The sequence below is a fragment of the Pinus tabuliformis genome, chromosome 1_2 (genome assembly GCF_031772625.1).
Source record: "Pinus tabuliformis cultivar Carrire ecotype Pingquan chromosome 1_2, CPIR1, whole genome shotgun sequence".
Lineage (NCBI taxonomy): Eukaryota > Viridiplantae > Streptophyta > Pinopsida > Pinales > Pinaceae > Pinus > Pinus tabuliformis.
In genome coordinates, this window is record NC_142298.1 from 1,361,604,091 (window position 1) to 1,361,676,179 (window position 72,089).

General features: G+C 38.5%; 1 protein-coding gene and 1 pseudogene across 1 annotated transcript; one reads left to right on the forward strand and one right to left on the reverse strand.

Moving 5' to 3' along the window:
- Positions 1 to 8,508: 8,508 nt before the first annotated feature.
- Positions 8,509 to 12,655, reverse strand: LOC149211297 (putative disease resistance protein RGA3; annotated as a pseudogene).
- Positions 12,656 to 30,328: 17,673 nt separating this feature from the next.
- Positions 30,329 to 39,664, forward strand: LOC149211298 (uncharacterized). The gene is made up of 3 exons (XM_089399250.1): positions 30,329 to 30,388; positions 30,492 to 31,830; positions 38,289 to 39,664. The coding sequence occupies exons 1-3, from the start codon at positions 30,329 to 30,331 to the stop codon at positions 39,662 to 39,664; spliced, it is 2,775 nt and encodes a 924-aa protein (XP_089255376.1).
- Positions 39,665 to 72,089: the final 32,425 nt, after the last annotated feature.

The following is a 72,089-nucleotide window of genomic DNA, read 5'->3' on the forward strand; positions in this document are numbered from 1 at the left end:
GCTCAAGGACAAAGGTATGAAAAATCAAATGTCCAATGTTATTATTGTAAAAAATATGGGCATTATGCCAATGAATGTAGGAAGAAGCAGCATGACATGAGTAATAGATCTAATGCAAAGATCACTAGAGAATACATCAACAAAGATAATGTGCTTTTAGCTTGTAACATGGCTGAAACAAATAGTGAAGATATATGGTTTCTAGATTCTGGTTGCAGTAACCATATGATAGGAAACATAGCCCTGTTTTCTGCTTTAAATCAGAATGTGAAATCACAAGTCACACTTGGGACTGATAGTAAAAATTTTGTTATGGGAAAAGGAGAAGTAAAAATATTTACAAAGAAAGGTGAAAGGAAAACCATAGAAGATGTTTATTATGTTCCTGGAATGAAGTGTAACCTCTTGAGTATTGGACAACTCGTTCAAAAGGGGTACAATGTTTTCTTTGAGAATGATGTATGCACCATCATGGATAGAGCACCCAGCAAACGATTCATTACTGAAGTAAAGATGACAAGGAACAGGATGTTCCCTCTTAGAATAAGGGCAGATTTGAAAAACAAAGAAGTAATTGCAGAAGTTACCCAAGAGGCTTTCCAAAGCATACCAAAGGATGAAAATTGGTTGTGGCACTTGAGATTTGGACATCTCAACTTTGGAGGTCTTAACTTGATCCAGGTGGATGTTGGTGGCCACCCACCTATCCCATTTGGACCCCCACAATTGTCTCTTTCAGTTTTTTCAGTTTCCTTAATTATAGCGCAGTTTACTATTTTTAGCAGTTTTTCGGGTCCTAAACTTCCGCAGCCATTTTGAGGCCCTAAACGACGTATTTTGGGAAATCCACCGCCAACCATTTTATTGATAAAAATCATCTTTTTTGTCGTAGTCCTCGGAGAGATCTTTCCAACGGGCTATCATGCGCGTCAAACGGAGATAATACGACCAATTCGCGACCCCGGGAAGTTGGCTGTCCAACTCACCCAAAAACGGGGCCCACAATTTGGCGTTTCATCTTCTAGGGTTAGGTTTTGGAATGTGAAGGGTTTTCCATTGTTTCTAAATAATAAATAGGCCTTCGAGCCTCATTGTAAACACAGTTCGGAACAGTTCAGAGGCATGTAGCCAACACATCTCTTGTCAGAGATAAGCTACCATCGCCCTAGCTGGGTTATTTCTATTTCTATTTGTAAGCATATTTCAGTGTTTTACAGTAATGAAATGAAGTATTACTTCCGCTGCATATCTGTCTTTATGGTTATCGCATCTCTATGTTTATGGTTATCTCTGTAATTTATTGCGTTCCTGTCTAAATCCGGATCAGTGGTATCAGAGCGGTCTACTTTTTCTCTGTTTTTCTTTGCATGTCCCCAACGAGGTCGGGATATAAGGAGTTAGGGCTTGAATTGGTCGAACCTTTGGAAGACTAGCCTCACAAATCTCGACGACCTCCCATGGCGGATGAGAAGAAAGACGAGGGGGCAGGAGATCCTATCAGAATCTTGCTCGAAGAGCCCTCGAGCGGAAAAGGAACGCGATGATGGATAGCTTTGCGCAGATCCTTCAGCGGCTACCCAGAGGCGACACATCGGCTTCCAAGAGCTACTCTGGAAACGCCACACCATTTAAGGTACAAGTTAATTTTGAAATCCCCATCTTCGAGGGTCAAATAGACGCAGATGCCATAGATAAATGGTTAAATCTGCTAGATGGGTATTTTTCTGTTCATGAATTTTGAAGTCGGGAAAAGATTGTTTTAGCTCTTCTCAAAGCAGCCCCACACGTTAAGGACTGGTGGGAAACATACTGCGAGAAGAAGGATGAAAGTACAGGCTCACTGTTTTCAGCCGCCCCCACTTGGAATGACTTCCGGGATGCCATCAAGGAGCAGTACTACCCTGTCAAAAGCTATGAGGACAAATACATCAAATGGACCACACTGCGGCAGGGACGAGACCAAGATGTGCCAGAGTTCACAAATATTTTTCATACCCTTCGCACACAGTTGGGTATCAAAGTTTCTGAGCTGCATCTGGTACTCAAATTCCGCGGCTGCCTACACAAATACATCCAGGAAGAGATGGAGTTCTTGAACATCTCCTCACTCGGCACAGCATATCGATACGCTGTCAAAATCGAGCAAAAATTCAAACAGAAGAAGCGAGACTGGATCTGCAAATCCGAAGCCCAAAGGACAAAGCCAAGGCGGGGTGACCCAAGACAACACCACGAAGCTGAAGAAGGACGCAGGAAAGTGGTGTGAGTTCCACAAGAGTCCCACTCATAACATAAGTGAGTGTCGGACCAAGCAGTCACTGGTGGCCGAGTTGAAGGCTTCCGAATCAGATGCATGTTCCGACTCTGAGCCAGAACTCGACAAGGGGGATGGCAAAGGGAAGCAAATCATTGATGCGGATCCTAGTGCCACTATTGCCACTGCCAACATCCATAAGAATGAGCCCGAAGAGCCAGAGGAGGGGGAACGTCTTTTCCACTCACAGATGTGGGTGAAGGGTTCGCTGCTGCAATTCATTGTCGACAGTGGCAGCCAAAAGAACCTCGTTTCAGCAGAGGTCATGAAGCGGTTGGGCCTACCAATTACAGCACACCCACAGCCGTACAGTATCGGGTGGCTTCACGAAGGACAAGATCTCAAAGTTCGCCAGCAGTGCCGCCTTCCCTACAGCATCAAGCCCTTCATAGATGAGGTATTGTGTGATGTTACAACTCTGGATGTTTGTGATGTAATATTAGGCCAACCATACTTGTGGAGGCGACATGCTGTGTATGAGTCAAGGCCTCACGCTGTCATTATTTCTTTGGATAATTCATTATACAGGATACCAGAGGTAGCTCCACCTACTGCCACCTCTTTGATCACTCCTAAGAAAGGCAGCAAGCTCATCTCACAGACTAGAAAATTTATTTTCTGTTTGGTTCACTCCCAAAGTAAGGGGAAGATCGTTGCTACATCCATGACCCCCACGAAGGGTTCCTCCACGCAGCAGCAGCAACAGAGGGATACAGTCAGAACAGAACACAGGAACAACTTCTTCTCACCCACAGGGGTACCACACAAGTTTCAAGTGGGGAACAAAGTTTGGGTGCATCGACAGGAAGAACACCTTACCAGAACCCATCAGATGCTTAGGCCACTCCGACATGGTCCTTACACCAGTACCAAGGCTACGGGCAACAATGCTTTGAAGCACAACATTCCTCCATTCCTTTGCTTGCACCACATGTTCAATATGGACCATCGCCGACCATGCTTCCCACCATTTCTGGACACATTAGAGATTGCAGAACAGCTCACCAGAGACCCAGTTCAGTAGAAGCTTCCTCATCTCAGGGAGGAACTCAACGCAATGGGGACCATTGCTTCCTAAGGGGGGAGGAATGATCCAGGTGGATGTTGGTGGCCACTCACCTATCCCATTTGGACCCCCACAACTGTCTCTTTCAGTTTTTTCAGTTTCCTTAATTATAGCGCAGTTTACTATTTTTAGCAGTTTTTCGGGTCCTAAACTTCCGGATCCATTTTGAGGCCCTAAACGAAGCTTTTTGCGAAATCCACCACCAGCGATTTTTCTAATCAAAATCATCTTTTTGTCGTAGTCCTCGGAGAGATCTTTCCAACGGGCTATCATGCACGTCAAACGGAGATAATATGACCAATTTGCGACCCCGGGAAGTTGGCTGTCCAACTCACCCCAAAATGGGGCCCACAATTTGGCATTTCATCTTCTAGGGTTAGGTTTTGGAATGTGAAGGGTTTTCCATTGTTTCTCAATAATAAATAGGCCTTCGAGCCTCATTGTAAACATAGTTCGGAACAGTTCAGAGGCATGTAGCCGACACATCTCTTCTCAGAGATAAGCTACCATCGCCCTAGCTGTGTTATTTCTATTTCTATTTGTAAGCATATTTCAGTATTTTACAATAATGAAATGAAGTATTACTTCCGCTGCATATCTGTCTTTATGGTTATCGCATCTCTGTGTTTATGGTTATCTCTGTAATTTATTGCGTTCTTGTCTAAATCCGGATCATAACTTGTTGAGTAAGAAAGGAATGGTAAGAGGATTACCATTGATAGAGAAACCGAACAGCTTTTGTGAAGGTTGTATATTGGGGAAACAACACAAAAAAAGTTTTCCATCAGGGAAAAGCATAAGGGCAAAAGCACCCTTAGAAATTGTCCACTCAGACTTATGTGGACCAATGCAAAATCCATCACTAGCAGGCAGCCAATATTTTCTAACATTCATTGATGATTTCACCAGAAAAACTTGGGTATATTTTCTTAAAAACAAAAGTGAAGTGTTTGAAAAATTTCGAAATTTCAAAGCACTTGTGGAAAACCAAAGCGGGCTGCATATCAAAGTTCTAAGAACTGATAGAGGAGGTGAGTATATCTCTAAGGAATTCCTACGGTTTTGTAGAGAAAATGGAATTCATAAACAATTTACAGCTAGGTACACCCCCCAGCAAAATGGAGTTGCCAAGAGGAAGAATAGGACCATCATGGATATGGCGAGGAGCATGTTGAAGGCAAAGCATTTGCCAAATAATTATTGGGCTGAAGTTGTACACTGTGCAGTACATATTTTGAATAGGTGTCCTACAAAAGCAGTGATGAACAAAGTGCCGGAAGAAGCATGGAGTGGGAGAAAGCAAGGAGTCACCCACATGAAAGTTTTTGGATGTGTGGCCTATGCACACATTCCAGATTAGCTAAGGAGGAAGTTGGACAAAAAAGGGGAGAAATGTATTTTCATTGGATACAGTGAGGAATCCAAAGCTTACAGGTTGTATATCCCATCCACCAAGAAGTTTTTTGTGAGCAGAGATGTTCAGTTCATTGAGGAGGAAGCTTGGGATGGAAGCATAGAGAAAACAGTGAATGTTAAAAACTGTTTGTCTCATGATGAAGATGATGAGGAGATGGCTGAAATACATCCCCAAACAGCAGCTCCAACACAAGGACAACAAGAAACACCCTTGAGGAGAAAGGAATGTGCTTCTCCAAGCACACCACAAGGAGGAAATTCAAGTGCTTCTTCAAGCACTTGCACACCAAATGAAAGAGGTAAGAAGTTCAGAAATTTAAGTGACATTTATGATGAAGGTATGAATTCCTTGTTTGCTTTGTATTGTCATGTTGATGACCCTATTCATTTCAAAGATGCAATTAAGGATAGGAAATGGATAGAAGCTATGGATGAGGAGATTAATGCCATAGAAAGAAACAAGACATGGGATTTGGTTGAACTGCAAAAAGGTAAAGAAGTCATTGGAGTTAAATGCGTCTGCAAGACCAAGAGTAATGCTGAAGGCAAAATAGAAAGACACAAAGCAAGGTTGGTTGTCAAGGGATACAAGCAGCAGTATGGGAGAGATTATGAGGAAATTTTCGCACCGGTTGCGAGAATGGAAACCGTGAGAGCAGTGTTGTCCATAGCAGCACAAAACAAGTGGAAAGTTTACCAAATGGACGTGAAGTCAACATTCATAAATGGAGTGTTAATGGAAGAGGTTTACATTGAACAACCTCTAGGCTATGAGAAGAAAGGCCAAGAGCACAAAGTGTGCAGATTGAAGAAAGCTCTTTATGGGCTGAAGCAAGCACCAAGAGCATAGTACAGTAGGGTAGATTCCTATCTATTGGAAAATGGATTTGAAAAATGTGAGGGAGAACCCACCGTCTACATCAAAGAAAAGGATGGTAAATTTCTAATTGTTGTGTTATATGTTGATGATGTTATTTTCACAGGCAATGATGTTTATCTTATTGAAAATTTCAAATCAGTCATGAAAGAAGAATTTGAAATGACTGACATGGGTTTGCTGAGATACTTCTTAGGAATAGAAGTAGATCAAAATGAAAATGGAATTTTTATCTCACAGGCAAAATATGTAAATGAAGTGTTGGGCAGATTTAATATGCAAGAGTGCAAGGCAGTAATCACTCCCACAGTAATGGGATTAAAACTCAGCAAAGAGAATAGCAACAAGGATTTTGATCCTAGCTTGTATAAGAGTATAGTTGGCAGCCTTATGTATTTAACTGCAACTAGGCCTGACATAATGTTTGCTGTTAGTTTAATTTCCAGATTCATGGAGAGGCCAAAGGAAGCACATTGGCAGGCAGCAAAAAGAATTTTGAGGTATGTGAAAGGTACTAAAAGATTTGGCATTTTATATACTGCCTCAGAATGTACAGATTTAGTTGGATACACTGATAGTGATTGGGCTGGAAGTGTAGATGATCGGAAAAGCACATCCGGTTATGTCTTTCATATGGGTTTAGGAGCCATATCATGGGCTTCCAAGAAACAACCTATTGTAGCGTTGTCTACAGCAGAGGCAGAATATGTGGCAGCTACAACAGCAGCATGTCAAGCAGTTTGGATGAGAAGGATGTTAACGACCTTATGCCAAGAGCAGGCAAAAGCAACGGTGATTTTTTGTGACAATAGCTCAGCTATTGCATTATCCAAGAATTCCGTGTTTCATAAGAGAACGAAACACATTGACACAAGGTTTCATTACATCAGGGAATTGGTAAGCAATGAAGAAATTGTTTTACAACATTGCAGGACTCAGGAACAAGTTGCATACATTATGACCAAGCCATTGGACCAAAAAAGCTTTGAATTTTTGAGGAAATGTTTGGGTATGACTAATAACCCAGCAGTTGAAATTGAAGGGGAGTGTTGAAATATTAATTTCCCTTGCACGTCATCATTTCCGGAAAACCACTTGTTCCATATCGCACCACCATTTCGCACAAAGCAATATTTGTCAGAGGGCCTCCGATCACCCCGACCGAGCGACGCGTGTCAAGTGTACGGCTCGAATACCGCCCATTCCCCGGCCGGTAAAGTTCATGCGACTTAGGCAAGCGATATGCATCCGATTAAATCAACAGACCTGCATCATTTGAAGTTGCGTGGATTAAAATTTTTTTTGACCGCCGTAAAAGTAATTAATGTAAAGTTATTGTGATAGGTAAAAGTTGGTAGAAACTTTAAATTTTAATGTTTTTCTTTCTTATGGAGGTATGGGTAAGTTTTTTTTATTATTTGGGTGCATATGTATCGTATACGATATATATGTTTTGTTATGAGTTGACTTTTATTTGTATTGCAAAAACATACGCACAACAGTGCGAAACCAGAGCAGGGGTAGCGTGGTGTGAAACACACAGCAGAGTGAAACAGAGCAGTGACGGTTGAATGTATGTAATATACGCAGCAACGCGTATGTGTGAAGAATCCTCCGTTTTGTCTTTTGAGACACGCATCATTGGGCCGCCATTTTTCTGCAGAAGAAAAATGTATGTAATGTAATTTTTTTGCTGTTGAACATATCTACTGGGAATGCCTTTTTGTGGTTAAAAATGCAATAGAGGCAGTAGCGTGTGAGTAAAGAAAAAGTTTTTCACATAGCAGTGAAAGTAAAAAGAAATATTACACACACAACAGTGTTAAGTTTTAAAGCAGAGACAAAATATTTTTCTGGAGAGATAGGGCAAATTTTTTTTGTGCATTGAAGTGTTCTTGTGTAAATCCCTCTGTGAGAGGAAGAAGTCTATAACAGACAGTCTTTTATTAATGAATATGAAGTTTTTATGGGTGTGAAAAATCTCTATTCTCATAAAACAAGTTAGATTCCCTGTGTAAAAGATCCTGTGGCAGAAACAGAGCATTTTCTTTGTTCTTTTGTGTTTGAAATTACCAGAAATTTCCAACAGCTGAGAGTATTTGCCATGCACTCTGCTCAGTAAAGAAATGTATTATGGCTCTTTCAGCACAACCCCTAATAAATAAAACAAAATCACAGATTTTGAAAGTTGACGCAACTGGTATTTCAACAATTAAGGCGTCAGAAGCACTATATTTGTAACAACACTAATTAAAAATACATTAAAATATTGAAATCATAGTATATTTGTAAAAATATGTGAGGCGCACTTCATTGGAATAAATGATCTCCATGATAATCATGGAATCCAAATGAACTCAAAATATTCGAAGGCAGTGAGAGGGTAAATTCGAATCATAAATTTATAAAGTCAAATTCTAACATAATAACACTAAAAATGGTCATATATTTTCATTCGTAAATCGATTTCTTGATTTAACAAAAATCTTTTGGTTTGGATGATATGGTGTCCTAATCATAAATGGATAAGTGTGATACACGTTATAAGCCGGATACAAGCAACCATACTAATTTTTTTTTAATTGATGACAGTGTCTCTCAAACACGAAAGCACTTGTTGCTCTGCAGCCTGGCTGGTTGAAATATAAGCTAAAACAAACTTTCCAAACATAAAAACCACTTGTAACTACAAGTTTGACTATCTAAAATATAAAATTTAAATTGAAGCATCGTATTATAGAATTTATATCTCTAATTTCGTACTTCAATCATACCTGCTTTCCATAACCAAGCAACAAGTGTAGGATCATGGAAGTGTACTCTGATTTGTTGTTGTCAATTTTCATGGATTGCTATATCTTCTCTGTCAATTTCATCAATTGTAGGTTGATACTCTCGGGACACTTTGAGCTTAATATGGCGCTCTTTCAAAGCTAGTAGCCATTGACGTTCCCAAAGGTCAGGGACCCCTTCACTCCTCAGTAGCTCTACTTCTTCAAGACTCTTGAGGCGCTCTAATCCTTGGGCTATAATTTTTTCAGTTTGTTGCACCATTTGAGTATGAAATACTTTAACATTGGCAGTGCTGTATCCTGCAACAGTGGAAACTTTTCCAAACCATGAAAATGGCCTACGATGAGCACTTCTAGCTTTGGAAATGCCATACATTCTCCAAATTTCACTAGAAACTCAATGCAATTGTCATTTTGTGACAAAAGCAACTTTTTCAGATTAACAGTCTTTTCCAGTCCTTGTTGGAAATTTCTGGTAATTTCAAACACAAAAGAACAGAGAACAGCGCTCTGATACCATGTTGGGAATTTCTGGTGATTTCAAAAACAAATTAACTGGACACAGAGAATGATACTCCACTGGGAATTTCTGATAATTCCAGAACAAAAAAAATCACTTGAACAGAGGATAATACTTTGTTTTTACAACACAGGATCTTGTTGCAGACAGAATTTCAGCTTGCTGAAAATAGAGTTTTAGCAACAAACATAAAAAACTTCTATTCATTTACATTAAACCAACTGTTACAAAACGTCTTCCTCACATAGAGGGATTTTCACAACTGCTGTTACAAAAGCATCTTCCTCGCATAGAGGGATTCACTTATGCTGAAGAGCATCTTCCTCTTAACCAAAGGGATTCACCAGTCTATGCTGAAAAGCATCTTCCTCTTTAACAAAGGGATTCACCAACTGACTATGCTGAAAAGCATCTTCTTCTTGAGAGGGATTCACCAAGAACAAAAACAATCAAAACATTCTCTGCACTGCTGTGCGTTTTCACTACACTGTTCTTCTATGCTGCTGCGTATTCTCTGCTGCGTCTTCTCCTCTCACTGGAAACACTTTTCTTCACACTGCTGCGTCTTTATTTCTGCATCTTCTCTTCTCATTTACGCTGTTGCGTCTACTCTGCTGCATTGTTGTGGCTTCTCATTACTCTTCTCCACGCTGTTGCGTCTTCTCCTCAATTTCTACTGTGTCTACTCTTCTGCACTGCTGTGCCTTCTTTGCTGCGTCTACTCTGCAGCGTCTTCTGCACTGTCTGAAACAATACATTATCTGCTTTATATGCGAGGAGGGGTCATAACATTCCACCAGTCGCTTTAACTCTCTCATAGAGTCTCTGCTGCAATTTGTTGCTCATGATGAACAAATTTGATCTTTTGCTGTATTTCTTGAGTCGGTGGTGTTGAAACCCATGGCTGATAAATGCTGTGATGGCTCGAGGCTGGTTCTTTTCACTTTCAGCCATTCTTCTCTTTAATGCAGTTGTTGAGAAGTGATGGCGCAACGCTAGATCTGATCTTCCTCCTCCTTTGGGAACACAAATAGGTAAATGGCGAAAAGACAGCAAGGGCGCTGGCGTAAATAGGACAAGAACACATATAGGCCGTCGGATCAAAATGTATGGACGGCTGGGATCGTTTGCAGGTGAAGGTGCGATCTGCGATAGCTCAGGTCACATCACAACATCGTTGAGGGCTTAACGCGCAAGGGCTTAGGTCTGCGATCGCATCGCAATGTCGTCGCAGCGGAAAAGGAATGAAGGAGCTGCGACTACGATCGCATCACAAGATAAAATCACGCAGTTTTTCTGCTGAAGTGTTCGCGATCTCTGTTCAACTGTTGCTGTAGTTTTGAAATTACATTCCAACAGTCCTTTATAAGCATTGCCCATGGAGTTATCATGTTGTAATTCCAGGTCCATCAGGTTTTGAAGTCTAGATATCCACCTGGGAACCACACATCCAAGCAGGTGAACCGTTTCAAGGTGTTCCATGATTGCCATGTCCTCGGGAAGAATGAGGCACGAACTAGTATTACAATTTTCGATGCAGAGTCTCCGCATCCTTTTCATGCCCCCAAAAGTCCCGTCCTCCAGTTGAATAGGATATTTTGGAGAAGGTGCGATATATTCAACTTCTAATGATAGCTGTTGCAGAAGGGTCAAATCTTTGAGATCTCCCAACTGTAAGACTTTGGTTTTGGCTTGGGCATTGGCAGGGGCATTGGATACAATAATTTTCAATTTCAGCGTCTGCATATGGTGGAGCACTGATATTCCCTTGGGAAACCGCTGCAAATCTTTGCAACTCTTCACATTCAGATATAGCATAGATTTGTGCTCTCTTATCCCTGAATGTAGCTTTGTTAGCTTGGAACAACGACTAACATCGGGAAACTGAAGACGCTTCAACTCACTCATGAACTCGGGCAACACCGAGATACTTGTTCGGGACAAATTCAAAAGCCTTAAATGCTTTAATTTCCCAATAGATTTGGGCAATGAACTGATGGCAGTCTGACTTAAATCTAACACTCTGAGGTGTGTCAGATTGTTAAAGAAACTTGCAGATACCGATGTGAGAAAGAAATTTTCAGATAACAGTAAAGTGCAGAGACCTGGACAGTGGATGTTCTCCTTGATTGCCGATAAATAATTTTTAATCACTGAAATTCTACGCAAGCCCCTACAAGCTTTTACTGGTAGTTTTTCCCATTGTTCTAGGGGGTTTAACAAGCATTTAGTTTGTTTGACAGATTCAGAAATAGCTAAATCATGCAACAAGTCATGAATTTTGCAACGCTCTACTTGCTCATCCCCACCAACTTGTGAAACTTCTATCAAACATCGATCAATAAGTTCATCTATGTACGAACGTCCTACATCGTATGTGTCCTGGACTTGGGAAGAAACAAGTCCTTGACCAATCCACATATATACTAAATATTCACATTCTATTTCAACACCTTTGGGAAAAAAGAGAAAAATACAAAAAACACGGCTTGATATCAGCTGGCAAAACCTGGTAACTTAATCTCAGAGAGGGCAGAACCATGTTGCTCATTGCGTTGATAACCTGTCCCATCCCATTCCAGTCATTAGGAACCTGCCGTACTCTTGCCATAGATGCTGCTATTGTTTTGATAGCCAACGGCAACACACCACATTTTGCTAAAATAGGAAGGATGGTGCCTTTTGTCAGCTCCGGTGGAGGAAGGTTGTCTGGACAGTCCGGGAATGCATGAATGCAGAACAACTCCCACCTCTCTTCTTCAGATAAATTCTTCATGTCATGGATACGAAGCTAATCCTGCAAATCTGTTGCAACTATTCTATGACGGGTGGTGATGATAATCTTATAATCGATTTGGATTTGTCGAACAATCCTCCCAAAAAGCTCATTTAGAGCCTCTATATCCCACACATCATCGAAAAGAAATAGAGACCTTTTTCCTTCTAAATCAACGAAGGTTTCCTTAATCTTTTCATTGTTGATATCCTCAAGTTTCATAGGCCTTCCCATTTCGTTGAGCACATTCTCAACATCCAATTTCTGAGATACTACCACCCAAAAACGATGGTCAAAATATTGATCAACTCTCTCTTGGTTAAAGACACTTTGGACCAGAAGAGTTTTGCCTTGGCCTCCCATGCCCACAACGGCAATCACCCGAGGGCCGTCCAAGTCCTTCACTATCAAATCAGAAATCTTTTGAATGTCATCTTCCATGCCCATAGGATGAACAATGACATTCAATATTTCCTTCTTGACTTGTGAATTATATTCAAGACGAGCATTCACATCTAGGAGAGAGGCAACATATTTGAGATATTTGGCACTCACCTTTTTCTTTGTAATCCCCTCATTTAACTACTTCATCTTGCGCCCCATCTTATGACGGAAGATGGGGTTCCAAAAGCTCCCACCTGCTTGGCATTCCTCCACCATGTTGACAGCATCGTCCAGAAAATCCTCAAGTTTCTCAAGCCAATTTCTAACTGAAGTGGAGTTCCTCTTACCTTCAGCGTCTTTCAGCAGCGAATTAATGTTCTCAAGCTCATCACAGAGGCTGTCGAAATCCTCCCCGAAACTACTAATAAGAGGCACCTCTTCTAAAAAATATTCAGAGACCATTGAAGTCAGTTCTTCTATAAGTGAACCAACAACAGTTGTTCCATCCATGTTTACTTCTCTACTTCACCTCTGTCTCTCTCTTCGTAATCTCTTCTTCAAACAAGCACGCAATATAAACTCTGCGCTTACCGAGAAAGAATAATCTTTGCCTAAATGGAAGGAAAAGTGTTACCTTCGTTGTAAGACAAATCGACACGTACACACAGTTTACACTGAAAAATCTTTACCCTACTCACACACAATTTAGAAGTCAAGCATCCAGGAAGGAATAGTCTTCCATTTCTTCAACTCCAATAAGGAAGGAACAATTTGATATCAACAAGACAAGGAAGGTGTAGATGTGTTAGAAAACCTGCACAGATGAATCTAGCTAGTAAAGGTTGAACACACAGCTTTGCAGAGCAAAAACACTAAAAGAAAATCGAAAGAAGAAAAGAATAGTTCATTAGAAAATATGTTACAATGCTCATGATATAGCATTGCTGGGTGAAGATCCCGAGGTAATGCACTATAGTGGTGATCAATGAGAAGACTCAACACCTACAACAAGTTCCGGAGATAACTAGTCAGTTACGGAGTTAAAGAAGGAGCAAATCAAGGAGTAAATCAAGCAAAAGGAATTTTGCATGCAATCCCATGCTCTAACTAAGAGTCCGCATGTAGGTGTGTAGTAGTTCAGTCATGCAAAAGGAATCTTGCATGCAGTCTCATGCTTTAACTAAGAGTCTGCATGTAGGTGTGTAGTAGTTCCAACACCCCCCCTGAACACCACTATGGGGAAAAATAGAAAATGGGCCCTGGAAACTAAGGCCAAAGGTCACCCAAAATACTGTGTAACTAGTACTAAAATTGAGGAAAGAGGGAAAACCTCGTGGGAAAGCCCCCCCCTCAAAATACAATGTAATCAAAAGAAAAGAGGAAGAAAAATAGTTGCTAAGCAATGGTGTCCTTGACTCCAAGACGATCACGTAGAGAACAAAACTTCTGCTCAGTGAATGTCTTGGTGAAGATGTTTGCAATCTGTTCTGCTGAGGGACAGAACTGCAAATCAATGACCCGATCATGTACTAAGTCTATGATGTAGTGCATATGGATCTCTATGTGCTTCGTCCGCTGTCGTTGTACTGGATCCCTGCAAAATTTGAGAGTGCTCTGGTTGTCACACCAGATGACAATGGGTTGGTGGAACTGGATGCCCAACTCTGTGAGGAAGTGCTATAGCCACAGATCCTGAATGGTGATGTTGACTACTCCTCTGTACTCGGCCTCAGCTGAAGAGAGAGTAATAGCAGCCTGCTTCTTGCTCGACCAATAGATAGGACCAGATCCTAGACTGAGTGAATATCCGGAGGTGGACTTATGATCAATGCTGTCTCCTGCCCAATCAGAATCTATGAAGCCAAGGAGATTCAATGCAGTGCCTGCTGCATAGTGAATCCCGAAGGTGATGGTGCCCTGCACATATCGAAGGATGCGCTTGGCAGCATTCCAGTGTAGCTCATGCGGCTCTTGCATGTATCGGGAAACTGCCCCTACTGCATATGAGAGATCTGGTCTGGAGTGGGTGAGGTACAATAAGCTCCCCACTAGCTGTCGGTAGAGAGTGCTGTCAACTAATGGAGTGTCACCTCCATCCTCAAGGCGGACCCCAGACAGAAAAGGAGTCGGTGCTGGCTTGCAGTCAGTCATGCGAAATCTCTCGAGGAGATCCCATGTATACTTAGCCTGAGAGAGTTTGATGCCTATGGCATCCTAACTAATCTCAAAACCAAGAAAGAACTGTAATGGACCCATGTCCGTCATCAAGAACCTATCATGCAAGGCCCTCTTGACTGTAGCAATGGCTGAAGCCGAGCTGCCAGTGATTAGGAGATCATCTACATACAAAACTAAGATAAGAAGAGAATCATGTGTCCTAAGCATGTAAACATTCGGATCAGACTTACATCTTTCAAAGTTTTTTGATAAGAGAAAAGAATCCATCTTCGTGTACCAAGCTCTCAGGCCCTGCTTAAGACTGTAGAGATATTTCTTCAGTTTGCAGACCAAAGATGAATCCTGAATGAAGCCATGTGGCTGCTCCATGTAGATCTCCTCAGATAGGTCTCCATGAAGAATGGCATTCTTCACATCCATCTGATGTACTTCCCACCGCTGGGCAGCCGCAATGGCAAGTGTAAGGCGTATGGAATCCATCTTTGCTACTGGAGCAAAGGTCTCGTCATAATCAATGCCATGCACTTGTTGGAAGCCTTTAACTACTAGCCTCGCTTTCCGTCTGGTGATTTGCCCATTTGCAGCACTCTTGGTCCTGTAGACCCATTTGCATCGGACAAGTTTCCTTCCTGAAGGAAGGGGGACCAGATCCCAAGTCTGGTTCTCGATGAGGGAGTTATACTCCTCCTCCATGGCGGACTCCCAAGATGGATGCCCAGTAGCCTCAGCATAAGACTGTGGATCAGAAGACTGAACCAAATGACAATGCCAGGATGGCGATGGTTCAGTGGCAGTGAGGACAAGAGGAGGCTCAATAAACTCTGAGTTAGTCCTCTGCAGATCAGAATTATCCCCCACAAGACCATTTCTAGCAGCTGGGTAGTCTTGTGCATATATCTCACGTAAGCTCCTTGTTCTCTGATTTATGACAAGGGAATATGATTCACTGCTGGAAGCCCGATCTGGACTTTGATGTGGATCATCATTTGCATGCACTAGATTTGTATCTGAAGACTCTATCTCTGCATCTACATGCTTTACCTCGGCATCTGCATGCTCTGTTTCTGCATCTAAGTGTACTGAGTCATCATCTCGAACATGAGGTAGATAAAAGGTGTCTGCATGCGGTGATTGAGGTGCATGAGAGAGACTTTCCTCAAATTTGACACTTCGCTCAATGATGAGCTTGTCCGTAGAGGGAATCAGGAGACGGTATCCCTTCACACCATCAGGGTATCCAACAAAGATGCACTCAATGCTCTGTGGATCAAGAGCTTTCCTCTTTTCAGAGGGGATCCTGGCCCATGCTCTGGAGCCGAAAACACGGAAGTGGGTGACCTCCGGTTTAGTGCCGCTCCAAGCCTCAAAGGGGATCTGATCCTTAACATACCTATGAGGAGATCTGTTTTGGATGTAGTTAGCACAATTAAGTGCTTCGGCCCATAGCTTATGAGGCAATGACTTAGCATGCAGCATGCAGGAAGCCATCTCTTTGAGAGATCGGTTCTTTCTCTCAGCAACTCCGTTCTGCTGCGGAGTGTATGGAACTGTGTACTGCAACTGTATGCCGGACTGAAGGCAAAGGTTCTGATGTCCTTTGTTAACATATTCCCCCCCATTGTCTGTACGGAGGGCTTTGATCTTTCTCTCTGACTATGTCTCAACTAGTGCTTTGAAATCTTCAAAGTGCACAAAAACTTCAGATTTGGCCCTGAGAAGATACACCCAAGTATACTGTGAGAAATCATCAATAAATGTAAGCACATACCTTGCTTTATTGATGGAAGGATGAGGAAAAGGCCCCATGAGATCACTATGGATCAGATCTAGAGAAGAGGATGCTTTGTGAGTCTTGTCGGTGTCAAACCTTTCTCTGGGATGTTTGCCAAGGACACACCCTTCACAAACTCCTTTGGAGAAACTGATATTTGGCAAGCCTCCCACCATCTCATTCTTGCTTAGCTGCTGCATATACCTGTAATTTAAGTGACCAAACCTCTCGTGCCAAAGCCTACTATTATCATCAGCATGTGTAAGCAATAAGGAGGATTCAGATTCAAGAAATTCAGAAAATGTATACAGTCTGGCTCCATTGTTTACCTCACCAGTTGAAATTTTGGAGCTGCTCTGTAGATCATATATGTTCACTGCATCTGGAGTGAATTCCACTCTCTTGCCGATGCCGAAATGAGTGATTTGATAAACTGAAAGCAGGTTTACCGAAAGTTTTGGAACATGAAGCACATCTTCAAAGCTTCCGTGTAAAAGTTCCACTCTACCTTTTCCGGTGACCTCAATAGGTGAGTCATCTCCCATGAGGATGGGAGGTCCTTTGCATGCATCCAAAGAGGAATAGACTTCCTTTGCAGTAGCCATATGATGTGATGCACCAGAATCTATAATCCATGCATCAGGAGAAGAATTAATTGCAACTAAAGCATGAAAATTGTTACCTTTCCCGTGTGGCAGATCCTCAGTTTTCTTCTTGGCGCCTTGAGGGATGTGGTCCCCAAGGTTATGCTTCTGAAGGATTTATGCCATTTGGTCAATTTGTTTCTTCATGCAAGAAGATTCTGGATGGAATCCTCTTTGACAGTAGGTGCATTTGTTTCCTTTCTTCCCTTTCTCATTTCTCGAGCCAGAGGAGTCGTTGAAGGGCTTGGTGTACCCTTCCTTCTTTGGATGGGAATGCGCTTTTCCCTTGTCTTTTTGCTGCTGATTTTTCTGATTTGAATCAGATCTATGACTTTTATTATGGCTGCCATCATGCACAGCAAGTGCATGCACTTTTGGAGGTTTGATTTTCCCCATGCCAATGAGTTTATCTTGCTCAAAAATAAGGGACTCCATAAATTCTTTGAGAGAAGGCATAGTGTAGGATTTACTTGTTGTGAGCCTTACTGAATGAAATGTAGATACAAAGACGGAGTATTCTGGTCCGAGCTTTGACATAATAGAGAGAACTTGGCGACTCTCCTCTTTGGATTTGTCAATTCCACAACCCTTGAGTTGCAGCAATAGATCATTATATTTGGTGAAGAAGTCTTGAATTCTGTCATAGTTCCATGGATCCAATGGGAGCAGCTCCACTTCGAGTAGATGTCCTTTCATCTCATCCTGTTTCCCGTAGAGATCTTCAACCTTTTTCCAAATCTCATTGGGAGTATTGCAGGAAGATAGATGAAACTGCAACTCTGGAGAGATGCACATGCATATGGATCCATGGGCCTCATCCATACGGTTGAGGTACTTGGATTTCTCTACAGCTGAAGTGGGTTCCACTTCTATAGCCATGGTAATCCTGTACAACCCTTTATGACGAAGGTATCGAGCCATTTGGTTTTTCCATTCGTGATAGTTGTACAGTGTTAAGATCGATGCTTTGGGAAACTCCATTTTTCTGTCGATCTTCGATCTCCAAGCTATAATACCTGCAAAATAAAATATTGGTGCGCCTCTTATCTAGCAACCTGTGGGCTCTGATACCATGTAGATGTGTTAGAAAAACTGCATAGATGAATCTAGCCAGTAAAGGTTGAACACACAGCTTTGCAGAGCAAAAACACTAAAAGAAAATCGAAAGAAGAAAAGAATAGTTCATTAGAAAATATGTTACAATGCTCATGATATAGCATTACTGGGTGAAGATCCTGAGGTAATGCACTGTAGTGGTGATCAATGAGAAGACTCAACACCTACAACAAGTTCCGGAGATAACTAGTCAGTTGCGGAGTTAAAGAAGGAGCAAATCAAGGAGTAAATCATGCAAAAGGAATTTTGCATGCAATCCCACGCTCTAACTAAGAGTCCGCATGTAGGTGTGTAGTAGTTCAGTCATGCAAAAGGAATCTTGCATGCAGTCTCATGCTTTAACTAAGTGTCTGCATGTAGGTGTGTAGTAGTTCCAACAGAAGGAATAATCTTCCCTTTCTTCAACTCCACTAAGGAAGGAATAATCTGAGATCAGCAAGGTGATTACGTATGTAAGAATCCTATTTTTTAATGAGTGGACACATCATCAATATATTGACTTACAAAAAATATCTCCTTATCAACGAGGTTTATGTTTCGCCCAACCTATATCAAATTATAAAAACAATATATCAAACGTCCTTCCAGAATGATATTATATTTCCAAAACCGTAAGAGAATACCATATTTATTGAATCCGCCCTTAGCTGCCACGACAACAGGTCATTGTACTCAATGAGATTTGAACTTCCCACCACAGCAGGTCATTGTACTCAATGAGATTTGAACTTCGGTTTCTCCAAACTTCGCTCATATAACTTATGATCAAACCACACATCACTATATTTATAATAATGAGACAGTTTGGAATGATAGCATGATATGTCAATGGAAGTTGGTGGATCGGTGGAAGGAACACAATCCTCTCCCACGTTTAATCTCAACATGCGACATGAAAGATAATATTAGTAATATATTGATAATATTGGTACTATAGATATATATTTTCATATGGAATATAGGATATTGTATTTTTATTAAAAAAAAAAAAAACAACTATATAGATAGAACTCATACTTATTGGAAAGGCATCATTCTCTAGAAAAATACATTGATGCATTTCTCCATTCACTTTAATAATAGATTTAACTTTAGATAACAATAACTTAAAATAAAAGAAAAAAAAATTACCTTCCTTCCTTTAAAAGTAAGGTATCACTATCTCGAAAATGAAGGAATAATTTCATCCTTTAACCCAACATTGTCCTCTTAAGAAAATAAAACATCGAAAATTTTACCTTTTAATTATATATTTAATAATTATATTCATGAGATATATACTTAAGGAATAATTTCATCCTTTAACCAAACATTTTCTTCTTAAGAAAAGAAAACCTGCAAAATTTTATCTTTTAATTATATATTTAATAATTATATTCATCAGATATATACTAATGGGTTGTGTGGGTTTTATTTTTTATTGCGTTTTAATTTTATATTGGACAGAGATTGACAATTACGTGTATGCGGTTTAATTTTTATTAGATAAAACCTTTATATTCTACTGCAAGGAAGAATTGAGAATGAGTATCTGGATTACAATTAAGACAACTCAAACAAATATATTATTCTTCTATCGTACATGTAAATTAATTATATATACATGTGGGTAATTGGATTTCTAGGTTACTTGCCTTCTAGTTTGTGATGAATCTTTGTTCATGTGTTCCCTTCTTAACTCCGTGCTTTCACAAGTTTCCAATGGGCATACTCACATTACCCTCAGTGTGTTAGAATGGTTCATGCACCTTCCTTGGCTTATTGTGCATGTCACACCCTTGCTACCAACAAGGACACCTTACTTGCCTCTGCAAATAACCATCGTCAAGGCGATACCGTACGACCCATTGCTAGGACTCCTAAACCAAACGGTCTCAGGTCTAGTTGGGACTTCTTACCGAGGAGATCCCCTAACATGTTGGTGGGTCTAGCACCATCAACACATGGGTATATTGGGTGTGTTTACAAAGGTTTATAGGTAAGGTGCCTTACGTGGTCTTTACCGTGGAGTAGGTAGGCATTGATAATTGGTATCTTGGTCTCCTTTTTTGGAATGAACACATCCACTTACAATTATTTATGTAATTCTTTCATTGAGATTACTTGATAGTAAAATCCCTAAAGCTGAAGAATAATTTCAAATCTCTTTGGCTTCGTTTTGTATGTTATAGTAGCAGTATAAGTTATAACTTGTCACCTGAACATTCTTTAGTGTAGAACATATTTTGAACTGCTTACGTTGGTAATTGAACATTCCTTAACTTTTTAAACTGAAATAGTATCATTCCTTATATTTTGTCACATTCACTATAGCTAGATTGTTAAAGATTGGAAAGCAACCAAAACTGGTTTTATCTCCTAAATGTCTTACATTTTGAATGGATTTTTGAATGCAAGAAGCATATGAATAAATTTGGACATGAAATTCAATACCAAACAACACTGGTCAACAATAATGGATTCAACCCTTCTCTTATCATTTATTGTTGCTATACCTTTACCAGATGTCATGGTTTCAGGACTTTTAGTTAGTCTTGTAGAAGATCCCAACTAGTTGAGTTAGTTAATTTTCCAAGTTGTTATGGATGCTAGTAAATATATTGTTTGCAAACTCATTTCATTTCCTGATGGTGACTACATACAATGCCACGAATTGAAGCTCAAATGTATGATTCAGTTTATGGGCAATGGTTGCATAGATTTTCTGACAACTAAATTTTCATATTGTTGGATATGATAAAAAAAAAATTTAACCGACTGCAAAATGTGGCTGCAATAGGCCGGTATAATTTTTTTATCAACATAATGTAAATTGTTGCACACAAAGCTTCTTTTGTTTCCATTGTTACTACGTAGATATTTTTCCTTTCATGGTTAATAGAAGATGTATGTATGTTTTGGTATGATGTTCTTGAGGTTGATTACAACTAAGATTTGTTGTTATGCTGAAAATATATTTGTTGAAAAATCTTAGAAAAACTCAGGCTTATTCGAATAAGAAAGGAATGTAGAAATACATGCAAGTCAAAACATTGATAGTAAAATATTTGAAAATTTGAAACTCATCATGAAAATTGTCATATTTGACAACAAAGAATGACACTAAAATTGTTATGGAGAAATAAATGAAATTTTATTCATATTAACTGAGTTTTAACAACACATAAGATGAAAACTAACTTTCTGGAGTCGTGGTTGATAATTCGGGCCTAAGAGTCTCCAAGAGTAGTATGAACATTGTGTACATGGCCAAGGATCCTATTTCTCACAGATTGCCTCTCACAAACTACCTCTCTACTATAGGGCTTAAAGCTCTGTTCAAATATTTTATTCCTTTTCTACCTATTTGTCTATTACATGCTCGTAAACGATTTTACATCTTAAACTTTTAAAATCAAATTTTAACATTTATGCTCTTGAGTTCTCTTAAGATTTCCAAACATCCTTTAGTCCCTTCTAATCCGTATGCTATCCCTTATAAACCGCTAATTGGGCTTCCCTAACTCATTTTCTTCATCGTTGGGCATGAATGTTGGCATTCTCTTCAGCTATGACGTGGTACTTTTTTCATTCCAGCACCCAATGCTGGAAAGTCCTTTTTGCGACATTATAATCTTGATGAATGTTCCTTGTGTTGGTATGGTGCACTTGTTGGTTGATCCTTGGGATATGCACTATTATTTTTTAAATTTGTTATATCATGTTTCATAGATAAAAGTATCATTATTTTTCTTCTCCCCGTCTTTAATACATTAGAAATTTTCCATTGCAATCTATTTTGCATATTTGGGATTTTATAGGGGTTAATATGACTTGAAAAAATTCTAGTTACATTGAATAACATAACTTAGCCATTGAGAAGGACCATATGTGTTTTATAACTAACCTTTAGTTGGCAAAAATATCTACAACATGTTTGTTTAATATTCCCATGTTGATTAATGCTCTTGCTAGGTCAGTGAATTCATTGTGCTTAATTATTAGGTGCAAGGTGTAACATATGTCTATTTCTTGCAGCGATGTTTTTCTTATTATATGATAGGTGCTTGACCATTAGAAAAAGAGAAGCTTAGTAGCATAACATAGCCATCGAGGAGGACCTTAGATGTATTCCAACTATCCTTTACAAAGTGAAAAAACCTGCAACATGTTTGTTTAATATTGCCATGGTGATTAATGCTCTTGCTAATTAAGTGCATTCTTTAATATTTCCATGTTTAATATTGCCATGGTGATTAATGCTCTTGCTAAGTAAGTGCACTCTTTAATATTGCCATTCTAAGTAAGTGAATTCTTGGTGCTTAATTATTAGGTGCAACAAATGTATTTTGCTTGCAGTGGGTTTTTTTCATATTATAGGAAAGGTGATTCAGCATTAGCAGAAGAGTAGCTTGTTCCAAAGTTATAAAAAAAAACACTACATTTCTCACGGTGTACACTTACAAGTTTAATCTGAATTACATTATTGCCAATGAACTCTCCTAACAAATGTGCCAATTTCCATTATAGTTTTAAGTCCTGACAGACTTATAGTTGAGACAATCTTAGTTGGGGATATATTTCAATGAATCAATTTTTGTGCTCCTAGTATTAAATATGTTGTGTCCATTGAGAAAGGTTCCAGATTTTAATAATTTGAATCCTATGTGGTTTGGTTGGTGAGGTTAGTATAGATAAATACAGACTTTTGTAACACATCTAAGGTTGCATTGTGTTAATTATTCTTATTTGAAGAGACCTTTTAAATCAATTTGTTTGGTTTTGATAATTTTTTATCTATCTATACTGCAATTGTTATTATCAACCAACTAGATGTTTTTTGTGTTCTCTCTCTTTCATTGGCACAGAGTGCTTCTAAGTATTTGTTCTTAGGCCTAGGAGTCAATTCTTATTCCATGCTCAAACATCTTGCTTCTCTCCGAATACAAAGAATTCATAAAAGTTCATTAATTCATTATAACTTTTGTTATGTGGCTAATACATGCAGAGTGTAAATGGTAGATGTGAAATTACGAAGCTACGCTATGCAAAATATGTACTATAGGTTTGTGTGAATAGATCTATTTTTAAATTTTATGTTTAGATGATATAGGGAAAATGCGTGTAATGACTGTGATCGAACACTCACATATGAAGTTTTTTATTAATTGGACTATAAATACATTCAATATCTGCAGGTTTAAATGTTTCAATTCTGATTATATAATGTAGCCAATCTGACTAGAGATGCTTGTGAGCCTAGTGTTATATTGAAATGGGCATCTCTTTCTCACGTTTCCTTTTTGTCCAATTTTCTTTTGTTTCTCATTATTGGTAAGGAGCTGAGTGATTTTTTTACTTGATCTAGTGTATGAGGGAGTTCATTGATGCATTTTCTATGCTTCTTGAGTGCAAAGGGTTTATTTTCCTTCATTTTCTCTTTTCCTATTTGTCATTGATTGATTCCTATCCCACCTTGGTACTTTTTCCATTTCTCAAACGTCATATAGTAAAGCTTAGGATGTGGAGGAAGCAAGAAGGGGAAGGATACAATCATTACTATACCATTGTTCTAGGACATTTACGTTAATGCAACTTTTTTCTTAAATTTAATCTTCTACTACTATAGAAACTCAAATTTTGATTGTATCTAATTGTTCATATATTTCGCTTGATTATATCCTTCCACATTTACCTGCTCCTCCTATCGGCGTTCCTTTACACCTCTCGGTGCAATTGCTAGTAATACTAATATTTATAATTTTATTTTTCAAATTAATTGACTTGCCGTGAGTGTGGGGTGAATGAGCCAACAACTTAATCTATATATGATAAATATTTTTTTTGTGTAATTACAATGCGTTAACCATTTCATTGTGCATTTATTCCATTGCACAGGTTGTCATCAACTGGTCGTTGTAGATGTGTAACTTGAATTGAATTCCATGCCTCGAGCTCTTTGCTAGATGGTGCCGAGACAACGACAAATGTCAGACATAACACATGACATAGGCTTCCCGCTGCATGTTTTCCAATGAGAATGAATATCTATATCCGTCTCTGTAAAAGGAGACAAAGAAGTGGGTCTAAATAGTACTTAAGTATGTGAAGTGAATATGCAATCAAGATAAAGGTCATCATTTTTCCTCTAGTAAAAGGTAACTAGTAATAGTACTAGCAATTGTCCCAAAATGTACAAAGATAGGCCGATAGATTTATTAAATTGGAATTGTTGAATTTTTTGGACTGGATCATTGTGCAATTACCTTTCTAAATGCTCTTTGTTGTTTGATAAAATAATCAGAACACTGTTTTTAAATTTCCATAAATTTCCTCTTGCAGTAAATTTCAAATACAAAATCAAATTACAGAGTATTATTTTGTATGGGACACAACTCTTCTACATTTTGGTCATTCATGGTGGATATTTCAAACAATGGAAGATAAGCTATGAAAAAATAAATGAATAGCATATTATTCATGACGAAAATTTGTGTTTGCTTATCCATGGAAAGGAATGAAAATTCTTGGATCGAGTTCCACATTTCTGCAGGTATTAATGGAATCTGCAGTTCCTTCTAAAGTCACAAAGATAACGCCTGTTTGATTGGAAGTGCTCGTAGTTACTTGTTAACCAATAAAAGTCCAACCAAACGAGATTCAAACCTGAATTATGAAAATATTGATCACAATATCTCACTATTCTTCGAAGGAAATATGCTTTACATTACTCGAGAGCGTGTTGAATATGTGCAAGCAGATGTTGATTCATTAATATATTGGTTAGACCTTGCATAACCAGATCACAAATCACAGTCTACATTATTTATTTAAACATGAACATTTTACATATATGGAATAGTCCATCATCGACATTAATACTAAAAGGTTGTGCTCCTTAAATATTAGGATAAAGGATCAAATTGGACGGCCCTTAAAAATACAGTTGTCTAACCATCGAACTGTCCTTGGACACCTGAATACTTAAAATTCTACTAACTGCAACCTTCAGAGTTTTATTTTTCCCCACAAGAATGGGAGAAAGCTGAGGACTGAAAGAAAATCCTTGATATCTAATCGCAAAAACTAACAAAACACACAGATTCTTCCGAAATAAAGAGGCAGCACACGTGAACTAAAAATGATCAGAAATCAAAATGGAGAATCGTATAAACCTGTTCAAATGACAAATGTACTGGTAAAATTTGCGAAATTCATCCCAGTCAACTTCCATACACCATGGACACAAGAAACAGAGTAGCAATCGATAAAGCTTTAAAGCTTAAACTTTAATAGACGCAAGAAATAGAGAAGCATTATATAAAGCTGTAAAGCTTAAATTTTTAGCAGACACTAGAAACAGAGAAGAAATCTATAAAGCTTTAAAGCTTAAATTTCTATCTGGAAAAGAATCAGGAAAGAAATCAATAAGAGTTATCAAGCTTAAATTACTAACAGACACAAAGAAATATAAAGAAACAGAGAGATTGTTATAAAGCTTAACTTTCTAAACAAGATATCAGTGTAACTTTCAGGATATACGTCAGAATTCTAAAAGAAAAAACTACGGTGTCAGCTCAAAATAATGCATGGGAAAGCTCAAGGAAACTGAATTTCGACAGAAGGGACGCAGAAAGCTCTTACAATCGCTCTGTTTTGCTTTTCTTTGTTTCTTTGTCTTCCCTTGCGTTCCAGAATTGCACAAGCCGAGAGTATATACTTAGAGAGATCGAATATACTAGAATATAATGAAAACCTTTCTGTAAATTTGCAGTCGATTAAGAAATTTGTGCTGAGATTCTCCGAAAAAAAGCTGAATCCCTGCGGTTCTCCTTAAACTTCAAAATGGATGGTCCTCCGGTGCTTCAGCCTTGTGGAAAGATGACAAATTCCTCCAAAATTGCAGGTCGGGTACAAACAAGGCTGCCAGCTAGTGGACTCAAAATCTAGGTCGTTCCCGCATGCAGACCGGACCAGTCAAAAAGCTCAGGGGTAAAAAAAGGATACCGGCCTACTTCGCGATTAGCTTATACACCTCGATGCCACGAAACCACCTTCTGCCATTCAAACGGTGAGTGGTTCTTGAGGTTCTTAAATGGGTGTGGGTGGCAGACTCGACAGGTCGGTCGACAAACGAAAACAAATGATGCGACAAATGAGTGAGGGTCCAACCTACGATCCTTAATAAAAGTACAGGCACTGGCAATTGCCAGTCGACATGACTATTAACCGACTGTTGTAGAAAGCGAGTGGCTGTTCACCTCGGATCCTCGAGACGGCAAAGGCAATCACCAGGGCTGGCTATCCAACTCTGTCCCGTTGATTATATTGCATGTTGAACATTTGTATATCAACCATACGTGATTTCCTCGCTGGGAGATGCTTAATACTAATCAGTTCTTGTCAAAAGCGATGGAAAAAGAACAGTGCTTGCCAAAAGCTAGGGAAGAAGAACAGCAACAACAACTTGCAGGGAAAAAGCAGTAAAAATATCTTCAAGAGTGAGATAAAAGAATGGGAAAAAGAAGTGAGTGATTCAACATATATTTGGAAAAAGCAGTCACACTTCAAATCAACGGTTGAAAGTGTCTCACCTGATCCAACGGAGCAGGGTAAAAGTGTTGACGATTGTTGATGCATAGGAAGGCCTATCGGCATAATTAATTTCAAGCATAGTACTAGTAGAAAGTAACTAGTAATAGTATTAATTTCAAACATAATATTAGTATGAGGTATTTCTTTTGATCAGTAAACTGCAATGTATTGATTTTACTATTTTAGTTTGATAGTTTTTTTAATAAGTAAATGGCATTAGTTTTTTTTAGTTTTTAGTTTTTAAATTACTACATATTATTTTTAATATTTGTTGTACAACATTAAAGTTGATTTAGAAGAAATAAATCTTGATTGTTCGTTTGAGGTTTGTATTTTTATATTTTATATTATACATAATGTTCCACACTTTATTATTTACAGAAACTTTTGATACATGTTACCATTCATATATAAAATATATGTTATTATAAATTTAAATAAGTTTAAATGTGGTTATGCTAGTTTCTATTAAAATTCTCATTCTTAATATCCAATATAAATCAATGATTATTTTTTTTCCAAGGAAAAAAAACGGTAACTTTTTATTAAAAAGATAATGAAAAGTTACACTAGCAGATGCATTTAAGCATTCCGTAAGCTGCCACAAGGGCTCGAGTGCTTCCGCACCCCACGCAACGTTAGAGGACTAACGTGCACAAAGAATAAGAATAGAAGGAGGGAGGAGAGAAAAGAGGCAAAAAACTGAATTCCGGCAATGAGTTGGACTCACGCTTCAAGTTTTTCTCCCCTTTTTCTTTTCGACCTTACGCCACTCGCCTGGAGTGGGCTCGATCGAAGCAATGACTAATTGTGTTTCTGTATTCTGTGGGCCAGTTTCTTTGTCTGAATCTGAAGTATCTGAGTGGTGTTGCCGTTTGATGCCTCCCGTGCTCAAATCCATGTTTGACTTCTCTGCCTTGTTGTCTGATGGGATTTCCTTCTGATTCTCCATTTCTTGAGATGCCTCGGTCTTTTCTGCTGGGATTTCTTCCTCTGCTGCTTCTGATTCTTCATCCTCTGAGTCTGAGTGTGAAAATTTCCATCCTTTTTTCTGCTTCCCTTTCTGCTTCTTTTTATTCTTAACTTCTGGACATGAGCTTTGTAGGTGTCCTGTCTGCCTACAGAGCCTACATCTGAAAGCGGTGTTTTCATAGTCTAGTACCTGTAACCAGTTCTGTTGTTTGTAGATCAGCCTTATATTGTCCGGCAGCCCTTTACTTAAATCAACTTCCACACAGATACGAGCAAAAGTGTAGATCCTTTCATCGATCCTTTCTAGATCTGATTTGATATATTTCCCTATGCTGTTCCCAATGCCTTCCAACACTCTTTCATTCCAAAAGTGCAGTGGAAGATTGTATAATCTGACCCATACTGGCATTTTGGTTATGGTCATTTTATTTGGATCAAAATCTGGGAACCATGGGGTCATAAACAGCCCCGCTGTTCCCCAGAACCATGGCCCAGCATTTATGACTGTATCTCTGACTTCCTTGGATGTAAATCTTACTATGAAGAAACCCTTCGAACAGAGATGGATATCACACTCCATGGTCCAGCTGGTGAAGATCCAGTGGAATAAATCCATGGGTTTTGGCCAGAAACTGTTGAAACGACAGATTAAAGCTTGTGTTTCATAGGACTTTACGAAGTCATCAATCCCTGACGAATCTAAGTTTAAAGCTGGAGTTTGCTCTGACTGATCTACTATGTATGGCCTGGGAATGTGTCCACCTTGTTCTGGGGCGGGTCCTGAATTCCTGCTGCCCTGTAAGATGTTTTTGTAGGATAACCCTCCCTTGGGTTGGTGCTGGGCTGCAGGTTTTTTCCCCTTATCTGCCCCTGAGGAGCTTGTCTGTCCCTGAGGCAGAACCCCTCCTCTCAATCTGAGGTTTACCGTAATGGTTGATCCTGGCCCAATCTCATAACTTTCCAGCGATCTACCGTCCTGGAGGGACCGCCTACCACTGACCAGGTGTTGGATCTGGACTGGGTAACCCAGTTCAGCCCATATTTTTTGTTTCAACTGCAACAGGGTGTCTCCTGCATGAACCCAAACTAGGCAAGTTTTCCCCTGAGGGGGATTAATCAGAATCTGAAAACAAGAATTTTTTACCTGTTCTGGCTGAAGGCTGGCTGCCAAATGATCCGGGTATGAGCATTCTTCCAGATCTTGCCTCCTACTGAGTCGATCTGCCTTTTGTATGACAGATCCTGCGTGCCCTCTTCTCAGTCGCTGTCTATTCCTTCCGATCTGTTGCCTGGGTGCTGTATAAACCTGGATCTTGTTCCAAACGGATAGATCCGCCCGAGATCTACATTGTTTGGGGCTCAGATCTGGTTGATCCGACCCAGATCTGCCGAGATTGGGTCTCACGATTTTGTGGCTCGGATCTGCGGCCCACAGTCCCCCAAGCTTGCATGCAGATTTCGTGTGGAGGAGGGCAGCATTTGTGGAGCCGAACCCTAGCGATTTCCCGCCTCCGTGGTGAGTTCTGAACCTAGAAACACTTGTCGTGTGCGGCTCATACCTCTTGGCGATCTTTCCTTCCAGATCTACCTTTGTTAACTTTGACCCATCACGCAAATGGTGTTTTGGGCGTGGGTTTTCTGCTACATCAGAAACTTTCAGTGTTTTCCAGTTTCTAGGCCTCGTAACCAGACCCGTGTCGGCGCCTTTGAAGTCATCGTACAGCTCCCTCTTCTGGCCGGACCAGTGGAAAGTAATGGCTGTGGCCAAGCCAGCCACGCCTCCTCCCGCAGCCGCATTGCCTGTGGTTTCGATACCAGAACCAGGAATAACCTTCGCGCAAGCCATCGCGTTCTCTTTTCTTCCTTATGATACCAACCACCCAATGCAGTGGATCATAAATCAATGATTATTTACTTTAGTTAAAGAGAAGATTCCTTGTCTCGAGAAGAAGATAGGTAGTTATTTATTTCTCGATAGGTAGTTATTTATTGCTTCATTCCGAGTCAAGGAAGTGGTTATTTCTTGGTCTCTTTTCAAGTTGGTCAAAAGTCAATGTTTTCCTCCCTTAAAGCGAAAGAAAGTAATTATTTCTTAAAGCGAATCAAAGTTGTGAAGATCTAAGTGCGGTGCAAAAGATAAAATGGAAGAAGTTTCCAAGTGAGGAGCAAAAGAAAAAGTAGAGAGAAGCCAATTGTGCTTTGCGGTTTTTTAACCGCTAAGTTATGAAATAATGTCATTTTCCATAGGGATATGCCCACACTGTTTTTCTAGGTTCTCTTTTTTTTTTTTATCTTTGATAAACAATAATTTTAATTCCTTTCTTAATCTTGCTATGGTTAAAATCACGTACGCAGAGGCCCCTTATCGTTCTGGTCCCCATTGATATTTTCTCTTTTTTCTTTAATCTTTGATATGGATAGATATCCCCATAGCCATATCATAAATCGTTATCACTACGAATTTTCAAAGATAGTTACTTGTTTTCTTTAGGCTTTAATCTGGATTAATTATAATTACACTCCACACAATGCTATGCTGATATGAAATGGGAAATTTTTCATTTTGTGTAAAACAACCTATCGGATATAAGAAGATCAGATTCTTTCCTTTCCCCAAAGAAATCGCTTATTCCCTAGTCACGTCACCCTGTTACACTTGACGACTAAGGTAAGATTATTCTTTCTTACCCTGTTACACTTGACGACTAAGGTAAGATTATTCTTTCTTACTGGATGAGCTCAGGACACATTGGATATCAAAAATATTAGAATATATTCCTTCCTTCCTCCTCCTGAATATATTCCTTCCTCCTGGATTACCTCTTAACTTAAACCAAGGAGTTCACTCAAAACCCAAGACGTCGCAGGCCTGCTTGAAAAAAATAGAAGAGATTGGAAGGGAGGGAGAGTGAGTTTGCGGAGAGAAACATGGCAGGAACAGTTGCAGCTGCTATTGTTGGTACTCTTATAGAAGAATTTACTTCAATGGTCTCTCAATAGTTGTTAGAAGAGTCTTTGCTAGTTAGTAGTTTCCAGAGAGGATTTTGACTCCCTATGTAACGAGCTTGAGTCCATTAAATCCTTGTTAAAGGATGCTGGAGATAAAAGGAGCTCCGCTATATTGTCCAGCTGGCTTGAGAAACTTGAGGATTTTCTGGACGACGCTTTTGACATAGTGGAGGAATGCGGAGAAGCTCGGAGCTTGTGGAACCCGATATTCCGCCGTAGGATGGGCCGCAAGATCAAGAAGTTAAATAAGAGATTAATAAAGATAAATGTGAGTACCAAGTATGTTAAATATGCTGTCTTTGCATATGATCTGAATGCCCGTGTTGAATCACAAATATCGATTGCAAATAATCATCTTATTAAGAAAGAGTTGCTGCCTGTGGGCATGGAAGATGACATTAAAAAGATTACTGATTTGATATTGAAGGAAGACGGCCAGGTGATTGCCGTTGTGGGCATGAAAGGCCAAGGCAAAACTCTTCTGGTCCAAACTGTCTATAACAAGCAAAGTGTCGAGCAACATTTTGACAAACGGTCTTGGGCGGTAGTATCTCAGAAATCGGATGTTGAGAATGTGCTCAACCAAATAGGGACTCAGTACTCCAATTTTGATTTAGAGAAGGTCATTGCTCCTTTTAAAGGAAAACATTGTCTGTTTGTCTTCGATGACGTGTGGGATATTGGAGGTGGTCTAGTTGATATTATAGGCGCCCTAGTCCAAAGAAAACATAGTATTGTGATCACAAGCCGTCACAGGAAAGTTGCAGAGAGTTTTGAAAATGCTGACATCCACATGATGAGTTATTTATCAGAGGAAAACAGCTGGAAATTGTTCTGCATGTACGCTTTTCCGGATCAGCAGAGTCTTCCAGAGGAGCTCAAGAACATCGACGGCCATCCTATTTTAGAAAAATGCGGTGGATTGCCCTTGGCTATCAAAACAATAGGCGCATATATGTCAAGAGTAAAATGGGTCGACCGGAACCAGGCTCTGGGTCGTCTAAATGATCTCAGCGCAATGAACGACAGGGTTATGCCTTCTCTAAGGTTAAGCTACGAGGCTCTGAATGATGATCTGAAAGCTTGTTTTCTTTACTTTTCTGTATTTCCAAAAGGTATCGAAACAGAATGCGAAAAATTAGTTCATATGTGGATTGCTCAAGGAATTTTTTCTTCCCAAGTCGCAGCGGAAGACGCATATCATGCAGGAGATTTGTACATAGAGGAGCTTATTGATCGATGCCTTATTGAAACTTCACAAGTTGGTGGGTATGAGAGGATAACAAGTTGCAAAATACACGATTTATTACATGAGTTAGCTGTTGAATATGTAATTTCAACAGTATACGTACAGCTCCCCGATACCGCTCAGCAAATCCGCCTGAAACTTTTCGGACCACTTTCCGGCGAAGGCAGTTTCCGTATGATCGAGCCCGATACAATCTCCTGTTGACGCGTGGCTCTCTCTGTACGTCATCATCTCTGACATTTCGAGACGTAAAGTTCAACATAAAAGTGTCTCCCGAAATCCTCCACCGCCGTTCGATCTGCTCCATCGATCTCCGCCGTAGATTGTTCCAAGATGCATGCGAGCCTGCAGTTAATGTTGCGTGGAGTAAAATACAAGCTTGGTTGACTGCAGACTTTTTCCATGAAGACATTTAATGAATTTCTCCTTATTTGTAGAAAGTAGGTGAATATTTAAGTTTCATATACGGCACGTAAAGTTTTTTTATGTGTGTTCGTTGTATGTTTTAATAGGTATGTTTTTGTTTTTAAGTCTTTGATATAACGAGCCAAAAAAATAGGTGTGTTCTATGTTGTTGCGTTGACGATTAAAAAACGGGAGCAACGAAAAACCATTTTCAGTCGTTGCATGCAGCTCATGAAAAACAGGGGAGCGCACGTGAAGCAGGGGAAGATATTGCACAGCAGTGCATAGATCTGTTGTTGTTTGCATAGATCTGTTGTTGTTTTTTTTTAATGTATTGAGTATGCATTGAAATGCAAAAGAAAAGAACGCACATGTATTTTTTTTGAAATTGTGAATGTAATGAAAAAGTTTACTGCATATGTAAATTTATTTTTACAGCAGTATGAGTAAAATAGTTTTACAGCAGTAATGTAAAAGGGGTTTTACAGCAGTAAAAAAAATGAGAATTTTACCCAGAAGTGTAAATTCTCAGGTGGAGACAGAGTTTTGTTGAATGTATTTTTGGTGAATCCCTCTCAGCGAAGAGGATGAATATGTATCAGGAATTTTGTTTTAATGAATAGAAATTCCTTTTTCTGGTGGTGTAATACTATGTTCTTCAGTAAATTTTTTTTAAAAGCTTCCCTGTGCAAAAAGATCCTGGAGTAAAGGAAACAGAGCATTGCCTCTGTGTGTTTGAATTGTTTGTTTTTGGGATTTTACCAGAAAAATCCCCAACAGTGGTATCAGAGCAGGTTTAGGCTCTTTGAAGGTGTTTAAGAAGCTGAAGGGAGGAGTCTTTTGTTGCAGCAGTAAATCTTCTCCAGCAAAGTGAAGTCTCAGACAAAAAAAATTCAGGTATTCCTCAAAGTTTCCTTTTGTTACTGCTGAAACAGTCAGTGTTTTAAAATACACAGTCAAGAAATTGAAGCATAGTTGAGGATGCAAGGAATGGCTAGCACCAGCACTAGCATGGGTATGTTTAATACCCAGCTCCCACAGTTTAATGGGAAAAACTATGACTACTGGGCCATAACCATGAGAGCCCTGTTTGTCTCACAAGATCTATGGGAACTTGTTGAATCTGGGTTTGCAGAACCAGCAGATGAAAATCAATTTAACAACTTAACTCAGACAGAGAGAGATCTGCTGAAGAGAAATAGGAAGAAGGATGCAAAAGCCATTGTATTGTTGTATCAAACAGTGGACCAGAGTGTGTTTCCAAGGATAGCAGCAGCTAAGACATGCAATGAAGCATGGCAAACCCTCAAAACAGCCTATCAAGGCATGGAGAAAGTGAAGACAGCAAAACTACAGTTGCTGAGGAAGGATTTTGAGAATCTGAACATGAAGGAGTCAGACACCATTGACTCATTTTTCACACATGTAATTGGTCTGGTCACACAGATAAGGACTCATGGAGAACCCTTGAAGAAAGGAGGATTGTGGAGAAAATATTGAGGGTCTTACCCTCAAAGTTTGATGCGATTGTCACCACCATTGAAGAAACAAAGGATCTCTCAAACTTTTCAGTTGATGAGCTTCATGCATCACTGATAACACATGAGCAGAGGTTGAGTAGAAATGAAAACTCATCTCTAGAGCAAGCCTTTAAGACCCAGATGACTTTTGGAAGAGGAAGAGGTCAAGGCAGAGGAAACAAGAGAGGAAGAGGCAGAAGCCAGAACAGAGGTGGAAGAAACAGCCCAGCAAATGCTCAAGGAAGAGGCAGCAATCCAAATCAGAACCAAGGCCAAGGCAGCAGCCAACAAAGAGGACAACATCATGCTCAAGGACAAAGGTATGAAAAATCCAATGTCCAATGCTATTATTGTAAAAAATATGGGCATTATGCCAGTGAATGTAGGAAGAAGCAACATGATATGAGTAATAGACAAAATGCAAATGTCACTAGAGAAAACATCAGCCAAGATAATGTGTTGTTAGCTTGTAACATCGCTGAAACAAACAGTGAAGACATTTGGTTTTTAGACTCAGGTTGCAGCAACCATATGACAGGAAACATAGCCTTCTTTTCTGCCCTAGATAAAAATGTGAAATCAGTAGTCACACTAGGAACTGATAGCAAAATTTCTGTTATGGGAAAATGAGAGGTAAAAATATTTACAAAGCAAGGAGAAAGGAAAACCATAGCAGATGTCTATTATGTCCCCGGAATGAGATGTAACCTCTTGAGTATTGGACAGCTTGTCCATAAGGGGTACAATGTTTTCTTTAAAAATGATGTATGCACCATCATGGATATAGCACCCAGCAAAAGATGCATTGCTGAAGTGAAGATGACAAGGAACAGGATGTTCCCTCTTAGAATAAGGGCAGATTTGAAAAACAAAGGAGAAATTGCAGCAGTCACCCAAAAGGCTTTCCAAAGCGTGCCAAAGGATGAAAATTGGTTGTGGCACTTGAGATTTGGACATCTCAATTTTGGAGGTCTAAACTTGTTGAGCAGAAAATGAATGGTAAGAGGATTACCATTGATAGAGAAACCAGACAGCCTTTGTGAAGGTTGCATTTTGGGGAAACAACATAGAGAAAGTTTTCCATCAAGTAAAAGCATAAGGGCAAAGGCACCCTTAGAGATCATCCACTCAGATTTATGTGGTCCGATGCAAGCTCCATCATTAGCAGGCAGCCAATATTTCCTAACATTCATTGATGACTTTACAAGAAAAACTTGGGTATATTTCCTTAAAAACAAAAGTGAAGTGTTTGAGAAATTCCAAAATTTCAAAGCACTTGTGGAGAACCAAAGCGGGCCGCATATAAAAGTTTTGAGAACTGACAGAGGAGGTGAATATATCTCCAAGGAATTCTTACGATTTTGTAGAGAAAATGGAATTCACAAACAGTTTACAGTTAGGTACACCCCATAGCAAAATGGAGTTGCTGAAAGGAAGAATAGGACCATCATGGATATGGCGAGGAGCATGTTGAAGGCAAAGCATTTGCCAAATGATTATTGGGCTGAAGCTGTAAATTGTGCAGTCTATATTTTGAACAGGTGTCCTACAAAAGCAGTGTTGAACAAAGTGCTGGAAGAAGCATGGAGTGGGAGAAAGCAAGGAGTCACCCACATGAGAGTTTTTGGATGTGTGGCCTATGCACACATACCAGATCAGCTAAGGAGGAAGTTGGACAACAAAGGGGAGAAATGTATCTTCATTGGATACAGTGAGGAATCCAAAGCCTACAGGTTTTATATCCCATCCACCAAGAAGTTTTTTGTCAGCAGAGATGTTCAATTCATTGAAGAAGAAGCTTGGGATGGAAGCATAGAGAAAACAGTGAATGTTAAAAACTATTTGTCTCATGATGAAGATGATGAGGAGGTCGCTGAAATGCATCCCCAAACAGCAGCGCCAACACAAGGATAGCAAGGGACACCATTGAGGATAAATGAAAGTGCTTCATCAAGCACACCACAAGGAGGAAATTCAAGTGCATCTTCAAGCACTTGCACTCCAAATGAAAGAGGTAAGAAATTTAGAAATCTAAGTGACATTTATGATGAAGGAATGAATTCCTTATTTGCCTTATATTGTCATATTGATGATCCTATTCATTTCGAAGATGCAATTAAAGATAGGAAATGGATAGAAGCTATGGATGAGGAGATGAATGCCATAGAGAGAAACAAAACATGGGATTTGATTGAGCTACCAAAAGGCAAAGAAGTCATTGGAGTGAAATGGGTCTACAAGACCAAGAGCAATGCTGAAGGCAAGATAGAAAGACACAAGGCAAGGCTGGTTGTCAGAGGGTACAAGCAGCAATATGGGAGAGATTATGAGGAGACTTTCGCACCGGTTGCAAGAATGGAAACCATGAGAGTAGTGTTATCCATAGCAACACAAAACAAATGGAAAGTTTACCAAATGGACGTGAAGTCAGCATTCCTAAATGGAGTGTTAATGGAAGAGGTTTACATTGAACAACCTCTAGGCTATGAGAAGAAAGGTGAAGAGCACAAAGTGTGCAAATTGAAGAAAGCTCTTTATGGGTTGAAGCAAGCGCCAAGAGCATGGTACAGCAGGATAGATTCCTATCTATTGGATAATGAATTTTACAAGTGTGAAGGAGAACCCACCATCTACATCAAATAAAAAGATGGTAAAATTTTAATTGTTGTCTTATATGTTGATGATGTTATTTTCACAGGTAATGATGATCAACTCATTGAGAATTTTAAATCAGTCATGAAATAGGAATTTGAAATGACTAACATGGGTTTCTTGAGATACTTCTTAGGCATAGAAGTAGATCAAAATGAAAAAGGAATTTTTATCTCACAAGCTAGATATGTAAATCAAGTGTTGGGCAGATTTAACATGCAAGAATGCAAAGCAGCGATCACTCCCACAGTAATGGGATTAAAACTCAGCAGAGAGGACAGCAGCAAGGATTTTGATCCTAGTTTGTACAAGAGTATTGTTGGCAGCTTTATGTATTTAACAGCAACTAGGCCTGACATTATATTTGCTGTTAGTTTAATTTCCAGATTCATGGAGAGGCCAAAGGAGGCACATTGGCAGGCAGCAAAAAGAATTTTAAGGTATGTCAAAGGTACCAAAATGTTTGGAATTTTATATAATGTCTCAGAACATTCAGATTTGGTTGGATACACTGATAGTGATTGGGCTGGAAGTGTAGATGATCGGAAAAACACTTCCGGTTATGTTTTTCATATGGGTTTAAGAGCCATTTCATGGGCTTCTAAGAAGCAGTCCATTGTAGCATTGTCTACAACAGAGGCTGAATATGTGGCAGCTACAGCAGCAGCATGTCAAGCAGTTTAGATGAGAAGAATGTTGAGGAGCTTAGGCCAAGAGCAGGCAAAAGCAACGGTGATTTTTTGTGACAATAGCTCAGCGATTGCATTGTCAAAGAATTCAGTGTTTCATAAGAGAACGAAACACATTGATACAAGGTTTCACTACATCAGAGAATTGGTGAACAATGGAGAAATTATCCTAGAACATTGCAGGACTTAAGAACATGTAGCAGACATCTTGACAAAGCCATTGGATCAGAAAAGCTTTGAATTTTTGAGAAAGTGTCTGGGTATGACTGAGTGCCCAGTAGTTGAAATTAAAGGGGAGTGTTGAATATGTAATTTCAACAGTATACGTACAGCTCCCCGATACCGCTCAGCAAATCCGCCTGAAACTTTTCGGACCACTTTTAGGTGAAGGCAGTTTCCGTATGATCGAGCCCGATACAATCTCCTGTTGACGCGTGGCTCCCTCTATACGTCATCATCTCTGACATTTCGGGACGTAAAGTTCAACATAAAAGTGTCTCCCGAAATCCTCCACCGCCGTTCGATCTGCTCCATCGATCTCCGCCGTCGATTGTTCCAAGATGCATACGAGCCTGCAGTTAATGTTGCGTGGAGTAAAATACAAGCTTGGTTGACTGCAGACTTTCTCCATGAAGACATTTAATGAATTTCTCCTTATTCGTAGAAAGTAGGTGAATATTTAAGTTTTATATACGGCACGTAAAGTTTTTTATGTGTGTTCGTTGTATGTTTTAATAGGTATGTTTTTGTTTTAAAGTCTTTGATATAACGAGCCAAAAAAATAGGTGTGTTCTATGTTGTTGCGTTGACCATTAAAAAACGGGAGCAGCGAAAAACCATTTTCAGTCTTTGCACGCAGCTCATGAAAAACATGGGAGCGCACGTGAACCAGGGGAAGATATTGCACAACAGTGCATAGATCTGTTGTTGTTTTTTTTTAATGTATTGGGTATGCATTGAAATGCAAAAGAAAAGAATGCACAGGTATTTTTTTTGAAATTGTGAATGTAATGAAAAAGTTTACTGCATATGTAAATTTATTTTTACAGCGGTATGAGTAAAATAGTTTTACAGCAGTAATGTAAAAGGGGTTTTACAGCAGTAAAAAAAAATGAGAATTTTACCCAGCGGTGTAAATTCTCAGGTGGAGACAGAGTTTTGTTGAATGTATTTTTGATGAATCCCTCTCAGCAAAGAGGAGGCATTTTGTTTTAATGAATAGAAATTCCTTTTTCTGGTGGTGTAATACTCTATTCTTCAGTAAAAAAAAATTTAAAGCTTTCCTGTGCAAAAAGATCCTGGAGTAAAGGAAACAGAGCATTGCCTCTGTGTGTTTGAATTGTTTGTTTTTGGGATTTTACCAGAAAAATCCCCAACATTAGCTGTTTCCGAGTCTCTCAAACAAAAGTGTTTGTTAAAACCCCGAGAACAACTGAAAAGTTTACCGGTGAATATAGATTACCAGGTTTTGCGTAGAATTTCACTCATTAAAAATGATATAAGTGAAATCAACCAGACCATCAAGTGTTCAAGGCTCCGCATTTTATTGTTATCTGAAAATTTATCACTTAGATCAATCTCTCCAAGTTTTTTAAACAACCTGACATATCTAACAGTGCTAGATTTAAGCTCCACTGCCCTCAGTACATTGCCCAAATCCATTGGTAAATTAAAACATCTGAAGTTTTTGAATTTGTCGAACACAGCCCTCTTGGACATGCCAGAGTGCTTGAGTGGTCTGGTGCGCCTTCAGTATCTGAATGTTAGTCATTGTTCCGATCTAAAAAATCTGCATTCAGGGATAAGTAGGAACAAGCATATGCTATATCTGAATATGGAGGGTTGCGGAAAATTGAAGTGGCTGCCTAAGGGAATATCGAAGCTGAGCCATCTGCAGACACTCAAAGGTACTCTATCTGGTGCTCGTAACGACGCCAAAGCTTTGCAGCTGAGCGATCTCAAAGGATTGATTAATTTGCAACACCTTGCATTAGAAATCGGTCGTCCTTCAGAAAATATTGCTCAACCAGAGGAGGGAACTTTTGGGGAAATGAAAAAGATGCAGAGCGTGTCCGTGATAAACAACGGTTCAAGTCACCTCAATCTTCCGAGTGACATGGGAGACATGGATCGCCTTCAAGTAGTTTGCTTACGTAAATGTGTGATCCCAAGTTGGATATTTGAGCTTCCTAATCTCACGGAGCTTGATTTACACAAAGATGATTCCATAGGCAGTGTATATAAAAGACTAGCGTTCATCCCCAATCTGAAAAAGTTGCATTTGTCACAAAATGACAAATGCATTGAGTTTCCAGTGGAATTTGGAGAATGTATGGCACTTCCAAAGCTGGAAGAGCTCATGGTAGACAGTTTTAGCTGTTTGAAAAAGTTTCCGTCGTTGCAGGATACAGCAATGCCAATGTTAAAGTATTTCAGACTCAAATGGTGCAACGAACTGAAAAATATAGCCCAAGGATTGGAGCGCCTCAAGAGTCTCAAAGAAGTAGAGATACTGACGAATAAAGGTGACCGAGACCTTTGGGAAGGTGAATGGCTACGAACTTTGAAAGAGAGACGCATTAAGCCCAAACTACAATTGATGGAATTGACAACGCAACTACAAGTGATGGAATTGACAACTCGACAACAGCAAATGATAATGCACTTCAATGGTGGTACACTTGTTGCGCGGTATATTGAAGCAGGTATATTTGAAGTAGGAAATGAGAGATATAAATGAGAGATTTAAATTTTATATTTTAGATGATCAAACTTGTATTTAGAAGTTTTCATGTATGGAAAGTTTGTTTTAACTCATACTCCAACCAGGAGGACTGCAGAGCAGCAAGATCTTTAAGGTCTGAGAGAGGCTGTTGTCAGTAATCTTTTTTTGAATATGGTTGGACACTGCTCTTATTTGGCCAGTCAGCAGGACTCGCTTGTATACTTGTTATCACTTGTGTCACACTAATTATGCATTTATGTTTCACACACCATATCATCCAAAAGCTGTTTGTCAAATCCAGAAATCGATTTATTTGCTGTACTGATGAAATTCTATGACCATCTTAAGTGTTACAATGTTACGAATTTTATTTTATGCATTTGTGATTCGAATTTACCGTCCCCCTGCCTCTGTAAATATTTTGTGTTCATCCAGCATTCTGTGAGCATCATGGAGATCATTTATAATAGCCCTTGCTTGTTGTTCATGATTTGCAGGCTTTTACAGGTCGATGCAGAGGAATAGACGAAATGCTCCTCCTATATTTTTACAAACATATTATGATTTCAACAGTGTAACTATTTTTAATTAGTGTTGTTATGAAGACACAGCTTCTATCTCCTTAATTGTTGAAATTCCAGATTGTCCACTTTCAAAATCTGTGATTTTGTTTTATTATTACAGGTTCTGTACTTGAAATAGGCATAACACGTTTTTTTACTGAACAGAGTCCATGAAAGATACTTTCAGCGGTGAAGGGCATGATTAAAATGTCATTTATATTTTAATGCTTTGTACATGCTACACAAATGAATTTATACGGAATTGCACAGAATAATCTTGAATGTCCTCAATCTATCCATCAACATGGTGTAGTCTTTTCTTGTCCACTTCATAAAATTTCATGAATTTCGCTGGTCATGTAGCATAAAAAGATTGTAAAATCCTTCAACATGGTGTAGTCTTTTCTTTTCCACTTCATAAAATTTTATGAATTCAGATAGTCATGTAGTATAAAATATTGTAAAATCATGGATTATCAATTCGACATGGATCGAGTTTTTATATTTGACAGAACTGTTATTAAACTTAAAATCATTGTTGGTATTGCCCTCACTTAACACATTATATCAATGTGTAAGGTTTTTCTCAATATGATTAAACTCAAATCTAAATTGATTATATCAATGTGTAAGGTTTTTCTCAATATGATTAAACTCAAATCTAAATTGATGAATATGATTAAACTCAAATCTAAATTGATTATATCAATGTGTAAGGTTTTTCTCAATATGATTAAACTCAAATCTAAATTGATGGATACATTAGCCTCCAAAGCAAAACAAGTGGGTATTTCTTTCTCAGATCAAATTAAATAGAGAGATTTATTTATGACATCCTTTAAAATATTGAAGAAATAAAAAGGGAAAACTAGAGTTAAATATGCACCAAATATCTTATAAAAATATTATATGTTATATAAATTAAGTAATCGGCTAATGTTGGACATTCATCTATATAATAAGTATTCATTGTTAAAATAAACAATCATAAAAACTACCTAAATTATAATTTTATTTTAAATTATATTAAAAACATAAAAAAAATTAATATTAGTTAAATATACATACAATTAAAAAAATATGAAACAAGATTCCTAACTATGAAGAATTATTCCCATTTTATTATGGAGATTTTTAATCTATAAATAGTCTTTGTTACAATATCATAAGCGAATATACCATGGCTAATCGATACCACATGTCATAAAAATCATAACTCCCTTTATATGGTACTTATTCACCTAACATTTTTTTAATTATGGAATTTAATTAAAAAGGTAAAATGAGCATAACTTTTTTGGAGATAAATCTCTATCATTGAATTGTTTATATGTTTTTTCTAAAAAAAAATTATGGAGGTTAATTCCCTACCATCCACTTAATAATTGTTGATAATTAAATTAAAATTTTGAAAGCCCTATTCCAAAATAAACATGGCTATATTGATAATTAAAACACAAAAAAACATAATAGAATTGTTACTTTTTTAACACCAATTCATTGAATTATTGGGACACAATTAAATAAATCCAAAATATTCATAAAGAATGTCACGGAACATCTTTATAAAAAAATTTAAAATGCTAATTATAACCTACAAAGTACTTAATTTTACCAAAACAATATATATGATAACTCACAATAATCAACACACTTCAATAAACATGAAAACAAAAATATTAAAATTATATTGTATGATCAACTATTTATAATTAATTTTTTCTTTTTTAATTAAGTATATGAGACTTATATGAACATGCAAGACTTATATGACTAGCACAACCACATTAATAAATGTAGTTTATATACGTAGTAAGCATCAACTTGATATATGCTAGAACAACCACATTAATAAATGTGGTTGGAAAACACCATAAGATTTAATGATATAGATCTAATAATAATAATAATATTAATATGTATATTGATAAATATTGATCCAGGTCTGAGTGTGACGAAGGACCCTTCCAAGACCTTTTACTTTCGTGATGTGTTAAATTGCATTTTAAAAGAACATTAATGAATACATCTGCATGCAGAAAAGAAGAGGAACAAGACAATCATCAACACATGAAAACATAAGCGTTGATAACGGAGTTCGTCCAGGAGGGACTACATCTCCGGGCCCCGGTGTCAAGATGGTATAGGCCGTTGCATTAAATGCTGTCAATAAAGGTGATGTACACAAGCAATGATGTCGCGATCATACAAGGAAAAATGCCCTCACGTAGGAGTGGCTCTAAGAGACGTTCCACAACTGGAACTCTCAATCAAAAGACTCCTATCAGTATGACACAAAAACATGCATGATGAACATCCTGCCAACATGGCATAAAAGGGATTTCAAAAAACAAAACATGCATGACAACAACAAGAGTATCCCAACAACATACAACAAGGGACCTCAAAGCATAACATGACAAATCATGATAGCGAGTACATCACATAGAAGATTCCACATCAAATCAAGCAAGGAATCATGACAACATGTAATAAACAAGATCCTGCATCAACATCAATCAAGGATCTGTGCAGCATAATGCATAAAGAAGAAGTACATGAACACATCATATACCTCACAACCAAGGGCCATCTGAAGAAGTGGATGTCACACTGCTGAAGCTGTTCGGACCATCGATCTCAAGGCATCGATCGTATGACAAAAGACTGCTTGCACATGAATGTGGACATCTGCACTGGCACTTAGAAAAGTGATGAGAAGAAGAAATGAGAGAATGAAAAATTTGAGTGTACCATCAGATTTGTGGCATCGAGTAGTGCTGAATCGACTGTCCAAATTCAAATTCTGAGAAGTTGAGAATTCATGGCTCAAGGAATCTTTTAGATTCCCTCGGGATTCCTCAAAGATTCTGCTCCATGGATGTACTTGAAATCTGCAACTTAGATAGCGAATTTTATCTCGCCATTGCGATCCCTGCGGAAAACCATGAAAAACAAGTATAAACTTGACTATATTCCGACATGGAAAAATTTTACCTCCTGGGGAAAATTTCAAGGATCATGGTTCCACTCCCTATTTTTTGATGAAATCATGGTTCCACGTGCATTCTGGAAATGGCCGAAAAATGCAAAACTCTGATGGAGAAATGGACAACGTCATTGCATTCGTGGCGACGAGAGGTGTAGAATCCATATAAAATTTGTCAATTTCTGACAAAGTGAAAATTTTGCCCTCCTGCAAAATTCATGGTTCATGCATTAAAAAATTAATTAATTGTCTCGAAATCCGTGCCCGCCTTCTACCTCCAAATTCATGCCCTACAGTCTCTCCCCTGCGCACTAGTGAAAATGACTGTTTAAATAAAATTCCGGGTAGATTTAACAATAATTCGATTGGTTGCATTGGTTAAGTTAGCATATGGTTGAGGAGGGGTTGGGTGGTCAAACCCCACCCCTCTCGTTTTAGTTTATTTGTTTTACAAAACAGATTTCGGGTGGTTGGGCCTGCCTTGGGCGGCCCGCCCCCGTACCCTCCTCCGCATGCTATAATGTTTGACGCGATTATATATATATATATATATATATATATATATATATATATATATATATATATATATATATATATATATATATATATTTGGGTGGTGCATTAATATATGTTGGGCGCATAATATGTATGGTGTTTGTTTGTTATGGGGTCGCCCGGTGCACTGGCCCACGTGGTCGGGTGGGTTCAACATGTCTAGAAACCATTTTTCACTTATTAATGTGAATGGGTCACCTCCTTGAGGTGGTTTTGCTTGTCGAACAACTGCTTCACCTGGTTCATGCACCGACGCTTTGTCTCTAAGGCGCTGCTCTGGATGGAGCCTCCAACAAGTGGCTCTTTGATGGCCATTTCTGTTGCAATGACTGTAGTAGGTTTTCTTCCTCCATATCTGCTTAACTTGTTTCTTTTCATGCTGTTGAGAGGGTTTTTCATGCCTCATGAGTGCTACCATTCTTTTCCAACACTTAGAAAAGGTATGGTTAGGTAAACCAAAAAAGGTACATGTTTTTCGATGCCTTGATCTTCGTTCATTATTAACAACATGATCATAATCAAAATGAACATTCGAAGATCAAAAATGGTTATACCTTCCCTTGCTGTCTCTGATGTCAGTATGGCGATGAGAGCTTGCCTCAACTCTCTCCCTGCAATGGGCATTGTTGTGGGATGATGGGGATGTGTTCCCATCATTCTCTTTCCTCGATGATTTCATCGATGTCTCAGATGACTCTGACACCTTCGAGCACTCTCCTTTAGTGTATCTCGAGCCTGCAAATGGATGTTCGTGCACAACCTCCAAAGGTGGAGTTATGCCTTGGTTATTAACACCAAGTTCTTCTTTCTCCTCATGCCTCATCCTTGTAAGGAGCCTCATGTTTGTCCCTATAATTGGGATCTCCAAATCTCCAACAGACATCATACTATGAGAAGATGAAATCGAAAGGAAATCAACATCTTTTACCTCCTCTTTCGATTTGGAAAGAACTGATGAGGGCTTCTCATCATCTATTGTTGGTGGTTCGCTAACTGTCGTGGCGCATTCCCCAACTTCCTTTCTGACATACCCAAGTCCTGCCTGACGGGGTAATTCCTCTACTTTGATGGGGTTGACAATGCCTTGGCCATTAATGCCCAAGCCTTTTCCTTCATACCCCATTCTCTTCAACAGTTTGGAGCCAATTCCTATGGTATGATTTTCGAAAACAACGAAATCATTATTAGGAAACATACATGAAGATGGAGAACTACTTTTTACCTCGCATGGGTCACGCTGCAGCTTTTCCAAGTCCTTGTCCTTTGCTTGCAGCTGTCATAGAAAACTTTGCTTTTCATCTTTCTCTTCATGTAGGCACACCTTCAATTCATCATTCTCTATTTGAAGATTATGTTTGTTTTGCTTCAGTTCTTCCATGGCCTCTTCTGTGGCTTGAAACTGAAGCTGCAATCGCTCCTTTTCCTCTGTCTCTTTCTGTAGAGTTTCATACACGATCTCCACTCTTTTGGAAATGTTGACCATGGTCTTGTACATCGCTCTTTCATCCTCTGTCATTGTTCACACTGCAATTCACATCAACGCAAAGACTGCTCCGATACCACTTGATCCAGGTCTGAGTGTGACGAAGGACCCTTCCAAGACTTTTTACTTTCGTGATGTGTTAAATTGCATTTTGAAAGAACATTAATGAATACATCTGCATGTGGAAAAGAAGAGGAACAAGACAATCATAACCACATGAAAACATAAGCGTTAATAAAGGAGTTCGTCTAAGAGGGACTACGTCTCCGGGCCCCGGTATTAAGATGGTGTAGGCTGTTGCATTAAGTGCTGTTAATAAAGGTGATGTACACAAGCGATGATGTCGCGATCATACAAGGAAAAATTCCCTCATGCAGGAGTGGCTCTAAGAGACGTCCCACAACTGGAACTCTCAATCAAAAGACTCCTATTAGTATGACACAAAAACATGCATGATGAACATCCCACCAACATGGCATAAAAGGGATTTCAAAAAACAAAACATGAATGATGACAACAAGAGTATCCCAACAAAATACAACAAGGTACCTCAAAACATAACATGACAAATCATTATAGCGAGTACATCACATAGAATATTCTACATCAAATCAAGCAAGGAATCATGACAACATTTAATAAACAAGATCCTGCATCAACATCAATCAAGGATCTATGCAGCATAATGCATAAAGAAGAAGTACATGAACACATCATACACCTCACAACCAAAGGCCATTTGAAGAAGTGGATGTCACACTACTGAAGCTATTCGGACCATCGATCTCAAGGCATCGATCATATGACAAAGGATTGCTCGCACATGAATGTGGACATCTGCACTGGCACTTAGAAAAGCGATGGGAAGAAGAAATGAGAGAATGACAAATCTGAGTGTACCATCAGATTTGTGGCATCGATTAGTGCTAAATCGACTATCCAAAATCCAAATTCTGAGAAGTTGAGAATTCTGGACTCAAGGAATATTTTAGATTCCCCTGAGATTCCTCAAAGATTCTACTCCATGGATGTACTAGAAATCTGCAACTCAGATCATGAATCTGATCTCGCCATTGCGATCCCTGTGGAAAATCATGAAAAACAAGTATAAACTTGACTATATTCCGACATGGCAAAATTTTACCTCTTTGGGAAAATTCCAAGGCTCATGGTTCCGCTCCCTATTTTTTGCTAAAATCATGGTTCCACATGCATTCTGGAAATGGCTGAAAAATGTAGAACTCTGATGGAGAAACAGACAACACCATTGCGTTTGTGGTGACGAGAGGTGTAGAATCCATATAAAATTTGTCAATTTCTGACAAAGTGAAAATTTTGCCCTCCTGCAAAATTCATGTTCCCTGCATTAAAAAATTAATTAATTGTCTCAAAATCCATGCCCTGCAATCTCTCCCCCATGAACTGGTGAAAATGAATGTTTAAATAAAATTCCGGGCAGATTTAACAATAATTCGGTTGGCTACATTGGTTAAGTTAGCATATGGTTGAGGAGGGGTTGGGTGGTCAAACCTTGCCCCTCTCGTTTTAGTTTATTTGTTTTACAAAATAGATTTCAGGTGGCTAGGCCGACCTTGGGCAGCCCGCCCCCGTACCCTCCTCCGCATGTTATAATGTTTGGCGCGATTATATATATATATATATATATATATAGATTTGGGTGGTGTGTTAATATGTGTTGGGCGCATAATATATATGGTGTTTGTTATGGGGCCACTCGGTGGGCCGGCCCACGTGGCCGGGTGGGGTCAACTCCCACCGGCCTCACCATTTAATAGTATGTAGGTTGGAGGATGGGGGTGGTGGGGTTGGTGGCCCCCACCCCCTTTTATTATATATATTTTTTGTTTTTAATATAACAATGCACATTTATTTGAAATTCGAATTTTAGCCGTAGGAGTGCATTTAACGACCCCACAATTTCACTCGGAATCCGGCCCAGGTTGGCTGGAATACGGTGGTCGGGAAAAGTCCAAATTGTGGCCTCCTTAAGCCTGCCCAGTGATGAAAAAGTCAACCCAATTTTGACTGCTTCTATCTTTCGCATATAGACTCAGATTGACGAACCATTCGCACTGCCGCAATCAGGATGACAAGATCTACGCTCTGGTCCTGGTTCGAGCATAATCCAAACACTTTGATTTTTGAGCTTCCCTGAGTCCTCCTTGTCCTGTGTGTGTCTCTGGAGCCACCTGGATCCCAGTGATGAAAGAGTCAACCCAACTTTGACTGCTTCTAACTTTCGCATACAAACTCAGATTGACGAACCGTTCACATTGCCGCGATCAGGACGACGAGATCTACGCTCTAGTCCTAGTTCGAGCATAATCCAAACACTTTGATTTTTGAGCTTCCTTGAGTCCTCCTTTTCCTGTGTGTGTCTTTGGAGCCACCTAGATCAAATATATAATAATAATAATAATAATAATATTAAAAAAATAATTATTATAATAAATATTAATATTAATATCAATATTAATTTATTTAAATTTATTATATTAATATAATTAATATTATTTTACGTTAATTATTTTTTATTAATTAATTATATTAATAACTAAATAATATATTATTAATTAATTTAATGAATTTTAATATTAATAATTAATTATTTATAATTAATATTCATATTAATAATTAATTAACATTAGGGGAGGCAAGAGTGAGAGGGCTCCTATATAGCCCCGAGGAACATTTGGAGACCAAATGTGCATGAGGATTGGAAGTGACCACCAATAATAAGGCAGAGCTCTTCGTCTTGTGGAAAGGTCTGGATATTGTTATAGCCCTAGGAATAAAGAGAATAAACATAGTGGGGGACTCAATGTTTGGTCATACAAATCTTATCAAATGGTCATTTATTGACAACAACTCACCCATGTTTAAATGAATAAACATCCAATTAGCAAAATCTAAGCAACATTCCATTTTTCATGTTCTTTGTTGATTGAATTCAGTTGTTGTTGAAATGGCAAATTGAGGCATAATATTGGGAGTCGAGAGGTATGAGTTGGACACGAGGACCGGTGGCTACCACCCTATCCCTTGATTTAATGCAGGACAGACTCTGAAAAATTCAAGGAAGGACTCCCAATGTTGGTGGGATGATGCAAAGGTGAGGTTGCAGACGAATGGATAGGTGGAGCATGAGAATGACACATGGCGATCACCCAGACCTCTAGAGAAGCACAGTGTATGGTTTTAAGAGGATGTCAAAGTGGAGTGGGGAGGATGCAAGGGTCCCATCATTTAAGAGAATTTGTAGGATCACACATAGTAGTAGAGAATTAACAGCGGGAGGATTTTTGTTGCAAATTGCCTGTGAACATGGTTTTCTAGATCTCTGGGGAAAAATGTATATTTAGCGAGAGTTTAGATCGAATACCTCCATGGGTTAATCGCACGAGCATCGTCGTTTGGAGTGACAGGAGAGCGGGGATTATATAAGTCACCAACAACCCATTACTGTTGCCCATAGTTAAAGGCTTGGTGTACAATGGTGAGTACATTGAGAGCTGACTTAGTGTTAAAATGAGTGCGTTAAGGTACCATGGTGGGAACCGTTCTGAGGAGGAGTTGGGGTGCTAAAAGTGGGTCATTGAATTCTTGTTCAAGCTAATCATGGGGAGACTCAAGCTCATCACTCAACGAGTGGAATTGTTGGAAAATGACAAGGTTGTTAACTTTGGGAGAAACAATGCAAAGTTTGAGGTTGTGGAGGCGACCTTGGAGCGAAAAATTGTAAAGATGGAGACAAACCTCCTCACTATCAATTCAAAGTTGGTTAGTGACAGTGTGTTCGTTGAGGTCAAAGAGATAATTATAGGGCTACCGAAGGAGGTTATAACAAAACTTCAGAGCGATGGAAAAGATGGCGACTCTGGTGCATGACCGAGTAGATGAGGAAATTCTATTGGCGAGGACAAGGGGAAGCTCAATCTTGGATAATGTTTCTTTATGCTTTGTAGATGTATTTTGTTATTAGGACTATACTTCTAGATCTATGGTCGATTTCAATGTTTTTTAATAGTATATAAGGCTACTAGGAGAAAGAAAATTGCTTCAAGGCTATACTGGGACATGGAAGCATATGCTAAGTTTGAAGCAAGTTTTTTAATCCTAATGTAAAACGGTGTTGGCCATGAAATGAAAATTTTGAAAACAAAGTATCCATTCTGTTTAAAAAAATATATTAATATTAACATGAATACTAATATTAATATTAACATATAATTAATATTAATTAAGTAATTAATTATATTAATTAATTAATATATTAATTATTTTTAATTAATCAATTATTTATTTATTGAGAAAATCGTTGATGTTGGACCATGGTTAACCATAATTATAAACCCAAGTGATTTTTATTAACCCAAGGATCAACATTATAAACCTTATGAATAATATTATATCGTTGGACTATGAACCCAAGGTATTATAAACCCGAGGTAATAATAAATCTAAGGGATTAATATTAAAAACCCAAGGGAATAATATTAAACCCAAGAGAATAATATTGTAAACCCTAGGTATATAAACCCCAAGATAAATATTATAAACCCTAAAATAATCATGGTTGACCATGGTTGATTTTCATATAGAGACAATCTTTGTCACAATGTGACGTTGGACCATGGTTGGTCATGTTTGATTTTCATATGGGGCCAATTTTTGTCACAATGTGACATTGGACCATGGTTGATTTTATTATTGAGAAATATTTGTCAATATGACGCTGGACCATGGTTAACCATGATTATAAACCCAAGGGATTTATATTAAACCCAATGATCAATATTTAAACCCTATGAATAATATTATACCCTAGAAATATGAACCCTTAGATTAACAAACCCAATGGATTGATATCATAATCCCAAGGGAATAATAAACTCAACAAATTAATATTATAAACCCAAGGTATATCAACCCTAATATAAATATTATAAACTCTAAAATAAACATGGTTAACCATGGTTGTTTTTCATATTGAAACAATCTTTGTCACAATGGGATTTTGGACCATGGTTGACCATGGTTGATTTTCATATTGACACAACCTTTGCCACAATGTGACATTGGGCCATGGTTGACCATGATTATAAACTCAAGGGATTTATATTAAACCCTAGAATTAATATTATAAACCCTATGAATAATATTATATCCTAGGAATATGAAACCTTAAATCTCAAGGGAATAATAAACCCAAGTGATTAATTCTAAAACCCTAATGTATTATAAATCCAAAGGACTAATATTAAACCCAAGGGATTAATATTATAAACCCAAGGTATATAAGCCCTAAGATAAATATTATAAATCCAAGCTATATAAACTTTAAGATAAATATTATAAACCCTAAAATAAATATGGTTGACCATGGTTCATTTTCATATTGAGACAATCTTTATCACAATACGACATTGGACCATGGTTGATTTTCATATTGAGGAAATCTTTGTCACAATCTGATGTTGGATCATGGTTGACCATGGTTATAAACCCAAGGGATTTATATTAAACCTAAGGATTTACATTATAAAACCTACGAATAATATTATACCCTAGGAATATGAACCCTTAGATTAATAAACCTAATCAAATAATATTATTAACCCAAAGGAATAGTAAACCCAAGGAATTAATACTAAAAACCCAATGGATTAATATTATAAACCCCATCTATATAAACCCTAAGATAAATACTATAAACCCTAAACTAGACATAGTTGATCATGGTTTACCATTTTTTATTTTCATATTGAGACAATCTTTGTCATAATGTGACATTGGATCATGGTTAACCATGGCTGACCATGGTTGATTTTCATATTGAGACAATTTTTGTCACAATGAGACATTTGACCATGGTTGGTTTTCAGTATAAACACTATGATACTATTACACCTTGGGAATATGAACCCTTAAATTAATAGACCTAATAGATTGATATTATAAACCCAATGGAATAATAAACCCAAGGGATTAATATTATAAACCCTAGCTATATAAAACCTAAGATAAATACTACAAACCCTAAAATAAGGATGGTTAACCATGGTTTATTTTCATATTGAGACAATCTTTGTCACAATGCAATGTTGGACAATGATTGACCATTGTTAATTTTCATATTGAGACAATATTTGTCACAATGCGACATTGGAACATGGTTGACAATGGATGTCCATGGTTGATTTTCATATTGAGACAATCTTCGTCACAATGCTATTGGACCATGGTTGACCATGGTTGATTTTCATTTTGAAGCAATCTTTGTCACAATGAGGCATTGGACCATGGTTGATCATGGTTGACCATGGTTAATTTTCATATTGAGATAATCTTTGTCACAATGTGACATTAGACCATCATTGACCATCATTATAAACCCATGGTATTTATATTAAACCCTGACATTAATATTATAAACCTTATGAATAATATTACACCCTAGGAATATGAACCCTTAGATTAATAAAGCCAAGGGATTAATTCTAAAACCCAAGGCATTATAAATCCAAGGGAATAATATTAAAATGAAGAGATTAATATTGTAAAACTAAGGTATCTAAACCCTAAGATAAATATTATAAACCATAAAATAAACATTGTTGACCATGGTTGATTTCCATTTTGAGACAATTTTTGTCAAAATGCGACTTTGGACCATGGTTGACCATGGTTTATTTTCATATTGAGACAATCTTTGTCACAATGTGACATTGGACCATGTTTTACCATGGTTGACCATCATTATAAACCCAAGGGATTTATATTAAACCCTAGGAAATTAATATTATAAACCTTATGAATGATATTATACCCTATAAATATTAACCCTTAGATTAATAAAGTCAAGGATTAATTATAAAACTCCAAGGTATTATAAACCAAGGGAGTAATATGAAACCCAACAGATTAATATTGTAAACCTGAGGTATATAAACCCTAAGATAAATATTATAAACCCTAAAATAAACATTGTTGACCATGGTTTAGATTCATATTCGGAAAATCTTTGTCGAAAACCGATGTTGAACTATGGTTGACCATGGTTGAGCATGACTGATTTTCACATTGACAAAATCTTTTTCACACTGTGATGTTGGTCCATGGTTGATTTTCATATTGAGACAATCTTTGTCACAATGTGATGTGGGACCATGGTTGACCATGATTATAAACCAAAGGGATTTATATTAAGCCCAAGGATTAATATTATAAACCTTATGAATAATATTATACCCTAGTAATATGAACTCTTACATTAATAAACCCAACATATTGATATTATACACCCTATGAATAATATTACACCCTGAGAATATGAACCCTTAGATTAATAGACCCAACAGATTGATATTGTAAATCGAAGGGAATAATAAACCCAAGGGATTAATACTTAAAAACCAAGGGATTAATATTATAAACCCTAGCTATATAAAGCCTAAGATAAATACTATAAACCCTAAAATAAACATGGTTGACCATGGTTGATTTTCATATTGAGACAATCTTTGTCACAATGCAATGTTGGACCATGTGACTATGGTTAATTTTCATATTGAGACAATCTTTGTCACAATGGGACATTGGACCATGGTTGACCATGGCTGACCATGGTTGAATTTCATATTGAGACAATCTTTGTCACAATGTGATGTTGGACCATGGTTGATTTTCATTTTGAGACAATCTTTGTCACAATGAGACATTGAACCATGGTTGACCATGGTTGGTTTTCATATTGAGACAATCCTTGTGACAATGTAACATTGGAGATAATCCAATTAAAAGGATGGTGGGAAAGATATGGGTCTATGAGGGAAATTTTTTATAGTGTAGTTATAGTGTTATGCAACTAGCACATAAAATAGAAGAAAATATAGATCAACATCTTGAGAATTAGCCTATTCGAGGGGGAAACCTCCTTTCAATCACATAAATGAACAATTCTTGGATGATACAAATGGTAAGACATCCTTTCTATATATAGGAGTCTAAGGGATCACAATATAATCATATCCTACATAACAATAATAATGTAAGGGCACAAAAATAACAATAGTGGGCTTCTATGGGGCACAATAATAACAATATGGGGACTACACGGGCACAAAAATAACAATAAAGGGGCTAGACTAGTATTATAGGGACCTAACATGCCTCTCTCCTTCAAAAAGTGTTGTCCTCAACGCTTGAGTAGTTCTAGATACTTTTGTATAAAATTCTCATCCTCCCATGTGGAATCTTCAACGGGTAAGTTCTTCCACTTAATGAGATACTCTGAAATTGATCAATTTAGTAGTTATTGATGAGCCCTAGTATTGCAGCAAGGACATTGCAACTCCTAAGGAGACCAAATTTACTTTATCAACCCGGGGTTCATGCAAACTTGGAGGTGACAATGTTATATGCATAATAGATGCAATAGTCTACTCTTTCCACTTCTCAACTCGAGCAATAGACCACTAGGGTTTTTCAACCCAGTCTTCTATTGACTAGAAGGAGGCTAACTACTGACAATGAATGTAAAGCTATCTTTGATGCATAAAGTAAATACTTGCCTATTTTAAGGAAATGAAAGTGTTAAATAGAAAGTGCTATGAAAGGACATGAAATTGCCTAGCTAAGAATTAACACATATTACTTGCAGAAAATACTTAATTTAACCTTGCATTCTATAATCTAGATATCTCGACTAAATAGGCATGGAAATTATCCTAACATTTCTATGACTAATGTATGCATGCACTTGCTAAATATTGCAAAAAAGAGTCTTTTGGTTTCCAATTTAGAAATGTAAATTCTAAGCTAAACAAGTTGATCTTTTGCAGGGGAGGAAGGTATGCAAAAGCTGGTCCAAAATGGCATTGAGGGGTATAGAAGTCAAGTTGGAGGCCTATCCAAGGCTATGATCATCATTTCCAGAAAAAACAATCTAAAACAAGTTGCCACAGTGTTTCCTGTAGTTGCTACAGGATTTCCTGTAGTTACTACAGGATGTCTTGGTTTACTACAGGAAACTTAGTTGAAAGTTGTATGAAGGTAGGGATGGTGAAAGGAAGTGCTAGGAATATGTATGATGGTGGAATAAGGTATGGGGAAGGTGCACACTACCCAAGGATCAACCCAACTCTGCAAGATGGTTGGATTTTCTCAAGGTGGCTATCCACAGTGGATACAAAACAGAAATATGAATTAGTGGTTGGTAGGATTGGGTGAGGGGTGGAGAATACTTAGATGAGGTTGGTGGAATTAATTCCTCCCTACATATCAACAACTCCTGCAAAAAAACATATTCTTTTCTTCATTCATGTATAATTTTATGTAAATGTGGAAAAGATGAGTTGAATTTGAGAAACTGATTTATTGATGGCTAATGGCTTAAATCTATGGAATGGAATGCTTTCTAATATACAATGATGCATGTGTTCCTACGTGACTCCACCGAGGTACTTTCTAGGACTACTGGCATCAGAGAAACACCAGAGATGAAACTAAATCTTTGACAATTATATTACTTTTTCATCAATATACCCCTCTTCCCCAATCGAAACAACTTAGTTGACTTGGCTTGGTATGTGTTATAACTGATCAAGAGAATGGAAGGGACTATATATTTAACCCAAGCTAGTGAGGAACCCATCACGACCAAAGAATCGAACAATACTTCCAGAGGAGTTAGAATTGATTTTCACGAAACACGGTCCATACAGAGAGCTGGATTTCTACCAGTGTGTCACTAATGTTGTAGCGGCTACAACCACCCACCAAAATTTTACCTTCACTTTGTTTTGGAGCCTCCATCCTCAAAATCTAAGTAGCACGTATTGAATTGCTCAAGTGCTTTTGTTGCATTTTAAGTTATCTTTCACTCTGCAGCTTCTGTCTGCTTACTTTTTTTGTCGACTAACCACAAGCTGGCCCAATGACTTAGTTCACATCTGGTTCTTGAATTGTCTTGGAAAACTGCACAGTCCTAGAGGGAAACCTACCTTGCTCTCAGGAATTGTGCAAAGCATCCCAACAGTCCGCCTTGCCTTCAGAAATTGCATAGAGTAGGAAGACAACCTTGCTCTTAGAAACTATACAAAGTAGGTAGCGAACCTTGCTCTCAGAAACTACGTAGAGCAGGGAGTCAGCCTTGCTCTTCAGAATTATGCAGATAATCCTTGCAGTGAGCCGAGGCTCAAAACTATATAGACCCAGCTGACAACTTGTCTTCAGCTGGGAAACGCGAGAGAATGAGAGGCAGCCAGAGCCACTCATCTTAGGAATTGTGCAGAAGCATTCCTCAGTTGCTATCCGATGCATGTGCCAAAAATTCATCCATTTCCCTTCAGAATTGCATAATTTCCTCATGTATGAATGACAAATTTTATCGAAAAAATAAAAAATAAAAAGTGAAAAATAATCCCTAGAAAATAGGGAACTATTTTTAGCAAGCGAGAGTTACACTCGAGCTGGTTTTAGAAACTTCCTACCAAGTGTCGCTTTTTCCTAGATTTGTGGCATGCGCATCGTAAACCCTTAGTCTACAAAATCTATTTAATGGACACCCTAGAGCTCATTCTTCACATTCGATCTTGGAGCTCTGGCATTCCCAAGGCATCTAGGAATCAATGACACGATCTTCACGGATTTTCCGAGTAAGTTTTGCTTTTCATGTCTTTTGCTGCTTTTTCTGTCACTTTTCTTTCCTTAGCTTCTGGGAGTGTTGGTTTCCTTGTTTTATTGAACGACCGCCAACATTTTAATGTATTTTAACTTGTAGAAGTGTTGTTTGAAGTTTTACAATGCATTTCCTTAGTGTAGAAATTTCACCGTAGATCACCTGATAATGCAATATACTAAAGCAAAATACTTGATCTACTTCTACTATCAAATTTTGCGGAAGCTTGATAGATTTTGAGCAAGATCAAATATAACACATATAATAGATGAAGAATAAATCAATCACACATGAACACAGAAGAATACTTTGGGGAAATCCTCAGCTAAAAACCCTGCTATCTGTATTATCATACAAGTGGAAATATATCAAGATTACACAAAGCTTTAGCTCACAAGCTATCCAACTCTCAGTACAATCCCTCACTGCTGCTCATAAATAGAATAGACAACACATATGCCTTCCTTCAGTCCTCCAAGCCTCCTGTTTCCTTGCACAGTTTCTCCTGGGTCCTCCAGCTGCAACCTGTGCGATTCTCACCTTACACACAACACTAACCTCTGAAATAACTGCGCAATCCGGAAGAAGTTAATTCCTTTTGCATGGATGAGTTTCCTTTATAGGAATATTCCTCCAATTGATAATACACTATCACTTCCTTTAATCTCAACTGGGTCTTTCTCTGAACTGACATGCATGAGTTATTTATGAGAGAATATTCAGTTATCTAGAGAACACTAGTTGCATGCATGCATGCATTAACTGACTGAACTCACAATTAGTTCCTCAAACTATTTGGAACTAATTTAACTAGACTTAACTTAGTTAACTGAGCTAACTAATTACAACTCAAATACAACTCATCCTTATCTCCTTAATTAAGGGATAACTTTCTCAATCAAAGGGATAACTGTTGCATGTCTTCACAAAGACTTCATGTTTGATTTTCTCCAACTAATTAACTTAAGATGAAGTAATTAATTATTTTTCAAACAGCTGCTGAGACCAAATTTGAATTTGAATTATCAATTTTAATTCAAGGACTAATTAAAATTGGAATCTATCTCGAAATGCTATTTATAGCAATGCTATTTTTAGCATTTCTATTTTTTTGCTATTTCCAACAGAGTTAGTGTTATGAAACCAGCTCACAAAAAGATAGAAAAGATAGATCAATGCCTTAGAACTCAGCCTCTTTAAGGGGGAAACCTCATTTACATTACATAAATGAACAATTCTTGGATGATTCAAAAGACAAAACCTTCTTTCTATATATAGGAGTCTAAGGGGTCACAATATAACCAAGCCGACCTAACAATAATAATATAAGGGCACAAAAATAACAATAGAGGGATTCTATGGGGCACAGTAATAACAATATGGGGACAGTAGGGGCACAACAATATTAATAAGGGATACAACTACAATATTAATGGGGGCATCACTAGTATTATAGGGACCTAACATGCCCCTCTCCTTCAAAAAAGTGTTGTCCTCAATGCTTGAGTAGTTCTAGATGCTTTTGTATAAAATTCTCATCCTCCCATGTGGAACCTTCAGTGGATAAGTTCTTCCACTTGATGAGATACTCTGAAATGGATCGATTTCGTAGTTGTCAAGTTCTTGTTTCTATGACTGCTTTAGGTTCCAATATAATTTTTCCTTCCTCGTCAAGTTCTGGCAATATTGTTTGAACTGGGAACTTGTCGCCTATAACCTTCCTTAAACATGAAACATGGAAAACTGGGTGCACTCGAGAAGCTGCAGGAAGCTCCAATTTGCATGCCATAGTACCAAATCTTTTGCAACACCTTTTACGGACCATAATACTTTGGTGACAATTTTTTATCCTTCGTAGCTTGCTTGAGGGACATTTGTTTATATGGTTGTAGCCGTAGGAATACCCAATCACCTACATCAAAACTTCTTTCACTGCGATGTTGATCTACCTGTTGTTTCATTCTATTTTGTGCCAACACAAGGTTATCCTTTAAGAGTTGGAGAACTTGTTGTTGATGCTCGATGTGATGTTCCACTGCTTGAACCTTAGAATTTTCTCTTAAATATGATGTGATGGATGGTGGCTGATATCCATAAAGTGCCATAAATGGGGTCATTTTTGTTGTAGTATGGAAGGAAGTGTTATACCACCATTCAGCCAGAGGCAACCATTTGACCCATTGTGTCTGTTTATCAGATACAAAGCAATGAAGATATCCTTCCAAACATTTGTTTACTATCTCCGTTTGCCCATCAGATTGAGGATGATAAGATGAGCTATGAGCTAACTGAGTACCAAGACAAGAAAATAATTCTGTCCAAAAATTTCCTGTAAAAATGGGATCTCTGTCACTTACAATAATTTTTGGGTTTCCATAAATGCCGTGGAAACTGTACTGGCTTTAAATGGATGTGATAATGCACAAAAGTGTGCATACTTGGTAAGTCTGTCAACTACCACCATGATGACACTCTTTCCCTTAGACTTGGGTAAACCTGTGATAAAATCCATTGAAACCTCCTCCCAACGTTGGCTTGGAATGGATAAAGGTTGTAATAGACGTGGTGTCTTAATTGTTTCAACTTTATTTTGTTGGCATATCAAACATTCTGCCACAAAATTTTGAATATCCGATTTAAGGCCATCCCAAAAAAAATTCCTTCTTAACCCTGTGGTAAGTTTTTAAAAATCCTGAGTGCCCTCCTAAGGGAGAAGCGTGCAATTCCAGAAGAATCTTTTGTTTGAGTTGGGAATTCTTACAGAGGTATAAGCGATCTTTGTACCATAATGAATCATTTTTCTAGCTAAATGTATCAGATGTACTGGCATCTTGTTGTAACTTTCGAATAAGTTCCCACACTTCTTCATCATTCTTCCATTCCTCCCTTGCTTCATTTATCCAATCTGGTTGGATAATAGAAATGGCGCACAACAATGCTTCCACATCCTCATCCTTTCTTGAGAGTGCATCTGCCACAACATTTTGCTTCCCTTTTTTTTATATATGATTTCAAAGTCATAACCCAACATCTTTGTAACCCATTTTTGTTGTTCTTCATAGGATAATGTTTTTTCTAAAAAGTATTTAAGGCTATCATGATCCGTTTTTACCTTGAAGTGTCTTCCCATTAGGTAGGGTCACCATTTCTTAAGTGCATGTAGTATTGCCAACATTTCCTTCTCATAAATAAATTTGTGTAAATACTTTCCCTTGATTGAATGACTTTCGAAAGCAATGGGTCTTTCATCTTGCATTAAAACAACACCAATTCCGTTTCCAGATGAATCACATTCCACAATAAAGGTTTTTGTGAAGTCTGGTGTAGCTAAGACCGGTGCTTGGCACATTGCCTCTTTAATATCTTCGAAGGCCTTTGTTGCTTCTGGAGTCCATGAAAATGCATCTTTCTTCAACAATGTTGTTAGAGGTGCTGCTATTTTCCCATAATTATTAACAAACTTGCGATAATACCCCGTCAACACGAGAAATCCTCGCAAATTCTTTATGGATGTGGGGATTTCCCATTCCTTAATGGCTTTAATTTTGCTAGGGTCTACCTTAACTCCTTCATGAGATACAATATGACCCAGATATTCCACCTCTTGTACTCCAAAGAAGCATTTGGATCTTTTTGCATATAATTGTTTCTCCTCCAATAGTTGTAGCACCCTGTCAACGTGCTCAACATGATCCTCCCAAGACTTGTTGTAGATTAGTATATCATCAAAAAATACTAACACAAATTTTCTAAGGAAGGGTTTGAAAATGGAATTCATTAAACCTTGAAATGTAGAAGGTGCATTGGTAAGGCCAAAAGGCATGACCAAAAACTCATAGTGACCCTCATGAGTTCTAAATGATGTTTTCGGAATGTCTTGAGCCTTCATTCTGATTTGATGATATCCTGAACGAAGATCTAACTTGGTGAAGTAAATTGATCCATGCAATTCATCCAATAATTCATCAATGACAGGAATGGGAAACTTATCTTTAAAAGTGAGCTTGTTGAGCTCCCTATAATCCGAACACATGCGCCATGATCCATCCTTCTTGTGCACCAATACTACTGGAGCAGAGAAAGAACTTTGGCTAGGTTGAATTATACCAGCCTCAAGCATTTCTGCAAGCATACGTTCAATTTCACTCTTTTGGGCATAGGGATATCTTTACGGCCTGATGTTTGGAGGAACACTTCCTGGAATCAAATGACTAGCATGATCATGATCACGAATAGGTGGGAGACCTTTGGGAGTCTCAAATACCTTGGAATGATTGTCCAAGAATTTTTGGAGATCTAGAGAAATAGGTGAATTCGACGTGGAAACATCTAGCGAACATAATTGTGCAATTACACCTCGTTGTTCCTTTTTCAGAAGCTTTGTCATACCGTTAGAGCTTATTATCTTTCCTGGTTTCCCTGCAATACCCCTTAATTCAACTTCCTTTCCTTCCACATAAAATTTCATGAAAATTTCTTGAAAGTTAAAAGCTATTGTACCCAAGGATTGTAGCCATTGGACTCCTAGTACAACATCAGCACCTCCCATTGGAATGGAAAGAATTTGGCTTTTCAATACATATTCTCCCATGGATAGCTTGATATTATGGCACTTTCCAGAGCAATTTATCATTCCTCCATTTGCAACCATCACTTGACACTATGGTGCTGGATATAGGAAGCAATTCAATTATTTTGCTATCTTACAATGAATAAAATTGTGGGTACTTCCTGAATCAATCAACACTATTACCTTTTTCTTCTTGATTTGTCATTCTATCTTGATGGTTTGAGGAGTGGTAATTCCAGCCAATGCATTGCAAGATATGTTCGGATTTATTTCTTCTTTATCTAGGCTTTGTTACTGGAGTATATCCTCTTCTTTTGACCTTTCTTTCTCCTTTTCTTCTTCCTCTTCACAATCTATGTAGAATAATTTCTTCTCAGCACACTTATGAACTTTAGTGTATTTGCTATCGCAACTGTAACAAAGCCATTTTTCTCTTTTTTCTTCCAATTGTTGTGGTGTCAACCTTATAGGTTGTGGAAGGCTAGGGGCAACAACACTTCCATCTTTATAGTTGTGATTGGTATGCTTCCTGGTTGCCACAATTTTGCTTTCCATTTTCCTTGCTAACCTGAATGCCTTCTCTAATGAATCAAGTTCTCAAAGGCGAAAATCATGTTGGATATTATCCTTTAAAGTCCCTATGAACACATCAATCCTATGCTCCTTTGGAATATTTTTTACCCTTATGTTCCATTTTTGGAACTCCTCAATGTGCTCCATTATTGAACCCTTTTTGTTTGAGACTTATCAATTGGCTAAAAAAAGTGTTGCTTTTTGTATCCTCATAATGTGCTGTCAATTCTTCCGTAAAAATGGCCCAAGTGGTAATTTGTTTACGAGAGCAAAGCCATTGATACCATACAAACTGATTTGGTTCCAAATATAAAGTTGCAATACGTACCTTTTGTGTGGTTTGCACATTATTGAGATCGAAAAATTGCTCCATCTGTAATATCCATGTTGCGGGATCCTTGCCATCAAACTTCCTCATATCGATTTTTGGAATATGGTGGGTCTTTGATCCAACATTAGAGTCTATGGAATCATGATTAACATTTATTTTGTTTTCATCATGAGTTTCCTTTACTACCCTTTCACCATTAGTGACCATTTCTTGTAGCAACTTATTCACATTTATCTTCAATTCTTCCATCTTATCATCCATGCCATCTATTTTAGTGTCCATGCCATTCATCTTAGCTTCCATGCCATCCATCTTAGCTTCTACGCCTTTCTTTAAACAATCCATCTTAGCTTCTACACCTTTCTTTAAACCATCCATCTTAGCTTCTACATCTTTCTTTAAACCATCCATCTTAGATTCTGTTACTTTTTGTGCAAGTGACACTTGTTGCACTTGGTCTCGTAATTTTGATATATCATGTTACGTTTCTTCCTCTTCTTCATGAGTCATGCTAGAGCTTTCAGGTTGCTTACTAGGTGTTTTCATTTTCTTTCCTCAGGGCATCAATTACCGATAATAATGATTTACTATACCCTTTGAATTCCTTCAAACTAATTTTTCAAACCAAGCTTATGCAAAAATTAAAAAAAAACTACACACCTTTTTTCACTTTGTAGGAGCTTGATATTGAATCTGATGTATCTCTGCAATTTTAGATCATCCAGTTCTGAAATTGCGACCTGTAGTAGCCCTCTATGTCATCTTTCCAATGCCACTAGTCTGATCCCAATTGGATTCTCCAAGGAAGAGTTATGCACAATCTCCCAAGATGACCTGATTATAGACCTTTCCAGAAGAGCGAACTTGTATGAAGTGCCACGTGTCACTGTTTTGACCTTTGGCTCTAAAAAATATATACATGAAACTACAGTCCATCCTCTTTCTTTACCTTCTTACAAAATTTCAATCCGATGCTCATAGAGAAAGTTATGACGATTTTCCCTAGGTCACCTATTTGGAATTTAATTCAGGAGTCTGCAAAAAGACCAACTTCCTTAGATCATATCTCCGCAAATATAGCGCAAAAATCTCTGTAATTCAGACCCAAGGTTCAGTGCAATTTCGTCTCAAATGGGTTTTTTTTTTCGCTTCTAAAACGTCGCAGAAAAAACGTTATAGCGAAAATTCCACGATGACCTATTTGGAGAAGCGAAACCCTAGAATCCAAAGCTCTCATACCAAATGTTATGAAACCAGCTCACAAAAGGATAGAAAAGATAGATCAATACCTTAGAATTCAGCCTCTTCGAGGGGACAACCTCCTTTACATTACATAAATGAACAATTCTTGGATGATTCAAATGACAAAACCTCCTTTTTATATATAGGAGTCTAAGGGGTCACAATATAACCAAGCTGACCTAACAATAATAATATAAGGGCACAAAAATAACAATAGAGGGATTCTATGGGGCACAGTAATAACAATATGGGGGCAATAGGGGCACAACAATATTAATAAGGGATACAAATACAATATTAGTGGGGGCATCACTAGTATTATAGGGACCTAACAATTAGAGTATATCCTGAAATGCTATTTATAGCAATGTTATTTTTAGCATTTCTTATTGCTATTTTCAACACTCCCTCTCAGCAAGAAAGGCATTCAACTCGAACCCAATCCTGAACCTTTGTAATGTTCTGCATGCAACACTTCTCTCAAGTGTTGTTGCTCTAGCAACTCCAGAAACAGTAAAATATACCACCTGAATCAAAATGATGCCTCTGTCATCAAAGTATATGACTGTTATTGCCTCTGTCGACTAAAAACTCTGCACCTCTGTGCCCTTCAATATCTAACTTCTCTAGCTTCTGTCACTTTGATCTTTGATTACATCAATCACATTGATTCCTCCTACTGCATCCGTGTTGTTGCTGGTCCTGTCTCCTAGCACTGCACCTCCTCTCATCATATTGCATCGTGCTGCCCATTGCTGCATTGCAACTCAGTTACTGAGAAGTAAGTAATTGATCTCCCAACTAACCTCCCTATTGGGCTAGAAACATCCTCTGATGCTGAAGCTTCCTCTGTTGCTCCATTCACATCTGTCTCTACCCACTTAGCCAGTCTTACTACTGCTCGTTGGGGCTCCCGTAGCAAGGTCTAATCAAATAGGCTAGGTACCTCAAGGATCCTGCCCCTATTTTAGCCTTCTTGGAACTATTGCTTCACATCGCCCCACCTCACACCTGGAGGTATGGCTACATGTGATCCCTGTTGAGCCTCAGACCTGCACTTCTTTACACATCCTCTCAGCCTCCTTTTCCTATTCATTTCCTTCTTTTGTCACTCATTCCCTCCATCAAATTGCTCAAATCATTGTATTTTAGGACTTTTTACATGGTTTGCTAATTATGCTAATGACTGTTGTTGGTTTAGAATTTTGGTTCAAAGTGCTGCGTTTCCGCAGCTCACACAGGGTTTCCGCAGCCAACCCCGGATTCCGCAGCTGTTTTCTTAAACGGTATGTTCCAGGTGTCCTCCGGGAAGAAGAGCCACATGGGCAAGTTCGTGGAACCAAGGACATGGTGTGTGTCCCTCCAGCTCACCCAAACTGGTCATAAAAACCCGTAGTCAACGCAGAGGCAAATCCGGTCAAACAGAGGTCATTGGCGGTGGCACGGCTCTGCGTGTTCTGTTTTGGAGCACGTGAAGAATAGGTGGCACCTTCTTCAGCCACGAAGACAGTGGGAGACATGAATCCAACAGCGGATTGAATGCCCACAACGACCGTTGCCTAAATCCGAGGACGCAGCCAGATTACGTGTTTTGACACAGCTGCTTGAATAGCTGAAGTTTCGTTAAAGTAGTTTGATTTCCTCTGTATAAATAAAGCGTCTTTGAACGCTGGATAGTTAGTTGTTTTGTAATCGTTTTGAGCTCCCCACTGTATTTTTAAACTTGCAAATCAATACATGAGAAGACTGTTCTGTTTCTAAGCGTGTAACTGTTCTTTGGATTGGCTGAAGTGGGCAGAGGGCCCCTGTTTGCTACAGCCACTGTACAGTAGTTTAATTCCTTGCATTTCGTTTTCTGATTTCATGTATAATAGCTGTATATATGTCTTTTTATTTGCTGCAATTTTATTTCTTTTCAAACATGTATAATAGCTGTACATAAACTTTGAATTCTGCTGATTTACATTTCTGCACTTTTGTCCATGACTGATCAGTGTGTTATGCAGGTTTCTTAGGCGAGCCCGGGATAGTTTTCTTGCTTTTCTTTTTACAACTAGTGGCATGTGTGATCATCTTGTCTAGGCTGCTGACCTTTACTTTTCTGCAGTTTGATTTTCATTAGTTTTATTTCTTTAACTTGCACTTTACTTTCTGCTCAGTAGTTATCAAGTTGTTCATCCATTGATGGTTCCTTTCCTATATTTAACTAACTTTATTAGAGCCAAAATACCACTTAGTACAGCTTGGTTTATTTTGCTTTAAGACTCACATTGCTGACCTGTTCATAACTATTCTCACATCATTAAGAAGAGGTTAAATAGTGTGATTTGTCTCACTTAGATTTCACATTGATTAGATTTTGTAATGTAATGTAAGGTAGTTGTTCTTGCTTTTTATTGAGTTAATATAGACTTCAATTTCATTTTCATCAACAGCAGAGATACTGGGCCGATGCCATTAGTCCTTTATTTGATTTTGAGCTTTGATTTTATTTCACTTATTGTTCAAGCTTTCTTTTAGAACAAACTCTTATCGCCGGTCATGTGGAATGAGGCTCCACTATCAAGAAACCAACCACAACCCATCATCGATGAAACCATGCATGCGATGAGGGTAAAATCCAATTTGAACTGAGAGGCCAATGCCTCACCTTCAGATCCTTCCGACGATCCCTTCTTGGATTTCTTCGATGGAAATTAGTTTCATAATGGCCCACCTCATGACAATTAAAGCATCTCACTTTAGATTTGTCAATATTCTTCCCACCATGAGAAGAACTCGATTTGGGATGAGAATCCTTCTCCTTCCCTTTCCTTGCCTTACTTGCTAAGGCGAAATTTTCTTCATCCTCCTTAGATGAAGAACCATCTCTGGTGCTCCTCCAGATCTCCTTCTGCATTAGATCCGACCACAATCGTTCCCAATCTGACAGTTTCTCTCTTCCATTCACTGAGTCCTGGTAGCTATGCCAGCTCTTAGGAAGATCGAGGAGAGCAAGACTCACCATATCATCATTGGCTGTTGTGATTCCTACACTTCCAAGCTCATCTCTACAGGTGGTGAGCTTGTTCAGATATGTAGAGATCGTGTTTCCCTTTTCACACTTGATTTTTCGAAGTTTGTCCTTCAGCACCAACTTCCTCTGGTCACTGTTGTTCTAATATAGATCCTTCAATGTCTTCCACATTGAAAACAGAGTCTCCTTCTGATGGAGACTCGAGACAATATGGTCTCGAACTCCCTCCAGAAGAATCCTCCTCGCTCTCGCCACACGTTTCTTCCATTCTGCCAATTCTTGGGCATTAGCTTTTGCTGGCTTGGGGACTTCTTGATCAATGAAATCCTTCAAACCATTGTCCTCTAATACCATCTCCATGTGATCCTTCCATGCTATGTAATTCGATCTGCCATCCAGGGCATACTCGAGTCTCAAGCCATTGAATGCCATTGGTGAACTTTGAGATGTGATAAGAAATCAATTTTGTACCTACAATCAAGAACTTCAAACTTCAAACTTCTCCCTTCTTTGTATACTGTTCTCCACTTTGATCACCTTTGCTCCGATACAATGTAGAACTTTTTCTACAAAACCTCGCTCCGATACCATGTAGAAATTTCACCGTAGATCACCTGATAATGCAATATACTAAAGCAAAATACTTGATCTACTTCTACTATTAAACTTTGCAAAAGATTAATCGATTTTGAGCAATATCAAATAGAACACATATAACAGATGAAGAAGAAATCAACCACACATGAACACAGAAGAATACTCTGGGGAAAGCCTCACCTAAAAACCCCTCTATCTGTATTATCATACAAGTGGACATATATCAGGATTACACAAAGCTTTAGCTCACAAGCTATCCAGCTCTCAGTACAATCCCTCACTACTGCTCATAGAAAGAATAGACAACACGTATGAATTCCTTTAGTCCTCCAAGCCTCCTATTTCCTTGCGCAATTTCTCCTGGGCCCTCCAGCTGCAACCTGTGTGATTCTCACCTCACACACAACATTGACCTCTGAAGCAACTGCGCAATCCTGAAGGAGTTAATTCCTTCTGTATGGATGAGTTTCCTTTATAGGAAAATTCCTCCAACTGATAGTACACTATCCCTTCCTTTAATCTCAACTGGGTCTTTCTCTGAAATGACATGCATGAGTTATTTATGAGAGAATATTTAGTTATCTGGAGAACACTAGTTGCATGCATGAATGCATTAACTGACTGAACTCACAATTAGTTCCTCAAACTGTTTGGAACTAATTTAATTGGACTTAACTCAGTTAACTGAGCTAACTAATTACAACTCAAATACAGCGCATCCTTATCTCCTTAATTAAGGGATAACTTTCTATATCAAAGGGATAACTGCTGCATGTCTTCACAAAGACTTCATGTTTGATTTTCTCCAACTAATTAACTCAAGATGAATTAATTAATTATTTTTCAAATAGCTTCTGAGACCAAATTCAAATTTTAATTCAGGGACTAATTAAAATTGGAATCTATCTCGAAATGCTATTTATAGCAATGCTATTTTTAGAATTTCTATTTTTTTGCTATTTCCAACAGAGTTGGAGTATATCCTGAAATTCTATTTATAGCAATGCTATTTTAGCATTTCTTGTTTCTATTTTCAACACTTAGTGTCACATGCATGACCCTGTTTCTTCACTAACAGGCATCGTTGCGGCGACTCGCTTCACGAGCTTCATTGTTCTTCTGTTTGATTGATTCTCACAATTGATTGCAAGCATGTCCATTCATTCATATTTGCACCATATTTTCACATGTATTCAGTCCTACTTGTTTTCAAGTCGCCCTTTGGTAGATCTGGGTTGCCTTGGCTTGGATCTTACCTTGTCCAGCATGCACTACGCATTCCTAGGACTCAACGCTCTGCCTTGGGTGTAGCAATTGCGCAAAGGATTCCTGTCACTGGCTTCCCGACTATGTTCTGTGCAGTTCTGGGAGAGAATGCCTAGTCTTTCCCCTGAGATTGTGCAATGCACAGTCCTAGCCAAAAAATAAAGCTAGACTGAACTACGCATTGCACAGTTCCAGTCCTCAACAAGACAAGTTGAACTATGCTATGTGTAGTTTTAGTGAGCAACCCACTCACTCGTAGTTGGGACTGCGTAATGTGTAGTTCTAGCTGATAGTCTCCCCACCTCTCAGAGTCATAACTACGCAATCTTTCCTAGCCATCATCTAGTTTGTTGCATGACCAATCCTTGAGTTGCTTTATGTTTTTCAGCTAGAATTTTCTTTCCATGACCGTCTCTCTGTCTCCAAGCACCACAGGGAATAGTAACAACCACAACAGTGAGCAACAAACCTACACAAGACAAAGGAAAGAGGAAGATTGCTGAGAGCACAAAGGTAGATCAAAGCTACAAGTTTAAGGAATATCCACTTGTCGAGAAAGTATCTTTGGAGATTGAGGCGAAGAGGTGACAATGCGAAAGGAGAGTAGCACAAAGAAAGAGGGAGAAGCAAAGACTAGAAGAAGCAGGGAGAAAGTTGCAGGAAGCACAAAAAAGGCTCAAAGAAGAGCAAGAGTTGCACAAAAGAGAGAATGAAGGATAGCAAGAACAGGAACAAGAATAAGAGGAAGTGCAAGGTGCTCAGATAGAGAAAACTGCGTCGATACAGGTTGAAGACTCAGATCCACCAACAACAGATGATGAACAGGGTGAGTGGTCACAGGAGTAGGAACTTGCTCAGCATGATGAACACATGGTTGAATAGATGGAAATGAAGATGGTACAAACATAAAAGGATCAGGATGGAAAACTCATGCCAAAGGCAACTGAGGTCACTCCATAGGCTTCACTAGCTCTGACAGTAGAGCAAGTCCCAAGTGAACAAGGAGAGATTGTTCTCCTTGAGGATGATTCAGGAACAGATGTGTACAACATAGCCTTTGACAAGTCATGACACATGGTTGTATAGGCGCATAGAGCGCACACCCCGGATGATCATATATCTCTTGTGCACTTTGAAGAAGGGTGATCCTGTCCGATGTGAAAATACATCCAACTGCCTTGGCTGATGCTATGAAGGATTATGCTGAAGCCACAAGCTCAAGTGTGAAGTTCTTGATAGAAAAAAATGAGCGCATGACTAAGGAATTGCAAGTGGCCAAGCAGAGGGAAGAACAATCAACAAGATCTGCAAGAGAAAAAATGAAGAGAGTGATACTTGTTGAAGTATCGTTTCTTGAGACATCCATGCGGAGAATATATGACAACCTCGTCACCGTGCACCAATTTTCCATTTACATGGATTTCGGTAGTGGTGCATCAAGATTGTGTGCACACTCATAGGAATACATGTCGTTGTTGATCATGTACTAATGTGGACAATGAGGTACAAGGGATCCCCGCTTTACTTGCATAAGATGATGAAGCTACAGGCAGAGTTGGACAAAGCACGCTTCCAGAGTCAGATCTGGAACTATGAGGAACTCCTGCTGCTCATCACTAGTGTTGAGGCTTCATATGCATGGTTGTTCAGGAGTTTGGATGTCATCATGCGAACGCACATGATCCCATCCATCAAAACACTTATCAAGGCCAAAGCGAAGAACCAAGTCTGACTAGATATTGACATGTACTTCAAGCAGTTGACGCGCATGACTGCTAGCACAGACTTGCAGATCGACGCAGAGAACATGCAAGAGGTACATCACTAGTCTGGCCACACTTAGAAATATGTTGCGCATGTTATAGGACATGTTAGACATAGGTTCCAGATCAGTATACCCGGAACGATGGAGGCAAGAGTTCGTTTCCAGAAAGACGTCACTAGTATGTGGATGCCATTGCGCATTACCAATCTTGGCATCAATTCGTCACCAAAGATCACCAGGAGGATGTTGCCAAGTTGGTCTTTCCACAACCGTCCGAGTCTTAGTGTTGTCTTGTTTGGCTGACTCAAGCCTATTTTTGTCCCACATGGGTATAGGTGTAAATTGTATCATTATTGTAAATATGATGTAAAGTGAAATTCTAAGTGTCATTTGTGGAATGTAAACAATCATATGTAAGTAAAGAGCTATATGTAATGAAGTTGGAGAGTCATGAAGGTAATCCAAGAGTTAAAGGGGAATGTCAAGGGTCACTGTTATAGACATTTTTGTGCCGTACAACATTGAGCATGAAATGTCCATAATCTAAGGGATCCAAAGTCCCTAAACATGTTGTTCCTACCCCTATAGGAACAAGGCCAAGAAACCACAGCAATTCAGACAAGTTCTCCACCTGAAACTACTCAAAAACAAGCCAATTCTGGATCATGTCAACTGCTCCACTGAGCATCTGCGCTGAATGTCAACTGCTTCACTGTCCACCTGCGTTGAATGTCAACTCCAACAAAGTCTACCTGCGCTGAGCGAGTTTGGACAAGTGGAAGGCTCATTCCTCAATGTGTCAATGCCCAGGAAGCTTCCAAAATGACACTTGGATCAGGGAATTCGACTGGTGATGAGTAAGAGGTTCCAAATCTCCAAGTGGAAGCAAGAACCTCCAAGTGGAATCAAGAACTGAAAGTGGGAGAGGAAACTAGTCACATCTCAAGCTGACTCATCCTCTCTCCAAACATCTATATATGGATCTCTCTCCCATGAGATCTAGAGGCTAGAATTTGGTGAATGCAAAGAATTGCTGTTGGTTTGAGTTTAGAACTATTGGGTGATTTGCTTTCAAGGAGGTGAAGAGGAGATTCCTTTCTGCTAGGAAGGTGATGCTGGATTGGGCCTCTTATGGTTGTATCACTTCCTGAACTTTACTTCTTCCATCAATAAAGCCATTTGAGTTTCTTCTATATGCATGTATCTCAATGATGTTTTGTTGTATTTGCATATTTAGTTTATTCTAATCCTTAAACTAGTTATGAATGTATGCTTCTTGTAGTTTCCCTCTCTTGTCATTTCGCAGGATCTTGGTGTAGCTGGGCCAGTGAAAGAGCAAGGAGCTGGGAGCAAGCAGCAAGGAGTGAGATTGGATCAACAAACTAGTGAAAGACATCGGTTAGTTAATCTCCTTCTCCTCTCTTTACATTTCATAAGGAAGAAATCTTAGATAGCTTTGTCTTGCTTGTTGCTGAGGTACTATCACCCTTAGAGTGGGATAGGGTCATTCCGTATTGGATACTTTTCCCAACAACAAATTGGAGACTCCACTGGGGAAGCATTCTTGTTGGTTTGTTTGTGTTTTTGCTATTCATTTCATAAACTCAGGGAGTACCGAAGCGAACTGCATTTGGAATTTTCAAATGTAAAGTAGAGGGCAGCTACTCTAGTTCAGTTACTGGACCTGTTTATGATCTGAAGAGATGATCCATAAGTGCTCTAATAGCTCTTAGTGATAGATCTTCATCCTCCTTTGAATCATCCCTTAGGTTGTACTTGATTGCTAGCTTTGATTTGGCCAAAAACTGTTGCTTTTTGAGCAATTTGTGACCTAGAACCCAGGAGAAACGAGAGTTTCTCCTTCAGCGCAACTGCTATGAAGGCAGTCTGCATTTCAACGTAGGTCCCGTGAAGGCTACCTGCACTGAATGTCAAACCCACAGTGTTGAGGTTGCGCTGAACCAGTTTGGCCTTGTGCAGCTGGGGTTCTCTGCTCTCTGTTGCCCTGTTTTGATCCCTGTTTTTGCAGCCTGTTATCAGTCAATGTACCTATCTGAAACCACCTTTCTTTGCCTCTATTCCGCCTCGGTTGTATAAAGAAACTGTATTTGTTCTTTGTGTATTTCTTACATCATTTGCAGTTTCCCATTACGAAAGTGAACTAGTCTTACTGTGGCCTCTTAGATCTAGACCTGTCATAAGTGTCGTTTTGATCTTAGGAGTAAGTTTGTTTGCTGTTCACAGTTGATTGAGCTTTTGCTTTCATCATATGGTTTGAATTTATGTATTTCTAGTGTCGAAACAAGTAAATCATAAGGTGTCTTTTGATTTTGGACAAAAGCTTGTTTGTGTGTTCACTTGAAATCGAATTCAAAGTTATACAACAGCTTTCTTTATATAAAACATCAATATTAAGAAAGAGAAAAGAAATACCTGCATTGTGCATTTGCATTTTGACAGCTTGCATGTTGATTTAGGAAAAAGTGCATTAGTGTGTGCTCTATGATCTGTGTGAAAAGATGATGTCTTTCTTTTCCCTCAGTAGTTAAAATTTTCATATGTTGAAAAGATTGAAAAAGCTTGCTTCTCATCTTTAGACTGCATTTAGGAGTTGTACCATACATCTCGTGGTGATCCATAAAGGCAAACTTCTAAACAAGATCAACCTAAAATAAGTTTAATGAACATAACAAAACTTTGAAACATAACACAAACACATAGAGGTCCAGGCTAGAGACGTGTTCCAACGTCGTTAAACCTGATATCTTACCGTTGAGTGGTTGGGTGA

Excerpts from the sequence above, each read along its gene's own strand:
- LOC149211298 (XM_089399250.1), top strand. The coding sequence starts at position 30,329 with ATGGCAGGAACAGTTGCAGCTGCTATTGTTGGTACTCTTATAGAAGAA. Across the intron at positions 30,389-30,491 it reads TAGAAGAATTTACTTCAATG|GATGCTGGAGATAAAAGGAG; the intron begins GTCTCTCAATAG and ends TCCTTGTTAAAG. Across the intron at positions 31,831-38,288 it reads TTCCGGCGAAGGCAGTTTCC|AAAAATCCCCAACATTAGCT; the intron begins GTATGATCGAGC and ends GGATTTTACCAG.